General features: G+C 45.2%; 1 protein-coding gene and 1 long non-coding RNA gene across 2 annotated transcripts; both read left to right on the top strand.

Annotated features, from left to right (window-relative positions):
* The first annotated feature begins 8,044 nt into the window (after nucleotides 1-8,044).
* LOC135565484 (uncharacterized) lies at nucleotides 8,045-35,325 on the top strand. Its single transcript, XR_010461631.1, has 2 exons — nucleotides 8,045-8,137; nucleotides 33,893-35,325. It is a non-coding gene; the product is annotated as an uncharacterized LOC135565484 (long non-coding RNA).
* A 16,771-nt stretch (nucleotides 35,326-52,096) lies between these two features.
* On the top strand, nucleotides 52,097-53,293 carry LOC135565617 (uncharacterized). The gene is made up of 2 exons (XM_065013215.1): nucleotides 52,097-52,177; nucleotides 52,679-53,293. The coding sequence occupies exons 1-2, from the start codon at nucleotides 52,097-52,099 to the stop codon at nucleotides 53,291-53,293; spliced, it is 696 nt and encodes a 231-aa protein (XP_064869287.1).
* Nucleotides 53,294-62,663: the final 9,370 nt, after the last annotated feature.

The raw sequence follows: 62,663 nt of genomic DNA, 5'->3' as shown, positions 1-62,663 counted from the left end.
GCTATTAGGAACTGCCATGAAAAGAAAACGCTAAGAGCCAACCAGGCTTACAATTAGAGAATAGGTCTATATTGTTCCAACTCCTTGTCAATAGCAATGCAATGCCCTATACAGGTGTAGTGCTCCTTGCGGTTAAAGGTGCGCCTATTCGTTTATTCCTTGCAGGCGGAAAGTGCCCGCTGGGACACTGCGCGGTCACAAGTGCTGATCAAAGCCTCTGCTGCAGGTCGAAGGAACCTGACAGTGACAGCCCGAATCAAGGTACCGGTCACGCCTTGACAATGTTTGTAAACCTCTTGTTTCCACGGATCAGTTTGATCAGAGCTTTGCTGGACCTGCGTGGCTGGTCTGAGCGGTGATTATTACAATGCTGATGAACGGGGATCGCGTTTCTTCTAATAGTCGCCCCCTATTTTCACAACCTCCCATCGCTAACCCAAAAGCTCTTTGCCACGACCTCCACTAATTGGACTGATTATTGCAATATGTTTTTGGGGAGCGCAGGGTGGAGGCGGGACGTGGCTTTTCCGCTGGCTTCCCCGAGACAGGCCCGAAGTGGGTCGATGAGCTACATTCGTTCAGACATGTCATGTTGAGCAGACAGAGAGAACGAATTAAATCCAGGCGATTGGTGTCTCTACTGTTTAAGGACATAATAATGAGGGGCTAGGCAATAATTCAATGTTTATATCTACCTTGTTACCCAATAGGCCTACACAGGAAGGATTATTGGAAGGACTGATGAGATCTTGTCTTAATAATGTACAGACAGAATAGGCGTTGGCTAAAAAGGTTCACGCAGTGGATGATAGGCTATCACTAACACAGATCTAGCTGGTTTTTAGAGCTGATTTCAAATTAGACCTATACTAAGGAATACGCCATGTTATCCTGTTCTCATTAAGAAACATATCGAACTATTGACACTATGAGAATATATGTAGCGCAAGGTTTTCTCTGATTTACAGAATTACGCATGCACTTTCTCTTGGGCATTGGGCATAAATCTCAGATCACAGATGAGATGTGTGTCCAAGGCATGTATGAGCGAACGCTGGAAGCAACAAGTGTCTTTCTTCAGCCTCTCCACCGGGGCTAGAGTGTGGGCCCTGCGCCGCTACTTAGACTAATGAATTCAATCAATCATTTGATTTGATTCCTGCTTATTTTCAGTGCTTGCTCGGTTACTTCACCAGTACACTGAGTATATTATGCATTTCCCCCTCACATGCTTAGCACGCACTATACTTTGAAGTGGAGTGCTACTCCAGCTCTCCTGATACTTCACGCTTGGCAACATTTACTGTCCCAGGAGACCCAGGCTGCGCGTGACATGCCATTGACCTCTCTCTTGTCAGGGCGATATGCGACGTGTGCAGTTTTGGAAACAAATTTAGCCCCCTTAATTCTTGTGACATACAAGGACAAAATATAGCTTATGTTATGGATAATGAAATGTCTAATGATGTTTTAGCCTATACCAGAGCCTCTGAAAGTGTGATATTATTATTATTTGTATTATTTTAGGTCAGCGTCTGCGTAAATTGCATATAAAAAATCCCTTTTCACAAACAACCCCAGTCTGAACCGCGTGCGTGACTGTTATGCCAGGAAGATTTGCCTTTGAAGAGAGGCGAGCACCCGCGGTCTGCATTTTTCCCTGCTGACCGGCCTACCTTTCCAAAAACAACAATGCGTTAAGTTGTTTGACAATTAAACAAACTATTGTCCACATTGATTCTCAAAATGGCTAGGCTAGTCTATAAAGGTAATACTAACAATAAGTTCAAATTAGGGTAAACATATAAACAATTAAAAATAACCCTTTAGGGTAGGCCCACTGTAACTTGCTATAGGAACAAAGGGTCAGCTATCAATGAATTACACACATATCTGATTATAAAGATCATGAAGAGGAAGACGAAACACATCCATTATTATTTTTATTTTTATTGATTGTTATGCAAAATTACGAATTCATTAGACAGTCCCTAGCAGTAGTACATTCAAATTGTATCCTATTCAAATTGTGTGTTTTTTCCTGCAGGTAGGACTATTGCTAATCATGTTCTGATGACACTGTAGAAGGCTCGACTGAGCCAGCATGGCCCATAGAGGGCACATAAACCCTGATGATAACAGGCGCCAACACTGTAAACAATTTCTCAGGTGCCAATGCATCGAGTTCAAAGGCAGATCAGCGAACTACATGGACAAAAAACAACAACCTAAAATTGACATTTAATTTTGGTCATTCCTTGTGGCAATAAACATTGTGATTTCAATGTCATCTTATTTTGTCTATTGACCTCTCACCCCCTTCATGGCATACTGGCATACTTGTTATTTTAGATGTGAGACTAATACTATATAAGGTATAGATTATGATTCCTGACACACATGTTAAATTCCGTGACATATTGGAAAATATACAACTGTTTATATTTCCACCTTCCAAGAAAATATACCAAACAAATGTACAGTTTTTAGACTGAAAATGTCTGCTCCAGACTGCTCCCACTTCAGACTGCTCCCACTTCAGACTGCTCCACTTCAGACTGCTCCCACTTCAGACTGCTCCCACTCAGACTGCTCTCATTAAGACTGCTCCCACTCAGACTGCTCCTACTTCAGACTGCTCCCACTTCAGACTGCTCCCACTTCAGACTGCTCCCACTTCAGACTGCTCCCACTTCAGACTGCTCCCACTTCAGACTTCTCCCACTCAGACTGCTCTCATTAAGACTGCTCCCACTCAGACTGCTCCCACTTCAGACTGCTCCCACTTCAGACTGCTCCCACTTCAGACTGCTCCCACTTCAGACTGCTCTCACTCAGACTGCTCTCACTCAGACTGCTCTCACTCAGACTGCTCCCACTTCAGACTGCTCCCACTTCAGACTGCTCCCACTTCAGACTGCTCCCACTTCAGACTGCTCTCACTCAGACTGCTCCCACTTCAGACTGCTCCCACTTCAGACTGCTCCCACTTCAGACTGCACTCACTCAGACTGCTCTCACTCAGACTGCTCCCACTTCAGACTGCTCCCACTTCAGACTGCTCCCACTTCAGACTGCTCCCACTTCAGACTGCCCCCACTTCAGACTGCTCCCACTTCAGACTGCTCTCACTCAGACTGCTCTCACTCAGACTGCTCCCACTTCAGACTGCTCCCACTTCAGACTGCTCCCACTTCAGACTGCTCTCACTCAGACTGCTCTCACTCAGACTGCTCTCACTCAGACTGCTCCCACTTCAGACTGCTCCCACTTCAGACTGCTCCCACTTCAGACTGCTCCCACTCAGACTGCTCTCATTCAGACTGCTCCCACTCAGACTGCTCCTACTTCAGACTGCTCTCACTCAGACTGCTCCTACTTCAGACTGCTCTCACTCGGACTGCTCTCACTCAGACTGCTCTCACTCAGACTGCTCCCACTTCAGACTGCTCCCACTTCAGACTGCTCCCACTCAGACTGCTCTCATTCAGACTGCTCCCACTCAGACTGCTCCTACTTCAGACTGCTCTCACTCAGACTGCTCCTACTTCAGACTGCTCTCACTCGGACTGCTCCTGCTCCATATATTCTAATCAGCATTATCAGCCAACTTTTCTTTCAACTTTTCTTTTCTTTATTTTTTCAGAGTTTCGCCAAAGACTGACTCAATTATTATTTTAGTTATTCTAGCATTATTTTTGAATGATCATTAACAGGAGACACTGTTTGCTACTTATTTTCGTGCATATTGCAACAAGCAACACAAATGTATCCATTGTTCTCCTGAGTTGACTTTATTGTTCAAAGAGCACTAGACTATACTGAACAAAAATATAAATGCAACATGCATCAATTTCAAAGATTTTACTGAGGTGCAGTTCATACAAGGAAATCACTCAATTTAAATGAATTCATTAGGCTCTAATCTATGGATTTCACATAACTGGGTAGGGGTGCAGCCATGGGTGGGCCTGGGAGGGCATAGGCCCACCCACTTGGGAGCCAGTTCCACCAACTGGGGAGCCAGGCCCAGCCCATCATAATTAGTTTTTCTCACAAAAGCACATTATAAAATAAATAAATACTCACCAGCACCCCCCCCCCCCTCAAACAGTCCTGCAGGTGAAGAACCCAGATGTAGAGTTCCTGGGCTGGTGTGGTTACATGTGGTCTGGGGTTGTGAGGTCAGTTGGATGTACTGCCAAAGTCTCTAAAACGAGGCAGCTTGTGGTAGAGAAATTAAAATTCAATTCTCTGCCAACAGCTCTTTTGGACATTCCTGCAGTCAGCATGCCAATTGCACACTCCCTCAAAACTTGAGACACCTGTTGCATGGTTGTGTGACAAAACTGCACATTTTAGAGTGGCCATTTATTGTCCCCAGCACAAGGTGCACCTGTGTAATGATCGTGCTGTTTAATCAGCTTCTTGATATGCCACACCTGTCAGGTGGATGGATTTTCTTGGCAAAGGAGAAATGCTCACTAACAGGGATGCAAAACAATTGCACAACATTTGAGAGAGATAAGCTTTTTGTGCATATGGAACATTTCTGGGATCTTTTATTTCAGATAATGAAAAATGGAACCAACACTTTACATATTGCGTTTCTATTTGTGTTCAGTTTAGATTAAATCACTGGGCGATAAGGAAGGGGTTCTTTACAGTGCCTTCATAATATCCTCTTCTTCCCCATATGGGTATCGGTCAAGATGGATAGGTATACCTGCTGCGTGGGACAGAAAAAGGCCTTTTCCTAACAAGTATTGTAGTAGGGTCAACTAATAGGACATCTACCCCAGAGCGCTTCTACTCCAGAGAATTTCTACCCCAGAGGGCTTGTTACAATCAGATGCCAGCTTGTTGTGCTCCTTCCTCTCACATACGACTTCCTGTTCCAGTCTGGGAGGGTATATCTTTACAGAAGGCAGGTTGCTCTCTGGTTAAATAAATCTGTAACATGGCTTAATGTTTTCCCCTTATGCACGAACTGCAATAATCTTCGAAGCTGGAGACTTACCTCCCTCACTAGCTTTAAGCTCCAGCTGTCAGAGCAGCTCACAGATCACTGCACCTGTACATAGCTCTTCTGTAAAAACCCATCCAATCTATCTCATCCCCATACTGTATTTATTGATTTATTTATCTTGCTACTTTGCAGTATCTCAGTATCTCAACTTGCACATTCATCTTCTGCACATCCTACCATTCCAGTGTTGAATTGCTATACTGTAATTACTTTGCCACCATGGCCTATTTCTTGCCTTTGCCTCTCTTATCCTACCTCATTTGCACATGCTGTATATAGACTTTTTCTACTGTATTATTGACTGTATGTTTGTTAATTCTACGTGTAACTCTGTGTTGTTGTATGTGTCAAACTGCTTTGCTTTATCTTGGCCAGGTCACAGTTGTAAACGAGAATTTGTTCTCAACTAACCTACCTGGTTAAATATGCCCGGAAAGATTTTATTAACATTGATCCACAGTAATTAGCTATGTGCCTAACGCTGCATTTGTATCCATTCCTGTCCTTGCAATTTTACTGTGATTTGGGGTTTCACTTGAAACTAGGAGTTCACGGGGTGTCACAAGCCACATGGCCAATAAATACTTCCATGATACAGTCAGTAAGCCTACACTGGCGCTGCACCATATACGTACACACTGCAGGACATACTCTACATGTTTTTGTCATGCAGACCATTAACCAACTGAACTTTACTCATAATCATGCAATGCTTTACTGTACTTTGAAGGACTGTTTATGTGTTTGTGTCCAGCATTAAATCATGTTCGCCTTCTTCCAGTACAGTGAGTTCATGAGTTTAAGACAACAGCAGTTCTTTCCTAGTTTTCTCCATGTATAGCAGAATAGCATATATTAGAACAACTAATACATTATAACTTTAGAGTTTCTTACACCAATCCATCTATGGTGGATCCCTCCGTCTGACTAATGTGTGTTTTTAGCATCCAAAACAAATCCCTTTCTCTTTTTTTCCATAATCATAATGAGTTCCTTCTCAAACTCTCCGATTGTCCATCAAGCATGTCAGTATTTACAGTGGAGTGCCTTTAATAATGTAATATGAAACCACATGTTGTAGAAATTAGGCAAAACATGTGTGCATTGTAAATGTACGTATGCACACTTTTTTTATATGGAGGAGTTGAATTTTATGATTGCTTTCTAATTCTGCCAGTCTGGCAAATTAAACGCCTGCAAAATTCAGGAAGTTAATAATTACAATCAATTTGACTGTGCAACCACAGAGTGGTAGTACTCATCCCCCAAAGTACTCATCCCCCTTGGCATTTTTCCTATTCTGTTGCATTACAACTGGCAATTTAAATTTATTTTTATTTCAATTTCATGTAATGGACATACACAAAACAGTCCAAACTGGTGAAGTGAAATTTAAAAAATCAATTGTTTAAAAAAATGCAAAACAATTCAATCGAAAAAGTGGTATGTGCATATGTTTTCACCCCCTTTGCTGTGAAGCCCCTAAATAACATCTGGTGCAACCAATTACCTTCAAAAGTCACATTATTAGTTAAATAAAGTCCACCTGTTGTCCAATCAAAGTGTCACATGATCTGTCACATGATCTCAGTATATATACACCTGTTCTGAAAGGCCCCAGAGTCTGCAACACCACTAAGCAAGGGGCACCACCAAAGAATATAGCACCACAACAAACCTGCCAAGAGAGAGCCACCCACCAAAACTCACAGACCAGGCATGGAGGTTGTTAATCAGAGAGGTAACAAAGAGACCAAAGATAACCCTGAAGTAGATGCAAAGCTCCACAGCAGAGATTGGAGTATCTGTCTGTAGGACCACAGAGGTGGGTTTTACGGAAGAGAGGCCAGAAAAAAAGGCATTTGCTTAAAGAACAAAAATAAGCAAACACGTTTGGTGTTCACCAAAAGGCATGTGAGAGACTCCCCAAACATATGGAAGAAGGCACTCTGGTCAGATGAGACTAAAATGTAGCTTTTTTGCCTTCAAGGAAAACGCTATGTCTGGCGCAAACAAAACACCTATTATCACCCCGAGAACAACATCCCCACAGTGAAGCACCGTGGTGGCAGCATCATGCTGTGGGGATGTTTTTCATCACAGGGACTGAGAAACTGGTCAGAATTGAAGGAATGATGGATGTGGCTAAGTACAGGGAAATTCTTTAGGGAAACCTGTTTCAGTCTTCCAGAGATTTGAGACTGGGATGGAGGTTCATCTTCAAGCAGGACAATGACCCTCAGCATACTGCTAAAGCAACACTCGAGTGGTTTAAGGGGAACGATTTAAATGTCTTGGAATGGCCTAGTCAAAGCCCAGACCTTAATCCAATTGAGAATCTGTGGTATGACTTAAAGATTGTGGTACACCAGCGTTACCCATCCAACTTGAAGGAACTAGAGCAGTTTTGCCTTGAAGAATGGGCAAAAATCCCAATGGACAGATGTGCCAAGCTTATAGAGACATACCCCAAGAGACTTGCAGCTGTAATTGCTGCAAAAGGTGGCTCTACAATGTATTGCCTTTGGCGGGGTGAAAAGTTATGCACACTCAAGTTTTCAGTTTTTTTTTGTCTTATTTCTTGTTTGCTTCACATGAAAAAATATTTTGCATCTTGCATGTTGTATAAATCAAATGATTACAACCTCCCCCAAAATCTATTTTAATTCCAGGTTGTAAGGCAACACAATAGGAAAAATGTTAAGGTATGAGGAAATGGGGCATATGAATCATGGCATATACAGTCAATAGTAGTTCTCCTTTCCTATGCTGATTTTGATAGTGTTAACATGCAAAAAACATCATGTTAACACAACTCATTTAGAAACTCATTCCTGGAGCGGATCCTTCTTTGTAACAACCTATTGAATTAATCAATATGGAGTCCAACTTTTATCATAAAAGTTCAAATGTTCTGAGTCAACATGTAAGATTTGTTAATTGAATCCTTTTTTTTATGTTGAACCTTATTTATTCCAAAGTTAATGACATGTTTCTCACTTCTGCAGGTCGGTATCACGTTCCGTCATCATTGAGGTGGAATAGTGTGTTCGATTGTGAGCTTGATGGTCAGTCTGCCTTTCAATGTGGATAAAAGTCACCTTGTTGGTATGTGATTATGATATTCTTTTTGAATATTTCAATAATATTCCTATTATATTGTTATTCTTCACATTAGGTTATTTAAACACTGTCAATGAGCAGTATGAAACGATAATTAAATGCACGTTAGTTCAAGTTAAGTTAATGATACTGATATGTAGGCTATGCTAACTTTTTCACACTGAATTCATTTGGATAATTTGAATTGTTGGTTTGTTAAAGACGCTTTTCATCATTCAGCATTGCTCATTTAAAACCAGACAAACCTGTTTTTGGCAAACAGATGAATATCTCAGCAGAAAGCCATCAAGTATTCAAAAATAGGGACATTTTATGAGGCTCAAATTAAACTGATATTGAGCTATGACAAATTCCTCGATGAAAATAACCCCCATACAACTATGTGCAACGCCATCAAACTGCACAGACATGTAGAAGGTGTGTCTGTTTCAAACGTTTTCATGAGATTGATTCATAGTTACGCAACTGCTTCTGTAACCATTCTCTAGCTGTCTATAGTCTACAGCAGAGCCACATATTTCAATATGTCTGTGGTCTACAGTATAGAGTATTGGCATGTACATACATATAGTGGGAGAGTATAGGGTTTCTGTAGGATGAGGCCTAGTGAAGATGTGTTTGTCTGCATGCAGAGGAAAAGATGGGCCTTTACGGGGAGAGGGGGATTACTGTCAATTGCTCACAAATTGCAGTAATGCCCAGAGCTCGGCCACCCACATGCGCGCAGAGAGACAATTGCTACATGTGTCCATTCCACATTGGCACGTGGAGCTTACACAGGCAACACTATCTTCATTCTTTCCACTGACACTTAGAAAAAGCATGTGTGAATTACCAAACCCTCTAATTCCTATTTATTTCTAATTGGGTATTTAAACGTATGAACATAATGAAACATACATTGCTTTCATTGAATTAATTTATTGATAAGAGGATTTTGTGTATGTACAGTATACCATATAATGAGTATTTTTTTAATGAGTATAAATAGCGTCAACAGAGCAAAACAACTGAGTACCATGCATGCACAGTAACATACCCACTCCTCTGTTCATTCTTCTCCCTCACAGCTAGCAGATGGCATGCACAGTAACATCCCCACTCCTCTGTTCATTCTTCTCCCTCACAGCTAGCAGATGACATGCACAGTAACATCCCCACTCCTCTGTTCATTCTTCTCCCTCACAGCTAGCAGATGACATGCACAGTAACATCCCCACTCCTCTGTTCATTCTTCTCCCTCACAGCTAGCAGATGACATGCACAGTAACATCCCCACTCCTCTGTTCATTCTTCTCTCTCACAGCTAGCAGATGACATGCACAGTAACATCCCCACTCCTCTGTTCATTCTTCTCCCTCACAGCTAGCAGATGACATGCACAGTAACATCCCCACTCCTCTGTTCATTCTTCTCTCTCACAGCTAGCAGATGACATGCACAGTAACATCCCCACTCCTCTGTTCATTCTTCTCCCTCACAGCTAGGAGATGACATGCACAGTAACATCCCCACTCCTCTGTTCATTCTTCTCCCTCACAGCTAGCAGATGACATGCACAGTAACATCCCCACTCCTCTGTTCATTCTTCTCCCTCACAGCTAGCAGATGACATGCACAGTAACATCCCCACTCCTCTGTTCATTCTTCTCTCTCACAGCTAGCAGATGACATGCACAGTAACATCCCCACTACTCTGTTCATTCTTCTCCCTCACAGCTAGCAGATGACATGCACAGTAACATCCCCACTCCTCTGTTCATTCTTCTCCCTCACAGCTAGCAGATGGCATGCACAGTAACATCCCCACTCCTCTGTTCATTCTTCTCCCTCACAGCTAGCAGATGGCATGCACAGTAACATCCCCACTCCTCTGTTCATTCTTCTCCCTCACAGCTAGCAGATGACATGCACAGTAACATCCTCACTCCTCTGTTCATTCTTCTCCCTCACAGCTAGCAGATGGCATGCACAGTAACATCCCCACTCCTCTGTTCATTCTTCTCCCTCACAGCTAGCAGATGATGTAACATCCCCACTCCTCTGTTCATTCTTCTCCCTCACAACTAGCAGATGACATGCACAGTAACCCCACTCCTCTGTTCATTCTTCTACCTCACAGCTAGCAGATGACATGCACAGTAACATCCCCACTCCTCTGTTCATTCTTCTCCCTCACAGCTAGCAGATGACATGCACAGTAACATCCCCACTCCTCTGTTCATTCTTCTCCCTCACAGCTAGCAGATGACATGCACAGTAACATCCCCACTCCTCTGTTCATTCTTCTACCTCACAGCTAGCAGATGACATGCACAGTAACATCCCCACTCCTCTGTTCATTCCTTTCCCTCACAGCTAGCAGATGACATGCACAGTAACATCCCCACTCCTCTGTTCATTCTTCTCCCTCACAGCTAGCAGATGACATGCACAGTAACATCCCCACTCCTCTGTTCATTCTTCTACCTCACAGCTAGCAGATGACATGCACAGTAACATCCCCACTCCTCTGTTCATTCTTCTCCCTCACAGCTAGCAGATGGCTAATCGAGTAACGGAGTTTAATAAGCACTGCTGAGAATAATAATGAAATAAGGGCCCTTCATATTGCTATCTTCACTGTCAGGACCTGCTTCCATCCAGCAGATAATATTAAATCACCAAGGAGATGGGGAAGAGTTGACTCATTGAAACCACATGTACTTCCTGCTTTGGCTGGTGGAAAGGCACAGGGTTTAAATTGTATTGAACACAAATCTCCCCTCAGTGAAGGAATGGAGTGTGGGTGGACTACAGGTGTGGTATCTGACTCTGACTCACGTGTGTGGCTCTTTAGCTCCAGTAGCGAGGACAGTAGAAGAGTCAACAATCAGGCATTAAAGCTGACTTGAAACCCTCAGGTCAGGGCACATGAAAGACCTAATCACTGGGACTAAGATCAGTCTGTCTGCACACCGTCTGCAGCTGGCACCGGAGGAGAGACAAGATGGCAGGCTTTGTGTGTGTTTGCACACATGTGCATTAGTGCGTGTGTGTAAGTGCACGCTTGTGTGAGAAAGACTGAGCCTCCCCGTGCAACAGAGCATGTGTGCAATACACTGTACCAACCAACAGTATAGATAACCAATGACATTTCAGCTCTCTAGTAGTAATGAGGCCTGTTGCCCCGAGAAATCTGAGGAAGAATATGTTAACGGCTCTGTGTGAAGCTATGGCTGGGAGGAGGAGGGGGGGAGGATGCTGGGGAAAAGGTAAAGAACAGAAAATAACACTCTATAAAGTAAAAAACCTTTGTCAAAAAAGTGGGGGAATATTTATTATGGCCAACTTCACTTATGGCTTCCTGCAAGCGGCAGCCGGTGCTGTGTGCTCCACCTTGGGGAGCTGTGAGCAGGTCAGGGTTTTGGTTTGCAGGCCAGCCTCGACCCACGCTGAGGAGGAAAGCCACCACAGTCATATTTACATCAAGTACTATAATATTATCAATAAAAGCCCAGAGCCAGGCACATTGCTGTAACTCACTGGAGACAAGTGGCTGTGCAGCTGTTCTGGCTTCATCCTCAGGGCAAGGAGGGGGGGGAGGGGTGTGGGGGGTGAGAGACAGGTGTCCCAGCCAAGCCAAGACTGCACATGATCTCTTATCTTGAGGTCAATTGTGGCTTCTTGTCCTTTGTGTAAGATTTGGCAAGATGTCCAGGGAGTCTGAGTAGATTTATGATAAGATAATAGGTGACAACAAGTGAATTTGTGACTGGAGAATTACATTACAAGATGATTAGCCAAGTCCTGCTTTTCCAAGGCAGCAACAGAGCATCATTACCCCCCCTTACAAAACAAAACATGATACAGTTCCTTCCTTTTTGGGGATATGATGATGCAAAACAGCTGTACTCATCTCAATGAGATATCTAAGTCATATTCTTCTAAATCACCCCTTGTATTTCATTAGTTGAAATTGTTGGATAACTAACAGAGTGGCTTTATTAACATCACAAGTAGAACACTAACATGACATCGTAGTGATGTTCATCTCTGTCCCTGCTAGACGTTGTTACTTGGCTTCCAGCAGCAGGCTATCTGTATGACCTCATTACATGACCTCATCAGCCAGAGATAATACTCCACCAGAGCTGGAGCAACATGAAGAGCATGTATCACTGTGTCTCTAACTGAACACACCACTGGTACCGTAACTCTGAAACAGATCATTTAAAAACCGATCTAGGAAGTAAACACAAGGATACATGTGAATAAATATTCACAGGCGCAACTTTGGTTTTAGAAGTGGGGGGGGGGGGGTATAATCTGGTGGGGGGTCTCAGGGTCCTCCCTCAGAATGTTTTGGGCATTTAAAGCTAATTTCCAGAATCTCTACACAACCTAATATGACCTTTGGCCATTCTAGTCATCTATATTTAGAAAATCCTAGTCATCAAGCTTGGTATGAGATCCTTATTAAATATGTTCAAGTGATTGATAAGATTAAACTAGATCAAATATCATTTTATAATCAATACACTGGCGCCGACTGAGATGGCCGCCTCGCTTTGCGTTCCTAGGAAACTATGCAGTTTTTTGTTTTTTTACGTGTTATTTCTTACATTAGTACCCCAGGTCATCTTAGGTTTCATTACATACAGTCGAGAAGAACTACTGAATATAAGATCAGCGCCAACTCACCATCAGTACGACCAAGAATATGTTTTCCGCGACGCGGATCCGGTGTTCTGCCTTACAAACAGGACAACGGAATGGATCGCATGCAGCGACCCAAGGAAACGACTCCGAAAAAGAGGGAAACGAGGCGGTGTTCTGGTCAGACTCCGAAAAAGGGCACATCGCGCACCACTCCCCAGCATTCTTCTTGCCAATGTCCAGTCTCTTGACAACAAGGTTGACGAAATCCGAGCAAGGGTAGCATTCCAGAGGGACATCAGAGACTGCAACGTTCTCTGCTTCACAGAAACATGGCTTACTGGGAAGACGCTATCCGATGCGGTGCAGCCAACAGGTTTCTCCACGCATCGCGCCGACAGAAACAAACATCTTTCTGGTAAGAAGAGTGGCGGGGGCGTATGCCTCATGACTAACGAGACATGGTGTGATGAAGGAAACATACAGGAACTCAAATCCTTCTGTTCACCTGATTTAGAATTCCTCACAATCAAATGTAGACCGCATTATCTTCCAAGAGAATTCTCCTCGATTATAATCACAGCCGTATATATCCTCCCCCAAGCAGACACATCGATGGCTCTGAACGAACTTTATTTAACTCTTTGCAAACTGGAAACCAGTTATCCGGAGGCTGCATTCATTGTAGCTGGGGATTTTAACAAAGCTAATCTGAAAACAAGACTCCCTAAATTTTACCAGCATATCGATTGCGCAACCAGGGGTGGTAAAACCTTGGATCATTGTTACTCTAACTTCCGCGACGCATATAAGGCCCTGCCCCGCCCCCCTTTCGGAAAAGCTGACCACGACTCCATTTTGCTGATCCCTGCCTACAGGCAGAAACTAAAACAAGAGGCTCCCACGCTGAGGTCTGTCCAACGCTGGTCAGACCAAGCTGACTCCACACTCCAAGACTGCTTCCATCACGTGGACTGGGACATGTTTCGTATTGCGTCAGATGGAAATATTGACGAATACGCTGATTCGGTGTGCGAGTTCATTAGAACGTGCGTCGAAGATGTCGTTCCCATAGCAACGATAAAAACATTCCCAAACCAGAAACCGTGGATTGATGGCAGCATTCGCGTGAAACTGAAAGCGCGAACCACTGCTTTTAATCAGGGCAAGGTGTCTGGTAATATGTCCGAATATAAACAATGCAGCTATTCCCTCCGCAAGGCTATTAAACAAGCTAAGCGTCAGTACAGAGACAAAGTGGAATCTCAATTCAATGGCTCAGACACAAGAGGCATGTGGCAGGGTCTACAGTCAATCACGGACTACAAGAAGAAACCCAGCCCAGTCACGGACCAGGATGTCTTGCTCCCAGGCAGACTAAATAACTTTTTGCCCGCTTTGAGGACAATACAGTGCCACTGACACGGCCTGCAACGAAAACATGCGGTCTCTCCTTCACTGCAGCCGAGGTGAGTAAGACATTTAAACGTGTTAACCCTCGCAAGGCTGCAGGCCCAGACGGCATCCCCAGCCGCGCCCTCAGAGCATGCGCAGACCAGCTGGCCGGTGTGTTTACGGACATATTCAATCAATCCCTATACCAGTCTGCTGTTCCCACATGCTTCAAGAGGGCCACCATTGTTCCTGTTCCCAAGAAAGCTAAGGTAACTGAGCTAAATGACTACCGCCCGTAGCACTCACTTCCGTCATCATGAAGTGCTTTGAGAGACTAGTCAAGGACCATATCACCTCCACCCTACCTGACACCCTAGACCCACTCCAATTTGCTTACCGCCCAAATAGGTCCACAGACGATGCAATCTCAACCACACTGCACACTGCCCTAACCCACCTGGACAAGAGGAATACCTATGTGAGAATGCTGTTCATCGACTACAGCTCGGCATTCAACACCATAGTACCCTCCAAGCTCGTCATCAAGCTCGAGACCCTGGGTCTCGACCCCGCCCTGTGCAACTGGGTACTGGACTTCCTGACGGGCCGCCCCCAGGTGGTGAGGGTAGGCAACAACATCTCCTCCCCGCTGATCCTCAACACGGGGCCCCACAAGGGTGCGTTCTGAGCCCTCTCCTGTACTCCCTGTTCACCCACGACTGCGTGGCCATGCACGCCTCCAACTCAATCATCAAGTTTGCGGACGACACAACAGTGGTAGGCTTGATTACCAACAACGACGAGACGGCCTACAGGGAGGAGGTGAGGGCCCTCGGAGTGTGGTGTCAGGAAAATAACCTCACACTCAACGTCAACAAAACTAAGCAGATGATTGTGGACTTCAGGAAACAGCAGAGGGAACACCCCCCTATCCACATCGATGGATCAGTAGTGGAGAGGGTAGCAAGTTTTAAGTTCCTCGGCATACACATCACAGACAAACTGAATTGGTCCACTCACACTGACAGCGTCGTGAAGAAGGCGCAGCAGCGCCTCTTCAACCTCAGGAGGCTGAAGAAATTCGGCTTGTCACCAAAAGCACACACGAACTTCTACAGATGCACAATCGAGAGCATCCTGGCGGGCTGTATCACCGCCTGGTACGGCAACTGCTCCGCCCTCAACCGTAAGGCTCTCCAGAGGGTAGTGAGGTCTGCACAACGCATCACCGGGGGCAAACTACCTGCCCTCCAGGACACCTACACCACCCGATGTTACAGGAAGGCCATAAAGATCATCAAGGACATCAACCACCCGAACCACTGCCTGTTCACCCCGCTATCATCCAGAAGGCGAGGTCAGTACAGGTGCATCAAAGCTGGGACCGAGAGACTGAAAAACAGCTTCTATCTCAAGGCCATCAGACTGTTAAACAGCCACCACTAACATTGAGTGGCTGCTGCCAACACACTGTCATTGACACTGACCCAACTCCAGCCACTTTAATAATGGGAATTGATGGGAAATGATGTAAATATATCACTAGCCACTTTAAACAATGCTACCTTATATAATGTTACTTACCCTACATTATTCATCTCATATGCATATGTATATACTGTACTCTAGATCATCGACTGCATTCTTATGTCACTAGCCACTTTAACTATGCCACTTTGTTTACTTTGTCTACATACTCATCTCATATGTATATACTGTACTCGATACCATCTACTGTATGCTGCTCTGTACCATCACTCATTCATATATCCTTATGTACATATTCCTTATCCCCTTACACTGTGTATAAGACAGTAGTTTTGGAATTGTTAGTTAGATTACTTGTTGGTTATCACTGCATTGTCGGAACTAGAAGCACAAGCATTTCGCTACACTCGCATTAACATCTGCTAACCATGTGTATGTGACAAATAAAATTTGATTGGATTTGATTTGAATAGTGTGTTGCACCTTTAACCAATAACCGAACAAAGTAACAAGTATGAAGACGTAACTTTTGATATTCTTTAAGACAACGTCTACTGTATGTATCATTTTAGCCCGACCGCCCTGCCAGCCCGACCCCCACCAGTCTAGTCAATACCTCAACTCTCTTCCCAACAATTTCCTTCCCATCTTTTTTTAATGTCTCAAGGGAAAGGTTTGGAAAACAAAAGTTGAATAAAAACACACATCCACCTACACATATACATTAACACTCAGAAACAGGACATCCTTCTTATACAGTGCCCTCAGTAATTACCGGGACAGTGAAGCCTTTTTCTTCATATCGCTCTATACCTGACAACTTTGGATTTGAAATCAAACTATGACTATGAGGTTAAGGTGCAGACTGTCAGCTTGAATGAGAAAGTTATAGAAGCACAAATATCATACCCCACCAAAAAAATGCTAACCTCCACCGCCATTGTAATGGTGAGAGGATAGCATGTCTTCTCACTCATCATTATTCACGATTCATTTAGGATTATCCGTAGTCATGGTAGCATCCACATTAATGTAGATGTTTTTAGAAACACATGCTATTCTTATTTAAAATAAAAGTGACTCCATAATGTCAGAATGCATTATTTACCAGTCATTTCTATTGGGCACAAAATAATCTGAAACATAACCAAAACAAACAGAAAATGCATCCAACAAGTTTGTGAAGTCACACGCGTGATGTAATCATGTAGGGTCAAATACTACACATTTTTACTACTTTAATAAACATACAAATATTTTTTTTGGGGGGGTATGTACAAACAGTGCTGTAATTTCTAAATGTTTCACCACTAAAATACCGCATAGTCATTGTTTGATTTCAAATCCAAACGTTTGGAATGTAGAGCCAAAATAAGTAACAATTCTGCACTGTCCCAGTAATTACAGAGTGCACTGTAATTCATATCATAGGTCTAATAGTACTGTAGAGCTCTTTTTACTTGCACACAATATAGCTGAATCACCACATCCTGTCTCTAGGGGTCCACTGCCATGCAGCACCACACCACAACTCAACACACCCCACTCATCTTTAGGATCTTAATAGAATATTCATTATTTGTTTCTGGTGTGTTAGGCTAAGGCCTGAGTGACAACCAACAATATGGCTGACCCCCAGTGCCAGGACTGAGCAGTCCAGCAGCTAGGGATTGCCTAAATAGGTATCTCCCCTGAAGTGGGCATGTTTTCAATGCAGACGCCTTTTTGTCGTACACTATTCCATATAAGGCTTCCAGACCTTATGAAAGTTGCACAGTATACCCTTCATCTTGTAATAAATCAAATCTAGTGATACATAACTTGACATTTCTTTCATCCATTGTTGCATTGCAGGACAACCAACCTTCACTGGCGTATACAGTTGTGGCCAAAAGTTTTGAGAAAGTTTACTGCTTCAGTGTCTTTAGATATTTTTGTCAGATGTTGCTATGGAATACTGAAGTATAATTACAAGCATTTCATAAGTGTCAAAGGCTTTTATTGACAATTACATGAAGTTGATGCAAAGAGTCAATATTTGCAGTGTTGACCATTCTTTTTCAAGACCTCTGCAATCCATCCTCGCATGCTGTCAATTAAATTCTGGGCCACATCCTGACTGATGGCAGCCCATTATTGCATAATCAATGCTTGGAGTTTGTCAGAAATTGTGGGTTTTGTTTGTCCACCCGCCTCTTGAAGATTGACTACACGTTCTCAATGGGATTAAGGTCTGGGGAGTTTCCTGGCCATGGACCCAAAATATAGATGTTTTGTTCCCCAAGCCAATTAGTTATCACTTTTGCCTTATAGCAAGGTGCTCCATCATGCTGGGAAATGCATTGTTTGTCACCAAACTGTTCCTGGATGGTTGGGAGAAGTTGCTCTCGGAGGATGTGTTGGTACCATTCTTTATTCATGGCTATGTTCTTAGGCAAAATTGTGAGTGAGCCTACTCCCTTGGCTGAGAAGCAACCCCACACATGAATGGTCTCAGGATGCTTTACTGTTGGCATGACATAGGACTGATGGTAGCGCTCACCTTGTCTTCTCCGGACAAGCTTTTTTACGGATGCCCAAAACAATCAGAAAGGGGATTCATCAGAGAAAATGACTTTACCCCAGTCCTCAGCAGTTCAATCCCTGTTCCTTTTGCAGAATACCAGTCTGTCCCTGATGTTTTTCCTGGAGAGAAGTGGCTTCTTTGCTGCCCTTCTTGACACCAGGTCATCCTCCAAAAGTCTTCGCCTCACTTTGCGTGCAGATGCACTCACACCTGCCTGCTGCTATTCCTGAGCAAGCTCTGTACTGGTGGTGCCCTGATCCCGCAGCTGAATCAACTTTAGGAGACAGTCTTGGCACTTGCTGAACTTTCTTGGGCGCCCTGAAGCCTTCTTCACAACAATTGAACAGCTCTCCTTGAAGTTTTTGATGATCCGATAAATGGTTGATTGTTGTGAAATCTTACTGGCAGCAATATCCTTGCCTGTGAAGCCCTTTTTGAGCAAAGCAATGATGATGGCACGTGTTTCCTTGCAGGTAACCACGGTTGACAGAGGAAGAACAATGATTCCAAGCACCACCCTCCTTTTGAAGATTCCAGTCTGATATTCAAACTCAATCAGCATGACAGAGTGATCTCCAGCCTTGTCCTCGTCAACACTCATACCTGTGTTAACGAGAGAATCACTGACATGATATCAGCTGGTCCTTTTGTGGCAGGACTGAAATGTTTTTTGGGGATTCAGTACATTTGCATGGCAAAGAGTGACTTTGCAATTAATTGCAATTCATCTGATCACTCTTCATAACTTTCTGGAGTATATGCAAATTGCCATCATACAAACTGAGGAGGCAGACTTTGTGAAAATTCATATTTGTGTCATTCTCAAAACTTTTGGTCACGACTGTAGCATGTTCTATGGATGGTCTTAAACTGCAGTTATTTATGTCTGAGATGATATGAACATGACTCGGCATTCTAACATATCTGTACCCTTTCATCATCATCAATAGTGTCTCCCAGGTCTTCCTCACATTTTTGTGCCATCGGGAAAAGCCTCAATCAACCCTTGATACAGTTTGGAAATCAACTTTAGAGGTCTGTCAGAGTGCCTTAAAATAGTTTCAATCTTTGAAACTTCTGGCTTGTCCAGTGTTTTCTACACACAGAGAATAAAGTGTTGTATCTGCAAAAGGTCACCTCAGCTCTGTCATAGACTCATCTTCCCTGGCTGCATGACCCTGCTGAGACACTTTCACCATCTGATCCTCCTAAGAATTATCTTGGTGTATATTTATGCATTATATTATCCAAGAATAGAATACATTTCCATTATTCCATGATCCCAGACTGTAGTCTACCCATCAACTCAAGATGGAACTTTGTATCCATTCACTGATTGTTATAATATACAGCAAAATTCACCTGAGCTCCGTGGACTTGTCTTCCCTGGCTGTCTGACCCTGCTGGGACACCTGCCACTATTTGATCCTGCTAAGACATGATGAGCATAGGGTTGTGTACTGACTGTGCACCATAACAGTGAAGCCTGTAGAGCTGTTTATACCGTGTCAGTGAAAAGTAGGGAAGTAGCTAGGGAAACTGACAGATCAATAACATTACATAGCTATACTGACTCTAATAAAAACTTAAATTGCACTGTCAAAACATTTCAGAATATCGATCTTCAATCGTTTCGCCGCTTGTTTCATAATTTGAGTCAGGTCTAGTGTAATTGAGGAAAACATAATAGGTAAAGTTAGTGAGCTTGCAAGCTAATGATAGCCAACTTTTGGCTAGCTCTAATGGTGCAGCAACTGGCGAAAACTAGCCAAGTTAATTTACTTCTGTTGAAACGGGACAAAACAAAGGCCTCAAAACATTTCCAACAGCTGTTAGATATTGCTATTTGACAGATAACGGAGGCTAGAGCTGAACTGGCTGTGGTAGCTACTAGCTAGCTAACGTCAGGTAGCTAGTTCATTCCCTTCAGACAGATCTTTAGTTGAGAGGGGATGAAACATTAGCTAACGTTATATGTTAGTTACACTACTAGCTCAGCGCCTGCAATAAATATTTGTTTTCTGTTAAGTCAAACAGCAGTTACCTTGCCAGATACATCAGTCAAATAAAGAGTTGCCAGTGTCTGCTTTGCTTGCGTCTACAATTCGGGGAAAAAAGCGCAACAGTCAGCCAGCCTCTCAGAAGCTTTGTCTTCACACAGCCTGTCTGCACACTCTGTGGTGTCCGTGTGGTCCTAAATCCAGCCATCTGAAACCCAATGGTGGAAGATCAAGAAAAAATACTTTAACCTCACTAGGATATGCATATAATTGGTAGATTTCGATAAAAAAAACACTCTAAAGTTTCCAAAACTGTTAAAATAATGTATGTGAGTATAACATAACTGATATGGCAGGTGAAAACCTGAGTAAAATCCATCCAGGAAGTGGGGTATTTTTGATGTGGGTGCTTTTCTCTTGCCTGCCTGTACAGTATGTCAATGGTTAGGACCTAGATTGCAGTTCCCATGGCTTCCACTAGATGTCAACAGTCTTTAGAAATTGTTTCAGGCTTGTATTCTGAAAAATGAGGGAGTAAGACCACTTTGAGTCAGTGGATATTGGGAAGTCCCCAGAGCTGTTTGCTGCGCAAGATGGAGAGCACGCCTTTCTTGTTTTTCTTTTATATTGACCCGAAGCTATTGTCCGGTTGAAATATTATCTAAAAACAACTAAAACCAACCTGAGGATTGATTATAAACATCGTTTGACGTGTTTCTACAAACTTTACTGATAGTATTTGGATTTTTCATCTGCCTGTTGTGACTGCCTTTGAGCCATTGGATTACTGAACAAAACGCACCAACAAAATTGAGGTTTTTGGATATAAAGAGGGACTTTATCGAACAAAACAAACATTTATTGTGTAACTGGGAGATATTTTTTTATTTTTTTATTTATTTTACCTTTATTTAACCAGGCAAGTCAGTTAAGAACAAATTCTTATTTTCAATGACGGCCTAGGAACAGTGGGTTTAACTGCCTGTTCAGGGGCAGAACAACAGATTTGTACCTTGTCAACTCAGGGGTTTCAACTTGCAACCTTCCGGTTACTAGTCCAATGCTCTAACCACTAGGCTACCCTGCCGCCCCAATTAAAGGTAAGTTATTCATTTTATTGCTATTTCTGATTTTTATGACTAATCTACTTGGCTGGTAACTGTATGTAATGTTTTGTGGGGCTGTCCTAGATAATCACATGGTATGCTTTCGCCGTAAAGCCTTTTTGAAATCTGACACCGCGGTTGGATGAACAAGAAGTTAATCTTTAAACTGATGTGTAACACTTGTATGTTTTATGAATTTTTATTATGAGTATTTCTGTTTTTTAATTTGGTGCTCTGCAATTTCACCGGATGTTGGCCAGGTGGGACGGTAGCGTCCCACACCCCCTAGAGAGGTTAAAGTACTATTTAAGTAGTTCTTGGGCTATTTGTACTTTACTTTACTGTTGATATTTTTTACAACTTTTACTTTTACTTTACTACTGGTCATCCCTACTGCCTGGTCATCCCTACTGTCTCTGATCTGGAGGACTCACTAACACAAATGCTTAGTTTGTAAATTATGTCTACGTCTTGGACTGTGCCTCTGGCTATCCGTAAATTAAACAAACAAGAAAATGGTGCCCTCTGGTTTTCTTAATATAAGCTATTTGAAATGATTTATACTTTTACTTTTGATACTTAAGTATATTTTTTCAATTACATTTACTTTTGATACTTAAGTAAATATTAAACCAAATTCTTTTTTGTCTTTTACTCAAGTAGTATTTTACTGGGTGACTTTCACTTTTATTTGAGTAATTTTCTATTAAGGAATCTTAATAGTATGACAATTTGATACTTTTTCATCCACTGCTGAAACCGCCAAACAGCCTAACTGACCGCTCTGAGGTGGCTGCATGGCCCTAAAGCACAGTGCAATGGTAAAACTGGGGGGGACTGCAATTTCAGATAGTTGGGGTGTTATGTTCCCCCCGTCTCCAGTGAAAGTTGCACCCCTGCAAATATTTAATGAACAAATCGATGTAATGAATAAATATTTGTGAGATCATTTGGAGAAAAAGTTTGATTGAGAGTTTGATTGCAATACTCACCAAGATCTATGGGGTGGGTTGGGGGCCGCTGAGCATGTAATATTTGTCCTGTTGCGAGGGGAAGTGACGTGAGATACTTAAAGACCAAAATTGCCCCACTTAGCCAAACAAACTGCCATGTCTAATGGCCAATATAACCAGGATGAGCGTCTCCCTCCTTGGCCCAGCAAAAGCTGTGCAGAAATTAGCCAGCATAAATACATTCCAGTGGAGATTGAAATAATGAGCCTTTCCCTCATTGGCTGTGCAAAGAACTGGGCAGAATTTAGCCAGCATGAATAACTTCTAGTAGAGGTTGAGATAATTAACCTCTCCCTCCTTGGCCTTGCAAAAACTGTACATAAATTAGCCAGCATAAATCAATTCCAGTGGTTATTGAGCCTCTCCCTCCATTGCTCTGCAAAAACTGGGCAGAAATTAGCCAGCATAAATAAATAAAAGTAAACTGCCTGCTACTCGGGCCCAGAAGCTAGGATATATGCACATTATTAGTAGATGTGGATAGAAAACAGTCTGACGTTTCTAAAACTGTTTGAATGATGTCTGTGAGTATAATATAACTTATTTGGCAGGCGAAACCCCGAGGACAAACCATCCAGGAAATTTATTTTTGAGGTTACTCTCTTTTCAATGGATATTCAATGGGAATCTAGAATTCTAAGGCAGTTGCTTGCAGTTCCTATCGCTTCCACTAGATGTCAAAAGTCTTTAGAAATCGGTCAATGTTTTTCTGTTATGCAGGTGAGTGAGGACCCAAAAGCGGTTTAACAGAAACAGAGTCTTTTAATGTCCAAACACAGGGAAGACATAAATCCTCTTCAGATGTATCGGTTGACAAAATAGACAACCCGCAGAGAGGGCGACAAATAAATCATAAAGTGCTCTGATCTTTACAGGAGAGTCCCCTTCTAGCAGCAGAGGAGAATAGCAGGGTTAGCGGCAACAGACTGCTGGTCTCTCCGGGTAGGCGCGGGTTGTAGAGGACAGAGGTACCTGATCACACGTAGCATCTGATGAAGAGGCAGATTACGACAGGACGGGACAAGGGTGAAGCAAACGAGAATCTGACAAAGACAGAAGCAGAAACAGAGAGAGAAATAGAGACCTAATCAGAGGGAAAAAGGGAACAGGTGGGAGAGAGTAAACAAGGTAGTTAGAGGAGATGAGGAACAGCTGGGGGAAGGAAAGGGAGAGAAGGTAACCTAATACGACCAGCAGGGGGAAACGAAGTGAAGAGAAAGAACAGGAACAAGACATAACATGACAATACATGACAGTACCCCCCCACTCACCGAGCGCCTCCTGGCGCACTCGAGGAGGAAACCTGGCGGCAACGGAGGAAATCATCGATCAGCGAACGGTCCAGCACGTCCCGAGATGGAACCCAACTCCTTTCCTCAGGACCGTACCCCTCCCAATCCACTAGGTACTGATGACCACGGCCCCGAGGACGCATGTCCAAAATCTTACGGACCCTGTAGATAGGTGCGCCCTCGACAAGGATGGGGGGGAAGACGAACGGGGCGCGAAGAAAGGGCTTAATACAGGAGACATGGAAGACCGGGTGGACGCGACGAAGATGTCGCGGAAGAAGAAGTCGCACTGCGACAGGATTAATGACCTGAGAAATACGGAACGGACCAATGAACCGCGGGGTCAACTTGCGAGAAGCTGTCTTAAGGGGAAGGTTTTGAGTGGAGAGCCATACTCTCTGACCGCGACAATATCTAGGACTCTTAGTCCTACGCTTATTAGCGGCTCTCACAGTCTGCGCCCTATAACGGCAAAGTGCAGACCTGACCCTCTTACAGGTGCGCTCACAACGTTGGACAAAAGCCTGAGCGGAGGGGACGCTGGACTCGGCGAGCTGGGACGAGAACAGAGGAGGCTGGTACCCGAGGCTACTCTGAAAAGGAGATAGCCCGGTCGCAGACGAAGGAAGCGAGTTGTGAGCGTATTCTGCCCAGGGGAGCTGTTCTGCCCAAGACGCAGGGTTACGAAAAGAAAGACTGCGTAAGATGCGACCAATAGTCTGATTGGCCCGTTCTGCTTGACCGTTAGACTGGGGGTGAAAACCGGAAGAGAGACTGACGGAAGCCCCAATCAAACGGCAAAACTCCCTCCAAAATTGAGACGTGAATTGCGGACCCCTGTCCGAAACGACGTCTGACGGAAGGCCATGAATTCTGAAAACATTCTCAATGATGATTTGTGCCGTCTCTTTAGCAGAAGGAAGCTTAGCGAGGGGAATAAAATGAGCCGCCTTAGAGAACCTATCGACAACCGTTAGAATAACAGTCTTCCCCGCTGACGAAGGCAGTCCGGTAATAAAGTCTAAGGCGATGTGAGACCACGGTCGAGAGGGAATGGAAAGCGGTCTGAGACGGCCGGCAGGAGGGGAGTTACCGGACTTAGACTGCGCGCAGTCCGAACAAGCAGCCACGAAACGACGCGTGTCACGCTCCTGAGTGGGCCACCAAAAACGCTGGCGAATAGAAGCAAGCGTACCCCGAACGCCGGGGTGGCCGGCTAACTTGGCAGAGTGAGCCCACTGAAGAACGGCCAGACGAGTAGGAACGGGAACGAAAAGAAGGTTCCTAGGACAAGCGCGGCGACGGAGTGTGAGTGAGTGCTTGCTTTACCTGCCTCTCAATTCCCCAGACAGTCAACCCGACAACACGCCCCTCAGGGAGAATCCCCTCGGGGTCGGTGGAGGCTACTGAAGAACTGAAGAGATGGGATAAAGCATCAGGCTTGGTGTTCTTAGAGCCCGGACGATAAGAAATAACGAACTCGAAACGAGCGAAAAACAGCGCCCAACGAGCCTGACGCGCATTAAGTCGTTTGGCAGAACGGATGTACTCAAGGTTCCTATGGTCAGTCCAAACGACAAAAGGAACGGTCGCCCCTCCAACCACTGTCGCCATTCGCCTAGGGCTAAGCGGATGGCGAGCAGTTCGCGGTTTCCCACATCATAGTTACGTTCCGACGGCGACAGGCGATGAGAAAAATACGCGCAAGGGTGGACCTTGTCGTCAGAATGGGAGCGCTGGGAAAGAATGGCTCCCACGCCCACCTCTGACGCGTCAACCTCGACAATGAACTGTCTAGAGACGTCAGGTGTAACAAGGATAGGTGCGGATGTAAAACGCTTCTTGAGGAGATCAAAAGCTCCCTGGACAGAAACGGACCACTTAAAGCACGTCTTGACAGAAGTAAGGGCTGTGAGAGGAGCTGCCACCTGACCGAAATTACGGATGAAACGACGATAGAAATTCGCGAAGCCGAGAAAGTGCTGCAGCTCGACACGTGACTTAGGGACGGGCCAATCGCTGACAGCTTGGACCTTAGCGGGATCCATCTTAATGCCTTCAGCGGAAATAACAGAACCGAGAAATGTGACGGAGGAGGCATGAAAAGAGCACTTCTCAGCCTTCACATAAAGACAATTCTCTAAAAGGCACTGGAGGACACGTCGAACGTGCTGAACATGAATCTGGAGTGACGGTGAAAAAATCAGGATATCGTCAAGGTAAACGAAAACAAAGATGTTCAGCATGTCTCTCAGTACATCATTCACTAATGCCTGAAAGACAGCTGGAGCGTTAGCGAGGCCGAACGGCAGAACCCGGTATTCAAAGTGCCCTAACGGAGTGTTAAACGCCGTTTTCCACTCGTCCCCCTCCCTGATGCGCACGAGATGGTAAGCGTTACGAAGGTCCAACTTAGTGAAAAACCTGGCTCCCTGCAGGATCTCGAAGGCTGAAGACATAAGGGGAAGCGGATAACGATTCTTAACCGTTATGTCATTCAGCCCTCGATAATCCACGCAGGGGCGCAGGGTCCCGTCCTTTTCTTAACAAAAAAACCCCCGCTCCGGCGGGAGAGGAGGAAGGGACTACGGTACCGGCGTCGAGAGCTACAGACAAATAATCTTCGAGAGCCTTACGTTCAGGAGCCGACAGAGAGTATAGTCTACCCCGGGGGGGAGTGGTTCCCGGAAGGAGATCAATACTACAATCATACGACCGGTGCGGAGGAAGGGAGGTGGCCCTGGACCGACTGAACACCGTGCGCAGATCGTGATATTCCTCCGGCACCCCTGTCAAATCACCAGGCTCCTCATGTGAAGAAGAGACAGAGGAAACAGGAGGGATAGCAGACATTAAACACTTCACATGACAAGAGACGTTCCAGGAGAGGATAGAATTACTAGACCAATTAATAGAAGGATTATGACACACTAGCCAGGGATGGCCCAAAACAACAGGTGTAAAAGGTGAACGAAAAATTAAAAAAGAAATGGTTTCGCTATGATTACCAGAGACAGTGAGGGTTAAAGGTAGCGTTTCACGCTGAATCCTGGGGAGAGGACTACCATCCAAGGCGAACAAGGCCGTGGGCTCCCTAACTGTCTGAGAGGAATGTCATGTTCCCGAGCCCAGGCTTCGTCCATAAAACAGCCCTCCGCCCCAGAGTCTATCAAGGCACTGCAGGAAGCTGCCGAACCGGTCCAGCGTAGATGGACCGACAAGGTAGTACAGGATCTTGAAGGAGAGACCTGAGTAGTAGCGCTCACCAGTAGCCCTCCGCTTACTGATGAGCTCTGGCTTTTACTGGACATGAAATGACAAAATGACCAGCGGAACCGCAATAGAGACAGAGGCGGTTGGTGATTCTCCGTTCCCTCTCCTTAGTCGAGATGCGAATACCCCCAGCTGCATAGGCTCAGCACCTGAGCCAGTGGAGGAAGATGGTAGTGATGCGGAGAGGGGGCAACGGATAACGCGAGCTCCCTTCCACGAGCTCGGTGACGAAGATCAACCCGTCGTTCTATGCGAATAGCGAGTTCAATCAAGGAATCCACGCTGGAAGGAACCTCCCGGGAGAGAATCTCATCCTTTACCTCCGCGGAGACCCTCCAGAAAATGAGCGAGCAAAGCCGGCTCGTTCCAGTCACTGGAGGCAGCAAGAGTGCGAAACTCTATAGAGTAATCAGTTATGGATCGATTACCTTGACATAGGGAAGACAGGGCCCTGGAAGCTTCTTCCCCAAAAACAGAACGATCAAAAACCCGTATCATCTCCTCCTTAAAGTTCTGATACTGGTTAGTACACTCAGCCCTCGCCTCCCAGATTGCCGTGCCCCTCTCACGAGCCCGTCCAGTAAGGAGAGATATGACGTAGGCGATACGAGCTGTGCCCCTGGAGTACGTGTTGGGCTGGAGAGAAAACACAATATCACACTGGGTGAGGAACGAGCGGCATTCTGTGGGCTCCCCAGAGTAACACGGCGGGTTATTAATTCTGGGCTCCGGAGACTCGGAAGCCCTGGAAGTAGCCGGTGGATCGAGGCGGAGATGGTGAATATGTTTCGAGAGGTCGGAGACTTGGGCGGCCAGGGTCTCTACGGCATGTCGAGCAGCAGACAATTCCTGCTCGTGTCTGCCTAGCATCGCTCCCTGGATCTCGACGGCTGAGTGGAGAGGATCCGAAGTCGCTGGGTCCATTCTTGGTCAGATTCTTCTGTTATGCAGGTGAGTGAGGACCCAAAAGCGGTTTAACAGAAACAGAGTCTTTTAATGTCCAAACACAGGGAAGACATAAATCCTCTTCAGATGTATCGGTTGACAAAATAGACAACCCGCAGAGAGGGCGACAAATAAATCATAAAGTCCTCTGATCTTTACAGGAGAGTCCCCTTCTAGCAGCAGAGGAGAATAGCAGGGTTAGCGGCAACAGACTGCTGGTCTCTCCGGGTAGGCGCGGGTTGTAGAGGACAGAGGTACCTGATCACACGTAGCATCTGATGAAGAGGCAGATTACGACAGGACGGGACAAGGGTGAAGCAAACGAGAATCTGACAAAGACAGAAGCAGAAACAGAGAGAGAAATAGAGACCTAATCAGAGGGAAAAAAGGGAACAGGTGGGAGAGAGTAAACAAGGTAGTTAGAAGAGATGAGGGACAGCTGGGGGAAGGAAAGGGAGAGAAGGTAACCTAATACGACCAGCAGGGGGAAACGAAGTGAAGAGAAAGAACAGGAACAAGACATAACATGACAATACATGACATTTTCCTTTGAGAAATGAAGAAGTAGCCCTGTTCAGAACGAGGGTTGAGTGAAGTGTACTGTTGTGGTTGGGGCGCGTGACCTGAAAGCTCACTCCACTTTGTTTTCCTCCGGTATTGAACACAGTTTATTCCGTCTTAAATTTGATTGATTATTTACATTTAAAAATACAGAAAGTTGAATTAGGAAAGTTGTTTGAAATGTTTGGATCAAGTTTACAAGTAACTAATTAGATAACGTGTAGTCATGTTGCGCGAGTTGGAACCTGGTGTATTTTCTGAATCATTTGCGCCAAATAAATGGACATTTTGGATATATAACGACAGAATTTATCGAACAAAAGGACCATTTGTGATGTTTAATGGACATATTGGAGTGCCAACAGAAGAAAATCTTCGAAGGAAAGGCATGAATTATATGTAATTTCTGATTTTTGTCTTGTGCCTGGCAGGTTGAATTAAGATTTTCATGTGTATGTTTGATGGGGTGCTGTCCTCAGATAATCGCATGGTTTGCTTTCACTGTAAAGCCTTTTTGAAATCTGACACTGTGGCTGGATTAACAAGAAGTTCATCTTTAAAGCCATGTATAACACTTGTGTGACTTATGAATTATTATTATGAGTATTTCTGTTATTGAATTTGGCGCGCTGCTATTTCACTGGGTGTTGTCAAATCAATCCGGCGCGCGAAGGGATCACTAAGAAGTTTTAATGAGTGCTTATTTGTGGACGTCTTGTGAAGGACCTCATCTAGAACGCACACCTTCACATAAAAACCAGACCTCACCTAGAACGCACACCCTCACATAAAAACCAGACCTCACCTAGAACGCACACCTTCACATAAAAACCAGACCTCACCTAGAACACACACACCCTCACATAAAAACCAGACCTCACCTAGAACACAAACCCTCACATAAAAACCAGACCTCACCTAGAACACACACCTTCACATAAAAACCAGACCTCACCTAGAACACACACACCCTCACATAAAAACCAGACCTCACCTAGAACACACACCTTCACATAAAAACCAGACCTCACCTAGAACACACACACCCTCACATAAAAACCAGACCTCACCTAGAATACACCCCTTCACATAAAAACCAAACCTCACCTAGAACACACACCTTCACATAAAAACCAAACCTCACCTAGAACACACACCTTCACATAAAAACCAAACCTCACCTAGAACACACACCTTCACATACAAACCAGATCTCACCTAGAACACACACACCTTCACATAAAAACCAAACCTCACCTAGAACACACACCTTCACATACAAACCAGATCTCACCTAGAACACACACACCTTCACATAAAAACCAGACCTCAATTAGAACACACACACCCTCACATAAAAACCAGACCTCACCTAGAACTCTTACCTTCACATAAAAACACACTGAATTCTGAACATCGACTTTGAAGTTCTGTCTGACCTCTCCTTTATAGGCACGGATAGTGAGGATATAAATGATGGTCCCTGTTCAGCTGTAACTTTACATCCCAAGGTGTCATTGTTGCAGCGTCTCATCATCTCACTGCACACTAACACATTGGTAATTAGAGGGCCACTTCTCCAGCCAGTACCTTTTCTCTCTGGGTCACTGATAGCAAAAGGCTCTTAAACTTTATATTCCCTGATGGAGTGGAAAAGCTAGTGCAACATTACAGTTGAATGATTTGGTAAAATCTCATTACGGACCCTTTCTTTTTTAGGACTTGTGGAAAGGGTAATTGCAAGAAAGGGTAATTGCAAGATCCAGGGTGTCGTTTTCATGCCCAAACCAGGTTTGAAGGGCTCATAAATGCTAACAGATACAGTAAACCCAATTTAGACTGTTAAAGGATGAAAGGAAAATGTTTGTTGTATTTCCCAGACTGTTTTTATACTAGTTGACAGCAGGCCATTTCCCCTTGTTTATTCAGATAAATACGGTGACTGGATAAATAAAACACACATTTAGATAAATATACATTCTGTTATTCTGTTCACCTCTATGAAAACCACCCCGGTGTTCAAACATTTATAGAATGCACTTTCATATGATTGTATTTTTTATCATATTTATGAAGGTGATAGATTTTTATCATAAGCATGATTATTGTTATTGTTCAAAGTATTAGTTGTGGTGCTTGTAGTTGAATTTGAATGAGTCAATCTTTTTTGGAATAATAGCTAGTAAAGCTACTGTGTACATCTTCAGTGAATCTCCTGTAATAGTTTTCTTCCAAGCTATTTCCTTAGTTAGTGGGAGGGGATAAATGTGGCACTTAGTTATACAGGTTCCACCAAGTGAAAACTGTCTATGAGCGGTAATTTCCGTGCAAAAATGCTCGCTCTGTGGACTAACAGATAGGCAACTTTGAAAGCTTATCTTGTGCATCTCAGCATATTTGAAGACTTTTTTCATATGTAATCTTGTAGGTAATTTAATACATTTGACCAGCCCAGTGCGGGATTAAAAGACGTTGACTCAGTCAGCGAAGGCTTTTATGGCAAGACATTCAAGCCAGAGTCAATGCTAATTTAATGAGTCAAGGATTTTACCTGTGTCTCACCTTTCACTTTTGTTGCCACACTCCAAACTGCACTTATGAAAGGCCCCATCCGGTTTGGTTTTCACAATCAATCTATTTTTTCCCTCGAAAATAAAATATTCTGTGTTCGGAGAAGCCGTTTCTTGCACTTCTAGTTGGAAAATAGGGTTAATCTTTCAACAGACAGAGCAAGAAAAAGCTTTTGAAAGAGGGATCCAAGAAGAATAGAAAACCCTCCCTTGTGGCTCTGTGGTCAAACATGAGTGTAGACGACAGGCTGGCACATGGCCCAGAGAGTGTGAGCACCCCTGCCATATCCAAGACTAAACCGTGCCAGCAGCAACACTGAACAAGTTGGCACAGATTAAATCAAATCAAATAACATTTTATTAGTCACATGCTCCGAATACAACAGGTGTAGACCTTAGAGTGAAATGCAGTTAAAAAATGGAGAAAAATAAGAAATAAAAGTAACAAGTAATTAAAGAGCAGCAGTAAAATAACATAAGCGAGACTATATACAGTGGCCTACTGGTACAGAGTCAATGTGTGGGGGCACCGGGTAGTTGAGGTAATATGTACATGTAGGTAGAGTTATTAAAGTGACTATGCATACATGATATCAACAGAGAGTAGCAGCGGTGTAAAAGAAGGGCGTGGGTCAATGCAAATAGTCTGTGGGCGAGCCATTTGATTAGGTGTTCAGGGGTCTTATGGCTTGGGCTAGAAGCTGTTTAGAAGCCTCTTGGACATAGACTTGGTGCTCCGGTACCATTTGCCGTGCAGTAGCAAAGAGAACAGTCTGTGACTAAGGTGGCTGGAGGCCTTGACAATTTCTCGGTCCTTCCTCTGACACCGCCTGGTGTAGAGGTCCTGGATGGCAGGAAGCTTGGCCCCAGTGATGTAATGGGCCATTCGCACTACCCTCTGTAGTGTCTTGCAATCGGAGGCCGAGCAGTTGCCACACCAGCCAGTGATGCAACAAGTCAGGATGCTCTCGATGGTGCAGCTGTAGAACCTTTTGAGGATCTGAGGACCCATGGCAAATCTTTTCAGTCTCCTGAGGGGGAATATATTTTGTCGTGCCCTCTTCATGACTGTCTTGGTGTGATTGGACCATGTTAGCTTATTGGTGATGTGTACACCAAGGAACTTGAAGCTCTCAAACTGCAGCCTGGTTGATGAGAATGGGGGCGTGCTCTGTCCTCTCTTTCCTGTAGTCTACAATCATCTCTTTTGTCTTGATCACATTTAGGGAGAGGTTGTTTTCCTGGCACCACATGGCCAGGTCTCTGACCTCCTCCCTATAGGATGTATTGTTGCTGTCGGTGATCAGGCCTACCACTGTTGTGTCATCGGCAAACTTAATGATGGTGCTGGAGTCGTGCCTGGCCGTGCAGTCATGAGTAAACAGGGAGTACAGGGGGGGACTGAGCACGCACCCCTGAGAGGCCCTTGTGTTGAAGATCAGCATGGCAGAGGTGTTGTTACCTACCTTTACCACCTGGGGGGCGGCCCGTCAGGAAGTTCAGGATCCAGTTGCAGAGGGAGGTGTTTAGTCCCAGGGTCCTTAGCTTATTGATGAGCTTTGAGGACTCTATGGTGTTGAACGCTGAGCTGTAGTCAATGAATAGCATTCTCACATACGTAGGTGTTCCTTTTGTCCAGGTGGGAAAGACCCGTGTGGAGTGGAATAGAGATTGCATCATCCGTGGATCTGTTGGGGTGGAATGCAAATTGTAGTGGGTCTAGGGTTTCTGGGATAATGTTGTTGATGTGAGCCATGACCAGCCTTTCGAAGCACTTCATGGCTGCAGATGTGAGTGCTACGGATCGGTAGTCGTTTAGGCAGGTTATCTTAGTGTTCTTGGGCACAGGCACTATGGTGGTCTGCATCACTTGAGTGGGTTGAGTCACTGATGTGGTCTTCCTGTCTGGGTTGGCACCCCCACTTGGGTTTTGCTGTGGCGGAGATCTTTGTAGGCTATACTAAGCCTTGTCTCAGGATGGTAGGATGATTTCTTTCTTTCTCCCTTTTCTTTCTTAGTCCACCTGGCCTTGCTGCTCCTCCAGTTTCAACTGTTCTGGCTGCGACTATGGAACCCTGACCTGTTCACCGGACGGGCTACCTGTCCCAGACCTGCTATTTTCAACTCTCTAGAGACAGCAGGAGCGGTAGCGATACTCTCAATGATCAGCTATGAAAAGCCAACTGACATTTACTCCTGAGGTGCTGACCTGTTGCACCCTCAACAACTACTGTGATTATTATTATTTGACCATGCTGGTCATTTTTGTTATTTTCTCCACCGTCACAGCCAGAAGAGGACTGGCCACCCCTCATGGCCTGGTTCCTCTCTAGGTTTCTTCCTAGGTTTCTAGGGAGGTTTTCCTAGCCACAATGCTTCTACACATGCATTGCTTGCTGTTTGGGGTTTTAGGCTGGGTTTCTGTACAGCTCTTTGAGATATCAGCTGATGTGGTGCTCTTTCATGCCGTCCCTAGGAGGGGTGCGACACTTGAGTGGGTTGAGTCACTGATGTGATCTTCCTGTCTGGGTTGGCGCCCCCCCTTGGGTTGTGCCGTGGTGGAGATCTTTGTGGGCTATACTCGGCCTTGTCTCAGGATGGTAAGTTGGTGGTTGAAGATATCCCTCTAGTGGTGTGGGGGCTGTGCTTTGGCAAATTGGGTGGGGTTATATCCTTCCTGTTTGGCCCTGTCCGGGGGTATCATCGGATGGGGCCACAGTGTCTCCTGACCCCTCCTGTCCCCAGTATTTATGCTGCAGTAGTTTATGTGTCGGGGGGCTAGGGTCAGTTTGTTATATCTGGAGTACTTCTCCTGTCTTATCCGGTGTCCTGTGTGAATTTAAGTATGCTCTCTCTAATTCTCTCTTTCTCTCTTTCTTTCTCTCTCTCGAAGGACCTGAGCCCTAGGACCATGCCTCAGGACAACCTGGCATGATAACTGCTTGCTGTCCCCAGTCCACCTGGCTGTGCTGCTGCTCCAGTTTCAACTGTTCTGCCTGCGGTTATGGAATCCTGACCTGGTCACCAGACATGCTACCTGTCCCAGACCTATTATTTGACGATGCTGGTCATTTATGAACATTTGAACATCTTGGCCATGTTCTGTTATAATCTCCACCCGGCACAGCCAAAGGGGGCTGGCCACCCCTCATAGCCTGGTTCCTCTCTAGGTTTCCTAGGTTTTGGCCTTTCTAGGGAGTTTTTCCTAGCCAATGTGCTTCAACACCTGCATTGCTTGCTGTTTGGGGTTTAAGGCTGAGTTTCTGTACATCACTTTGAGATATCAGCTGATGTACGAAGGGCTATATAAATACATTTGATTTGATTTAAAACATGTTGGTATTACAGTCTCAGACAGGGAGAGGTTGAAAATGTCAGTGAAGACACTTGCCAGTTGGTAAGTGCATGCTCGCAGTACACGTCCTGGTAATCCATCTGGCCCTGCGGCCTTGTGAATGTTGACTTGCTGAAAGGTTTTACTCACATCGGCTGCAGAGAACGTGATTACACAGTCTTCCAGAACAGCTGGTGCTCTCATGCATGTTTCAGTGTTATTTGCCTCTAAGTGAGCATAGAAGTAGTTTAGCTGATCTGGTAGACTCGTGTCACTGGGCAGTTCTCGGCTGTGCTTCCCTTTGTAGTCTGTAATGTTTTGCAAGCCCTGCTAAATCCTACGATCATCAGAGCCGGTGTAGTCCGATTCTACCTTAGTCCTGTGTTGACGCATTGCCTGTTTGATAGTTCGTCGGAAGGCATATCGGGATTTCTTATAAGCTTCCGGGTCAGAAAGCTCCTTGAAAGCGGCAGCTCTTGCCTTTAGCTCAGTGCGCATGTTGCCTATAACCCATGGCTTCTGGTTGGGGTATGTACGTACGGTCACTGTGGGGACGACGTCATCTATGCACTTATTGATAAAGCCAGTAACTGATGTGGTGTACTCCTCAATGCCATCGGAGGAATCCTGGAACATATTCCAATCTGTGCTAGCAAAACAGTCCTGTAGCTTAGCATCTGCTTCATCTGACCATGTTTTTATTGATCTTGTCCCTGGTGCTTCCTGCTTAAATTTTTGCTTGTAAGCAGGAATCAGGAGGACAGAATTATTGTCAGATGTGCCAAATGAAACTTGCGGGAGAGCTTTGTATGCGTCTCTGTGTGTGGAGCAAAGGTGGTCCAGAGTTTTTTTCCCCTCTGGTTGCACATTTAACATGCTGATAGAAATGTGGTCAAGTTTCCATGCATTAATGTCCCCGCCTACTAGGAGCGCCGCCTCTGGCTGAATGTTTTCTTGTTTGATTATGGCGGAATACAGCTCATTCAATACTGTCTTTGTGCCAGCTTTTGACTATGGTGGTATGTAAAACGCAACGAAAAATGCAGATGAAAACTCTCTAGGTAGGTAGTGTGGTCTACAGTTTATCACAAGATACTCTACCTCATGCAAGCAGTAGCTCGAGACTTCCTTAGATATCGTGCACCAGTTGATATTTACAAAATACATAGTCCGCCACCCCTTGTCTTACCAGACGCCGCTATTCTATCCTACCGCCTATAACCAGCCAGCTGTATGTTGCTAATGTCGTGGTTCAGCAACGTCTATGTGAAGCATAAGATATTACAGTTTTGAATGTCCCGTTGGTAGTTTAATATTCTGCGTAAGTCATCTATTTTATTGTCCAAAGATTGCACGTTTGCTTGCAAAATGGAAGGAAGTGGGGGATTATTCGATCGCCAACGAATTCTCAGAAGGCAGCCCGCCCTCCGAAACATCTTTTTCTAAAACTCTTCTTCACGCAAATCACAGGGATCTGGGCCTGTTTCCATAGAAAGCAGTATATCGTTTGCATCGGCCTCGTCAGACTCGTTAAAGGATAAAAGGATTCTGCCAGTCCGTGGTGAGTAATCGCAATCCTGATGTCCAGAAGTTATTTTCGGCCATAAGAGACGGTAGCAGCAACATTATGTGGGGGCATGTAAAACGTCTGCCTTCTTCTCCGGCGCCATCTTACAGAGGCACAGGATGAGAGGGAGACACAGGATGAGAGAGAGACAGGGAGACAGACAGACAGTGAGAGGGGAAACGGAGAAGCTCCGGGAAGATCAGCAAACAAGGTCAGAGAGACAAGGAATGGTGGAACAGGAAATGACACGGGATACTCTTATTCTCCTCTTTTTCTGCTGTGATGCCAGCCTGCTCTGAGTGACAGTAGTGTGGAGGGAAGCTGACATTGTTGAGGTATGAACTTCACTGTTTGTGTTATGGACAAAAACAGTGAGTCAGATCAGGCCCTCTCGATTGGGGATAGGGGCCTGACCTCCGGTCGACCTGCCGGTGGATACTGTATTTTTTATTGGCCAGTCAAGTTAATTTTATAAATTCAGAGCATCTCTAAGTTCATACTGCGTTAGATTGCACTATACTTTCTATTGTCTCTGGCTCTTTTCATTTCAGTTTCTTCCTAAATAGTAACAGCCAATAATCTGCAATCTGGAGTTATATGTCTAGCTACACATAGACTAGATTGAATAAATTCCAAACAAATACAGCAGTGTAGACACACACACACACACACACACACACACACACACACACACACACACACACACACACACACACACACACACACACACACAGACAGAGAGAGTCAAGGTGTCGCCTGTCTAGTCTTGAACCAGGGCCCAAAGGACCTTCTCCCAAACACTCCACAAGGGAAGCGTTTCGAGGTATTGTGACAATACTTGCGATTGATGGCTAAAACAAGACTTTCCTGTAATAAAAGGAAACTCTAAAAATCATCCATTAATATCCACCTTGGTATGAGTAAGACAAAAGGAAGGAAAGTTATAAAGTATTCATGTGGTGAACAGACCAGACTAGTGCATCATCTGGTGAACAGACCAGACTAGTGCATCATCTGGTGAACGGACCAGGCTCGTACATTCTGGTGAATGGACCAGGCTAGTACATCATCTGGTGAATGGACCAGGCTTGTACATCATCTGGTGAATGGAGCAGGTTTGTACATCATCTGGTGAATGGACCAGGCTAGTACATCATCTGGTGAATGGACCAGGCTAGTGCATCATCTGGTGAACAGACCAGACTAGTACATCATCTGGTGAATGGACCAGGCTAGTGCATCATCTGGTGAACAGACCAGACTAGTACATCATCTGGTGAACAGACCAGACTAGTGCATCATCTGGTGAACGGACCAGGCTCGTACATTCTGGTGAATGGACCAGGCTAGTACATCATCTGGTGAATGGACCAGGCTTGTACATCATCTGGTGAATGGAGCAGGTTTGTACATAATCTGGTGAATGGACCAGGCTAGTACATCATCTGGTGAATGGACCAGGCTAGTGCATCATCTGGTGAACAGACCAGACTAGTACATCATCTGGTGAATGGACCAGGCTAGTGCATCATCTGGTGAACAGACCAGACTAGTACATCATCTGGTGAACAGACCAGACTAGTGCATCATCTGGTGAACGGACCAGGCTCGTACATTCTGGTGAATGGACCAGGCTAGTACATCATCTGGTGAATGGACCAGGCTTGTACATCATCTGGTGAATGGAGCAGGTTTGTACATCATCTGGTGAATGGACCAGGCTTGTACATCATTTGGTGAATGGACCAGGCTAGTGCATCATCTGGTGAATGGAGCAGGTTTGTACATCATCTTGTGAATGGACCAGGCTAGTACATCATCTGGTGAATGGAGCAGGCTAGTACATCATCTGGTGAATGGACCAGGCTAGTGCATCATCTGGTGAATGGACCAGGCTAGTACATCATCTGGTGAACAGACCAGGCTAGTACATCATCTTGTGAACAGACCAGGCTAGTACATCATCTGGTGAACAGACCAGACTAGTGCATCATCTGGTGAACGGACCAGGCTAGTACATCATCTGGTGAACAGACCAGACTAGTGCATTATCTGGTGAACAGACCAGACTAGTACATCATCTTGTGAACAGACCAGGCTAGTACATCATCTGGTGAACAGACCAGACTAGTGCATCATCTGGTGAACGGACCAGGCTAGTACATCATCTTGTGAACAGACCAGGCTAGTACATCATCTGGTGAACAGACCAGACTAGTGCATCATCTGGTGAACGGACCAGGCTAGTACATCATCTGGTGAACAGACCAGACTAGTGCATCATCTGGTGAACAGACCAGACTAGTACATCATCTTGTGAACAGACCAGGCTAGTACATCACCTGGTGAATGGACCAGTCTAGTGCATCACCTGGTGAATGGACCAGTCTAGTGCATCACCTGGTGAATGGACCAGTCTAGTGCATCATCTGCTGAATGGACCAGTCTAGTGCATCATCTGCTGAATGGACCAGTCTAGTGCATCATCTGCTGAATGGACCAGGCTAGTGCATCACCTGGTGAATGGACCAGTCTAGTGCATCACCTGGTGAATGGACCAGGCTAGTGCATCATCTGCTGAATGGACCAGTCTAGTGCATCATCTGCTGAATGGACCAGTCTAGTGCATCATCTGCTGAATGGACCAGTCTAGTGCATAATCTGCTGAATGGACCAGGCTAGTGCATCACCTGGTGAATGGACCAGTCTAGTGCATCACCTGGTGAACAGACCAGTCTAGTGCATCACCTGGTGAATGGACCAGTCTAGTGCATCACCTGGTGAACAGACCAGTCTAGTGCATCACCTGGTGAATGGACCAGTCTAGTGCATCACCTGGTGAATGGACCAGTCTAGGGCATCACCTGGTGAATGGACCAGTCTAGTGCATCACCTGGTGAACAGACCATACTAGTACATCTTCTGGTGAATGGACCAGTCTAGTGTATCACCTGGTGAATGGACCAGTCTAGTGCATCATCTGGTGAATGGACCAGTCTAGTGCATCACCTGGTGAATGGACCAGTCTAGTGCATCACCTGGTGAATGGAACAGGCTAGTGCATCACCTGGTGAATGGACCAGTCTAGTGCATCACCTGGTGAATGGACCAGTCTAGTGCATCACCTGGTGAATGGACCAGTCTAGTGCATCACCTGATGAATGGACCAGTCTAGTGCATCACCTGGTGAATGGACCAGTCTAGTGCATCACCTGGTGAATGGACCAGTCTAGTGCAGTATTATTAATTGGACAGATTGCTTTTCTGTAAAACCATTCTATAATGAGTCTGCCATGATCCCCAATGATCCACCCCATGCTACTTTACAGCCTCCCAAGTTTATGCCTTCTGTTGTTTAATCAGTTGTTGATGATCATGTTTTCTCTCTACCTGCTCACAAGCTCTTTTACCAGAGAACTGAAACGTTATAGTCGTTCGTAATAAATAGTGAAAGGGATGTAGCTTTCTGCCACTAACTCGTCCCTCAGCTCCTCTCTGTCCCCTGGGACCTGGGCTGACATGCAGCAGCCTAGGACACATCAAACTTCCATACACTTCTTCTCTTTCTACCTCTCTCTGTCTCTCTGTCTCTCTGTCCCTCTGTCTCTCTCTCTCTCTCTCTCTCTCTCTCTCTCTCTCTCTCTCTCTGTTTCTCTCTCTCTCTCTCTGTCTCTCCCTCTCTCTCTCTCTCTCTCTCTCTCTCTGTCTCTCTCTCTATCTCTCTCAATTCAATTCAATTCAATTCAATTCACGGGCTTTATTGGCATGGGAAACATGCGTTAACATTGCCAAAGCAAGTGAGGTAGATAATATAAAGTGAAATAAACATTAAAAATTAACAGTAAACATTACACATACAGAAGTTTCAAAACAATAAAGACATTACAAATGTCATATTATATATATATATATACAGTGTTTTAAAGCTACAGGGTCATTCCTTTGCAATTTAGCTTTAATTAAGCACACCGACCAAATCACTGAGTAACAATGAGGCATCTGTCTTTTAAAGGAGCTGCAGTCAAAACCTGAAGCCAGCCGGGAGTCTGTTCGCTCTATCAGTCTTCTCTTGAGAGGCATGTCTGCCTATGGCGGCTTTTCTCAATAGCAAGGCTATGCTCACTGAGTCTATACATAGTCAAAGCTTTCCTTAATTTTGGGTCAGTCACAGTGGTCAGGTATTCTGCCGCTGTGTACTCTCTGTGTAGGGCCAAATAGCATTCTAGTTTGCTCTGTTTTTTTGTTAGTTCTTTCCAATGTGTCAAGTAATTATCTTTTTGTTTTCTCATGATTTGGTTGGGTCTAATTGTGCTGCTGTCCTGGGGCTCTGTAGGGTGTGTTTGTGAACAGAGCCCCAGGACCTCTCCCCCTCTCTCTGTCTCTTTCTCCCTCTCTGTCTCTCTCTCTGTTTCTCTCTCTCCCTCTCTCTCTCTCGCTTCCTCTCTCTCTGTGTCTTTCTCCCTCTTTGTCTCTCTCTCTCCCTTTTTATCCCTGTCTCTCTCTCTCTTTCTCTGTCTCTCTCTCTCTCTCTCTCTCTCTCTCTCTCTCTCTCTCTCTCCCCTGTCTCTCTCTCTCTCTCTCTCTCTCTCTCTCTCTCTGTTTCTCTCTCTCTCTCTCTGTCTCTCTCTCTCTCTCTCTCCCTCTGTCTCTCTCTCTATCTCTCTCAATTCAATTCAATTCAATTCAATTCAAGGGCTTTATTGGCATGGGAAACGTGTTAACATTGCCAAAGCAAGTGAGGTAGATAATATAAAGTCAAATAAACAATATAAATTAACAGTAAACATTACACATACAGAAGTTTCAAAACAATAAAGACATTACAAATGTCATATTATATATATATATACAGTGTTTTAACAATGTACAAATGGTTAAAGGACACAGGATAAAATAAATAAGCATAAATATGGGTTGTATTTACAATGGTGTGTGTTCTTCACTGGTTGCCCTTTTCTTGTGGCAACAGGTCACAAATCTTGCTGCTGTGATGGCACACTGTGGAATTTCACCCAGTAGATATGGGAGTTTATCAAAATTGGATTTGTTTTCGAATTCCTTGTGGATCTGTGTAATCTGAGGGAAATATGTATCTCTAATATGGTCATACATTGGGCAGGAGGTTAGGAAGTGCAGCTCAGTTTCCACCTCATTTTGTGGGCAGTGAGCACATAGCCTGTCTTCTCTTGAGAGCCATGTCTGCCTATTGGCGGCTTTTCTCAATAGCAAGGCTATGCTCACTGAGTCTGTACATAGTCAAAGCTTTCCTTAATTTTGGGTCAGTCACAGTGGTCAGGTATTCTGCCTCTGTGTACTCTCTGTGTAGGGCCAAATAGCATTCTAGTTTGCTCTGGTTTTTGTTAGTTCTTTCCAATGTGTCAAGTAATTATCTTTTTGTTTTCTCATGATTTGGTTGGGTCTAATTGTGCTGCTGTCCTGGGGCTCTGTAGGGTGTGTTTGTGTTTGTGAACAGAGCCCCAGGACCTCTCCCCCTCTCTCTCTCTTTCTCCCTCTCTGTCTCTCTCTCTGTTTCTCTCTCTCCCTCTCTCTCTCTCGCTCCCTCTCTCTCTGTGTCTTTCTCCCTCTCTGTCTCTCTCTCTCTCCCTTTTTATCCCTGTCTCTCTGTCTGTCTCTGTCTCTGTCTCTGTCTCTCTCTCTCTGTTTCTCTGTCTCTCTCTCTGTTTCTCTGTCTCTCTCTCTCTCTCTCTCTGTCTCTCTCTCTCTCTCTCTCCCTCTCTCTCTGTCTCTCTCTCTCTCCCTCTCTCTCTGTCTCTTTCTCCCTCTCGGTCTCTCTCCATTTTTATCCCTCTTTCTCTGTCTCGCTCTCTCTCTCTCTCTCTCTCTGTCTCTCTCCCTCTGTTTCTCTCGCTCTCAGATGACAGCCTGTTGAATCATGTCTCAGTTCAGTAGTTGAACAAGTGCAACAACAACGACATTGGTCCAGAATCTATCCAGCAGCGGTCTTTGGAAGTAAAAGGCTGGACTGATAGAGCGAACAGACTCCCGGCTGGCATCAGGTTTTGACTGCAGCTCCTTTAAAAGACAGATGCCTCATTGTTACTCAGTGATTTGGTCGGTGTGCTTAATTAAAGCTAAATTGCAAAGGAATGACCCTGTAGCTTTGGACCACAGACCCCATGCAGGTATATAGCCCCCCCCCCCCCACACACACACACACACACACACACACACACACACACACACACACACACACACACACACACACACACACACACACACACACACACACACACACACACACTGTCTGTCTGTCTGTCTGTCCCTTCTGACTTGCTGTCTGTCTGTCTGTCTGTTGTGGATATCTTATCAGTTAGAGGTCTTTAGTCCCCAGCTGTCTGTCTGTCTGTCGGTCGGTCGGTCTGTCTGCCTATCGGTCTGTCGGTCTGTCGGTCTGTCTGTCCCTTCTGACCTGCTGTCTGTCTGTTGTGGATATCTTATCAGTTAGCGTCCCCCGATCACAGTGAGTAAACTCCCTGCCCTGCTGTGGGGGATATCTTATCATTTAGATGGTCTATAATAACTCCCCCCTTTCACAGTGATTGAATTGAAAGTCATGAGCACCATAGGTCACAGAGATAACATTTTCAAATCAAATCAAATTGTATTAGTGACGCGCGCCGAATACAACAGGTGTTCCACCTTACAGTGGAATGCTTACTTACTTAAAATATGAGAAAGAATAAGAAAATAAACTAACAAGTACAGTGCCTTGCAAAAGTATTCATCCCCCTTGGCGTTTTTCCTATTTTGTTGCATTACAATCTGTAATTTAAATAGATTTTTATTTGGATTTCATGTAATGGACATACACAAAATAGTCCAAATTGCTGAAGTGAAATTAAAAAAATTACTTGTTTCAAAGAATTAAAAAAAAATCCAAAACTGTATTAACCCCCTTCACTATGAAGTCTGTAAATAAGATCTGGTGTAATCAATTACCTTCAAAAGTCACATGATTAGTTAAATAAAGTCCACCTGTGTGCAATCTAAGTGTCACATGATCTGTCACATGATCTCAGTATATATACACCTGTGCTGAAAGACCCCAGAGTCTGCAACACCACTAAGCAAGCGGCACCATAATGACCAAGGAGCTCTCCAAACAGGTCAGGGACAAAGTTGTGGAGAAGTACAGATCAGAGTTGGGTTATAAACAAATACCCAAAACTTTGAACATCCCACGGAGCACCAATAAATCCATTTTCAAAATATTGAAATAATATTAAACCACAACAAACCTGCCAAGAGAGGGCTGCCCACCAAAACTCATGGAACTAGGCAAGGAGCGCATTAATCAGAGAGGCAACAAAGAGACCAAAGATAACCCTGAAGTAGCTGCAAAGCTCCACAGCGGAGGGAGATTGGAGTATCTGTCCATAGGACCACTTTAAGCTGTACACTCCACATAGCTGGGCTTTACGGAAGAGTGGCCAGAAAAAAACTATTTTTTAAAGAAAGAAATAAGCAAACACGTTTGGTGTTTGCCAATGGGCATGTGGGAGACTTCCTAAACATATGGAAGAAGGTACTCTGATCAGATGAAACTAAAATTGAGCTTTTGGCCATCAAGGAAAACGCTATGTCTGGCGCATACCCAACACCTCCCATCGCCCCGAGATCATCACCCCGAGACCATCATCCCCACAGTGAAGGACGGTGGTGGCAGCATCATGCTGTGGGGATGTTTTCTATTGGCTGGGACTGGGAAACTGGTCAGAATTGAAGGAATGATCGATGGTGCTAAATACAGCGAAATTCTTGAGGGAAACCTGTTTCGGTCTTCCAGAGATTTGAGACTGGGAACGAGGGTCACCTTCCAGCAGGACAATGACCCTCAGCATACTGCTAAAGCAACACTCGAGTGGTTGAAGGGGAACGATTTAAATGTCTTGGAATGGCCTAGTCAAAGCCCAGATCTCAATCCAATTGAGAATCTGTGGTATGACTTAAAGTTTGCCGTACACCAGCATAACCCTTCCAACTTGAAGGAGCTGGAACAGTTTTGCCTTGAAGAATGGGCAAAAATCCCAATGGCTGATATACCAAGCTTATAGAGACATACCCCAAGACTTGCAGCTGTAATTACTGCAAAAGGTGGCTCTACAAAGTATCGACTTTGGGGGGATGAATAGTTATGCACACTCAAGTTTTAGTTTTCAGTTATTTCTTGTTTATTTCACAATATAGCACATTTTGCATCTTCAAAGTGGTAGGCATGTTGTGTAAATCAAATGATACAAACCCCTAAAATCTATTTTAATTCCAGGTTGTTAAGGCAACAAAATAGGAAAAATGCCAAGGGGGTTAAATACTTTCGCAAGCCACTGTACGGGGAGGCCACCTGCTGTTAGTGTCAGCTTCCTGTCTGAGAAGTGTGTCTGATGCTGTACCAACAGGAGATGTGGGACGTTTGTGGACCTTCAGCCAGGAGGGAACCTGCTGTTATTGTCAGCTTCCTGTCTGAGAAGAATGTTTCTGACCTGTACCAACAGGAGACGTGGGATGTTGGTGTACCTTCAGCTAGGAGGGAACCTGCCCTTCTCTTAAAAGCCAAACAGCAGGATTTGATTACTGATACTGTTAGAGCAACACACACACACACACATACACACTCAAAAAACACAAACAAGCGAACATAGACACACAAACACACACGTGGACACATGCGGTAACACATGCATGAACACACACACACTCAGACACAGACACACAGACACACGCACGCACACATGCATGAACACACACACACTCAGACACAGACACACGCACGCACACATGCATGAACACACACACACTCAGACACAGACACACAGGCACACGCACGCACACATGCATGAACACACACACACTCAGACACAGACACACAGGCACACGCACACACACATGCACACACATTATACTACTGCATCTGGCAGTCTATAGTGTAGGGCAAATCCAGCTATGGCTTGTCTGGCCTACCCCTCTGGCCAATGGTTAGTGAGGAACGCTGTGGCCAGCAATAGTGAACACATATAAAGTGGATATTAACAAGGCTGTGTATCGGCCAAAAGTCTTGTGGAGCAAGGTGTCGAGATCATTCATTTTAACATGGAAAGCTGATATAATCTCAGCGGAGTGCTTATTTCGTAGAGGTCCTGCTCTGTAGTTGGTGCACTACAGAACTCTGGGACATGAGGGACACACACACACACACACACATGCACACACACGCACACACACGCTGTTACGAATCCCTTTTGGCCCGACAGTCTAGGGGGGATGGTAATGAGACCCGTAACATAACTCATGCAAATTATTATTGTGACAAAGTAAAAGTGTGCACGAAATAACCACGACAACAGAAATCTACCGTCAAACTCTAGGTTTATTTATAAACACACGGTAATGGGGGGAGCAGGAAAAGGGGCTGAGCTGGACCCAAGAAAAGAAACAATAAGTATTCAAAAACACCCCTAAGCTAGATTAGCCTACTTTAACAACAGCTAACTAACTAACCAAAAATACAGTGGGTGGTCCGCCCAGTTCTAACTAGTGTATTTAACAAAGTTCACCTACGGGTAGTGTATGCCCATGGGCGACTTGTCTTGGTTTCCCCCTTTTCCCACCAGCAACAAACAAACACCATAACCAAAAACAATACTCACAGGTGATGACAAAGTGCTATGAGGTGCTTAAACAAAAGAGAGGTTAAGACACAAAGCGAGAGTGAAACACAGAGACCTACAGACATGGCATTTACAGAGAGATTGAGCTAGAGATTGCTCTAGAACAAACAAATGATGGGGTTTTTAAACCATGGGGAAGGAACTGTGATAGGATAGGAAGTAGGAGGAGGTATGTCTTCTGATTGATGATTGATTGTTGACTGATTGGGGAGTGATGATTTTCACCTGTGAGGGGAGAAGGAGAGAAAAGAAACACACACACAGGATACACACACACACAGGATAACTGTATCCGTAACACTCCCACCCTTAAAAGAGCAACCCTAGGGGTTGCGACTACAGTATTTCAATGAATACTCACAACAAAGCAACAACCTTGCAAAACATACAGAAATCATTTTCACACACGAGACAAAGCATCTGCCAACACATTATCAGAACCCTTTTTGTAGCGGATCTCCAAATTATAATTTTGTACAATCAGCGCCCAACGCATAAGGCGCTGGTTCTGGTTGTACATTCGGTGGAGAAAAACTAAGGGGTTATGGTCAGTATATACAATCACGGGTAGGGTACTGGAACCAATATATACTTCAAAGTATTGCAGAGCCAACAACAAAGCAAGAGCTTCTTGTTCTATTGTCGCATAGTTTGTTTGACATTTATTACATTTACGTGAAAAATAACAAACGGGATGATCCACTCCACTCTTGTCCTGCTGCAGTAGAACAGCACCAGCACCTCTGGCACTAGCATCTACCTCAAGTTTGAACGGTTGTTCAAAATCTGGAGCAGCAAGTACAGGTGTACTACATAAGAGTGCTTTCGCTGATTCAAAAGCTCTCTTACAATCAGGGGACCACACAAATGATCTAGCCGGACTAAGCAAATCGGTCAATGGAGCAACTACCGCAGAGACATTTTTACAGAAGCTACGGTAGTAGCCAACCATCCCTAAAAAGCTGCGTAGCTCTCGTCTGGTGGTAGGTGCAGGGAATGCAGTTATAGCCAAGACCTTGGCATGAACAGGGCGCACCTGTCCATGACCAACCTCTTTACCGAGATAGGTAACAGTAGCCTTCCCAAACTCGCACTTTGCCAAGTTCAGGGTTAGAGAAGCAGCTGCCAACCGTTCACATACTACCCTTAGAGAGTCAACATGATCTGACCACTCAGACGAATAAATCACTAGGTCATCAAGGTATGCACTACAATTAGGAACGCCAGCTAATACGGAGTTAACCAGTCGTTGGAAAGTGGCTGGTGCATTTCGCATCCCAAAAGCCATGACTGAGTACTGTAGGAAGTTGTCTGGGGTCACAAAGGCAGAAATCTCAGAAGCACGTGAAGTTAACGGAACCTGCCAGTAACCTTTTAAGAGGTCTAACTTAGTTACATACTTAGCAGCACCAATAGTGTCGATACAGTCGTCCAGTCGGGGTAACTGGAACGAATCTGGCATTGTGACAGAATTTACCTTTCGATAATCCGTACATAACCTGGACGTACCATCAGGTTTAGGAACCAGAATGCAAGGAGAACTCCAAGGGCTTGAACTTGGCTTAGCCAGGTCATTCTCCAACAAATATCTCACCTCATCCCTCATTATCTTCCTCTTGGAAGCGTTGATACGATATGGGTGTTGCTTGATAGGTGTAGCATTTCCAACATTAATGTCATGTTCCAACACATTTGTGCGAGTAGGAACGTCATTAAAGAGACATGGAAAACTGTGTAGTAGCCTCACAATATCATTGGCCTGTCCATCCGTTAGCAGCATTTCTGAGTTGGGCAATCTAACACACTGCTGCTGAGTATTGCGCAACTCCAAGCCATCAACATCATCAATATGACAGTCCACTATCATAGCAGTAGTAGCAGAGGAGACAGCAGTACCTTCCTCTGTTTTTGAACTCTCTAACTGTGTGATGGGTCGGGTGTGGTAAGCTTTCAACATGTTAATGTGACACACACGAGATTGGCGTTGTCTATCAGGAGTTTGAAGCACATAGTCAGTTTCACTTATTTTCTTTTCAATTAAATAAGGACCCGAGAAACGAGCTGACAGTGAAGATCCTGGAACAGGTAATAACACCAGTACTTGGTCACCTGGCTGTAGTGGACGAGAAACAGCCTCTTTATCATAGTGTCTTTTCATGCTCCTCTGTGAGGAAGACAGAGCTTCCTTTGCGAGAGCACAAGCTTGGTGTAGGCGCTCACGAAAGCGACTAACGTAGTCCATTCTCATCTCTGGTACACAACTCTTGGGACAAGAACTGTTCTTTAAGGACTTTCATTGGTCCTCTCACTGTGTGACCAAACACCAGTTCAGCCGGGCTGAAACCTAGGGACTCCTGCACAGTTTCACGAGCAGCAAACAAAACTAGAGGAACTCCCTCATCCCAATCTTTCTCAGATTCCAAACAATATTTACGTAGCATAGACTTCAGTGTCTGATGCCATCTTTCAAGTGCACCCTGGGACTCTGGGTGATAGGCGCTTGACACACGGTGCGTAATTGACAAGGATTTTAACACCTGCCTGAAGAGCTTGGATAGGAAATTGGTTCCTTGATCGCTTTGTACCACCCTAGGTAACCCGAATGTCGTGAAGAATTTTATTAAGGCTTTACTCACTACCGGGGCTGTAATCCTTCTCAGAGGAATGGCCTCGGGGTATCTTGTAGCCATACACATTATCGTTAACAAAAACTGGTTACCCGATTTTGTCTTTGGTAATGGTCCGACACAATCAACCACCACATGCTCGAATGGTTCACCTATGACAGGTATGGGACAAAGAGGAGCGGGAGGAATAACCTGATTTGGTTTTCCTGTTATCTGACATGTGTGGCATGTCCGACAGAACTGAGCCACATCTTGTTTTAAATCCGATCATAAGTTTTTGTGATTCCTAAATGACCAGACCACTGGTGATCATGAGCAAGGGATAACACATTTTGTCGAAAGGCTGTAGGAATCACTATTTGGTAAACAGCATTCCAATCTCCATCCGCGTCAACATGGGATTTCCATTTACGCATGAGGAGATTACCATCAATGAAGTAAGCCACGTTCTTCTTCTTCACATCTTCCAATGAGACAACACTAGAAAAACATTTAGCAAGCTTGTTGTCAACCTTTTGGTTAGCAATCAGCTGCTCACGAGTGACTGGTAACTGTATTGCATCAGCAATAAGTTCAACGTTCTTTGATTCTTTCCTGGGCTGTTTGTCATAGGTGATCAGCTTCTCAGAGGTATCACACACTCCATCTTCTTGATCAACCTCTTTGAACAGAACAGTGTTCGACAAATCTATCACGTCACCCTCTTGTAGTGCCTGAGCACGAGTGACAGCACAAGCGGGGAACACATGTGGATAACTCTGTGCCAGCTCATTCGAGAGAGAGTGGTCACTTTTATCCAATACTTCCAATACGGGTACTACCTTTCCTCCGGCAATATCGTTACCCATTATAAAGGTCACACCTTTCACTGGCAACATCGGACGTACTCCCACTCTGAATATTCCACTGATTAACTCAGAGTGTACTTTCACAAAGTGCAATGGCACTGGGACAAAACCCATTTCAATACCCTGCACTAACACACTGGAACCACAGTATGTATCGTCAGATAAGGGCAACACATCAGACAATATAAACGACTGCGCCGCACCAGTATGTATCTCTAAGGATTTTAACCGGTCGCTGAGACGCTTCGTCATTCGTTAGGGACACAAACCCCTCGAAAATGAATGGTTCATAACTGCGGTCGGGGATTGAGACTTTCAAACTACAGTTACCCTGAGGCACCTTTTTTGTTGCAGACCTCACAACCGCATTTAATTAGAGCAACACCTGTTGGTGGCTTGGCACGAAGAGGCATCCCTTGTTTGCGTTTAAGCAGGAAGCAATCATTAATCATATGTCCTACTTTATGACAATAGAAACAGGGACGCTCATTCTTCTGGCGTGCTTGATATACTACTGCTGGCCGACTAGGGCTAAAGGTAGGAAACTCAGTGGCTCTACTCTCAGTTTGAGCCGAAAAAACACACTCTTGTGCGTCAACACAAACTCGTCTGCCAACACAGACGCTTCTGCCAGGAGGATACTTTCTGTTCGTTTAGGTAAACTACAATGCGTTCGGGTAAGCAATTTTTAAACTCTTCCAACAAGATTAACTCCCGGAGAGAGTTGAAATCAGTTACGTTACTAGCAGCATGCCATTTATCAAACAGATTTCCCTTGTCTCTAGCAAATTCCACATAAGTCTTACTAGAAGACTTTCTATGAGACCTAAATCTCTGTCGGTATGCCTCAGGCACAAGCTCATAGGCACGAAGAACAGTAGCTTTGACCACTTCATAATTCAAACTGTCCTCCAGAGGTAGCGCTGACAAAACCTCTTGGGCTTTACCAGTTAATTTACACTGAAGTAATAGGCACCATACCTCTTCAGGCCATTTCAATGCTACGGCTATACGCTCAAATACACAAAACTAGGAGTCAACCTCTGACTCTCTGAACAAAGGTACTAAGGCAATCTGCCTACTAATGTCAAACGTGTTTGAGGACACAATAGGTGAGGACGGCTCACAAACAGGCACAGTAGGACCGGAGGCTAGCCTCGCTGTCTCTGCCTCCAGTTCCATCTGGCGCATTTTGAACTCCAACTGCCTTTGTTCTCTGTCTGCCTCAATTTTACACATCTCCAAATGCCGTTGTTCTCGTTCTTTTTCTGCCTCTATTTTACACATCTCCAACTGGAGAGTCTCTCGCCTAATTTGGGCTCTCTCTTCCACCTCCAGTTGGAACTGTGCTAAACGGACATCCCTCCTGGCATCACCATTTGACAGTGGGGAGAGTGGATCAAAACGGGACAATGTGGCTGGTGTTTTAGCCTCGCCCTCATTATCAGACACCAATGGGCTTACAGGAGCAGCAACATCCGCTACAGGGGTAGTAGGCTCAGGCAGCGGTAACACAAGCACCTGCTCTTCCAACAATACATTTAATACTAGCCGTTTAACCTTCGCCTTAACTAAACTCTGCGGAATCGATACTGAATAATGGTCAGCCAAGGTCATTAAATCAACTCTACGACATTTGTCAAAAACTTCCCACGAAGGGTTATCCAAAAAGGATCTCAAATCAAAAGTAGTCATTTTACACTACTTCACAAGTGCCAAAGCAAATAGCAAACACTAATGCTACTTCAGCTATGACGCTCAACACTGAACTATACCACTACAACAATCTACATGAGCGGCATGGGTGTCAGTTATGACAGATCCCGGACGAGCCCCCACTTATGTTACGAATCCCTTTTGGCCCGACAGTCTAGGGGGGATGGTAATGAGACCCGTAACATAACTCATGCAAATTATTATTGTGACAAAGTAAAAGTGTGCACGAAATAACCACGACAACAGAAATCTACCGTCAAACTCTAGGTTTATTTATAAACACATGGTAATGGGGGGAGCAGGAAAAGGGGCTGAGCTGGACCCAAGAAAAGAAACAATAAGTATTCAAAAACACCCCTAAGCCAGACTAGCCTACTTTAACAACAGCTAACTAACTAACCAAAAATACAGTGGGTGGTCCGCCCAGTTCTAACTAGTGTATTTAACAAAGTTCACCTACGGGTAGTGTATGCCCATGGTCGACTTGTCTTGGTTTCCCCCTTTTCCCACCAGCAACAAACAAACACCATAACCAAAAACAATACTCACAGGTGATGACAAAGTGCTATGAGGTGCTTAAACAAAAAGAGGTTAAGACACAAAGCGAGAGTGAAACACAGAGACCTACAGACATGGCATTTACAGAGAGATTGAGCTAGAGATTGCTCTAGAACAAACAAATGATGGGGTTTTTAAACCATGGGGAAGGAACTGTGATAGGATAGGAAGTAGGAAGAGTCTTCTGATTGATGATTGATTGTTGACTGATTGGGGAGTGATGATTTTCACCTGTGAGGGGAGAAGGAGAGAAAAGAAACACACACACAGGATACACACACACACACAGGATAACTGTATCCGTAACACACGCACACACACACACACACACACACACACACACACACACACACACACACACACACACACACACACACACACACACACACACACACACACACACACACACACTGAAACCCAGAGACAACAAAGCCTGGATGCAATACCCATCAGTTTAAGCACTATTACTGAGAGGCAACGCTTAGAGCAAAGTAATTCGCAGCTGTGGCAGGGGCAGCCGCCATCAGAATTTTAATTGTCTGAGACAAAGGAGGTTTTTACATTTTTGCTCTGATCCTTTCCCCCGTCATCCATGGAACAATAAATTTGTCTGGACCTGTTATGGAGATCGTTTGAAGTTCTGGAGGAGACCGTAAATTTTTCAGGCACCTTTGGGAGCCGGTGCAGTGGTGCAGAATACCTCTATTTCATAGTCACTGTGATCTATGAAGTGGCCGGCCTACCTCTATTTCAGAGTAATGATGATCTGTGGTCCTCTGCATCTCGGTTTCCGAGGCACCGTAAATCTCGGGGCCTGGACGGCCATCATAATGGCTGGGGAGGTTGGTGGAGGGAGGTCAACTTCTGTTCTCATTGGCTAACACATTTGGCCATTTAACTGCACAGGGAAGCTACAGTATTGCCCAACTCCCCCCCTAGTCTGGATGACCACACCTCCCAGACTATCCCATTCCCCATACCATTCTGTCCCCAAAACCTAGACTATCCCATTCCCCAGACTATCCCATTCCCCATACTATCCTGTCTCCAAAACCTAGACTATCCCATTCCCCAGACTATCCCATTCCCCATACTATCCTGTCTCCAAAACCTAGACTATCCCATTCCCCAGACTATCCCATTCCCCAGACTATCCCGTCCTCAAAACCTAGCCTATCCCATTCCCCAGACTATCCCATTCCCCATACTATCCTGTCTCCAAAACCTAGACTATCCCATTCCCCAGACTATCCCATTCCCCAGACTATCCCGTCCTCAAAACCCAGACTATCCCATTCCCTAGACTATCCCATCCCCCAGACTATCCTGTCCCCACCCCCCAGACTATCCCAATCCCACCCCCAGACCATCCTGTCCCCACCCCACAGACTATCCCACCCCCCCCCCAGACTATCCTGTCCCCACCCCACAGACTATCCCACCCCCACCCCTCCAGGCTACTCTGTCCCCACCCCACAGAAAATCCCAACCCCACCCCCAGACTATCCTGTCCCCACCCCACAGACAATCCCAACCCCATCCCCCAGACTTTCCTGTCCTCACCCCCAGACTACCCAACCCCACCCCCAGACTATCCTGTCCCCACCCCACAGACTATCCCAACCCCACCCCCCGGACTATCCTGTCCCCACCCCACAGACTATCTTACCCCCACCCCACAGACTATCCCACCCCACCCCCAGACTATCCTGTCCACACCCCACAGACTATCCCAACACCACCCCCAGACTATCCTGTCCCCACCCCCAGACTATCCTTTCCCCACCCCCAGACTATCCCACCCCCACCCCCCAGACTATCCCACCCCCACCCCCCAGACTATCCTGTCCCCACCCCCAGACTATCCCACCCCCACCCCCAGACTATCCCACCCCCACCCCCCAGACTATTCCAACCCCACCACCCCAGACTATTCCACCCCTGGCCCAGTCCGCTAGCTAGCCATTGTCAGACCGATTTTCTACACGCTGTCCATCTGTGTCTCTGCTGGGTCTTCAGCTATTCACCTCGTGCCGACCTGGTTGTCCTACATGCTCGTAAAAGACCATATTCCTATTAAGTTCTAAAGGTTTTTATAACAAATGCACCGTTTCATGGGCTTGAAAGAGTTGGAAATGTCAGAGGACAGATAAAGCTGAGTTACTGTTTCCAGTTTCACAAATCACAGCAACAAGTTAGCAATGAAAAGGAAAGAGGAAAGAAAGAGAGAAAGACAGGAGAAAGAGAGAGAAAACGAGAAAGAGAGAAAGAGAAGGAATGAAATAAAAAAGAGAGAAAGAAAGACAGAGAAGGAAAGAAATTTAGAAAGAAAGCAGAGAGAAAGACAGAAAGAGAGAAAGACAGAAAGAAAGAAAGAGAAAGAAAGAAAGAAAGAAAGAAAGAAAGAAGAAAGAAAGAAAGCGAGAGAAAGAAAGAAAGAAAGGGAAAATGAGAGAATCCAGATCTCCTGGTGAGCAGGACCATCGATCCTACGCAACCTCTCTCTCTCTCTCTCTCTCTCTCTCTCTCTCTCTCTCTCTCTGTCTCTCTCCCTCTCTTCCGTAGACACCTGTGCGAGTCTAATGTTTCAGCGGGTCCCTGAAAAATAAACGCATTGCTCCAATCTCTTAATCAGAGTGGCTCCGTAGAGTATGGTCACATGATACGGTCTGGGGGCGGCTGATGATGCCTGAGCGTCGGTGGAGGAGGGTGGGTGGGGCAGCTTAATCTTTTTTAATTCAAATCAAGGAGGTCCCTGGTGGGGCGCTGGGATGATACCCTATCCGGCGCAATCAGGCTGACCTCCACTCTGAGCAGCGCTCTAAATGATTAATGGAGCTGCCTCCCTGCTCTGTCCCTATGGCAACGGGAAACTCGATAACCCTCAGGAATTCGCTGCTCGACCCAAAGTGTGTTGGTGTGTGTGTGTTTTGCCAGGATATAGCTGGGTGGGTGGGGAAATAGTGGAGAGAGGGTGCTTCATGGAGGGTTGGCAAGGAGAGAGTGTAACTATTGGGAATCATTCACCCCAGACCACTAACTAGTCGGGGTAAGGAGGTAGACCAGCAGCCAGCAGGATTTGGAGGGAACATTTCTAGTGAAATGAAGGTAGCGCTGGTGTGTTCAGGGAGAAGTAGAATTTCTGGTGAGGTTAAGGAAGGATGGTACAGAGAGGTGCATAGGCTACTGATACTCTGATGCCTTCATAGGGAAGTGAATGCAGACAAACAGAAAGAACACCCCACAGGGCTACAGTTTTTACAGCCGGACTGCATGTTATTGGCAATGGGTGGACAACTGGAAAGTGTATCTCACAGAGAAGCAAATATGTAATGCAGAGAATAGTACTTCCATAGCTACTGTAGTTGATACATACAGAAGCTACAGCTATTACAGCCAATGTTACTCCTCTGTTTGAGTGCACTCCGACCTGCAGTCCAGTGTGGAGTTCCCTGATTGGGGGCCTGGCCCGTCCAGTGTGGAGGTCCCTGATTGGGGGACTGGCCCGTCCAGTGTGGAGGTCCCTGATTGGGGGCCTGGCCCGTCCAGTGTGGAGGTCCCTGATTGGGGGCCTGGCCCGTCCAGTGTGGAGGTCCCTGATTGGGGGCCTGGCCCGTCCAGTGTGGAGGTCCCTGATTGGGGGCCTGGCCCGTCCAGTGTGGAGGTCCCTGATTGGGGGCCTGGCCCGTCCAGTGTGGAGGTCCCTGATTGGGGGCCTGGCCCATCCAGTGTGGAGGTCCCTGATTGGGGGCCTGGTCCATCCAGTGTGGAGGTCCCTGATTGGGGGCCTGGCCCATCCAGTGTGGAGGTCCCTGATTGGGGGCCTGGTCCATCCAGTGTGGAGTTCCCCTGATTGGGGGCCTTGCCCATCCAGTGTGGAGGTCCCTGATTGGGGGCCTGGTCCATCCAGTGTGGAGGTTCCTGATTGGCATCCTGGTCATAGCTGGTCAGTCAGCCCTTTTGTCCATTGGTCCAGAAAGCCACTGATATGGAACTCTATGTTATTAACAAGTTGGGGTCTCTTGTGCTCAAGTGCCCCTGTGTCTGTTTAGAGGAAGGGTGGGGTTGCTACTTACAACCCACATTGATCGGATTGTCTGGGGTATTGGAGTGAGGCCTGAATCTATCGGCAGGGGTAAGGAAACTACAAACCCAGAGTCAGTAGAGGCCCTATTCAGGACTGTGAATGGTGGCCTGCAAAGTAGAGGTCGACCGATTATGATTTTTTTAACGCCGATACCGATTATTGGAGGACCCCAAAAAAAAGCCGATACCGATTAATCGCCCAATTTTTAAAATGTATTTATTTGTAATATTGACAATTACAACAATACTGAATGAACACTTTTAATTTAAAATGAATAAATAAATAAATAATGAAACATGTTCAATTTGATTTAAATAATGCAAAAACAAAGTGTTGGAGAAGAAAGTAAAAGTGCAGTATGTGCCATGTAACAAAGTTAACGTTTAAGTTCCTTGCTCAGAACATGAGAACATATTAAAGCTGGTGGTTCCTTTTAACATGAGTCTTCAATTTTCCCAGGAAAGAAGTTTTAGGTTGTAATTATTATAGGAATTATAGGACTATTTCTCTCTATACCATTTGCATTTTATATACTTTTGACTATTGGATGTTCTTATAGGCACTTTAGTATTGCCAGTGTAACAGTATAGCTTCTGTCCCTCTCCTCGCCCCCAACCTGGGCTCGAACCAGGAACACATCGACAACAGCCACCCTCAAAGCATCGTTAACCATCGCTCTTCAAAAGCCGCTACCCTTGCAGAGCAAGGGGAACAACTACTTCAAGGTCTCAGAGCGAGTTACGTCACCAATTGAAACGCTATTAGCGCGCACCCCGCTATCTAGCTAACCATTTCACATCGGTTACACCAGCCTAATCTTGGGAGTTGATAGGCTTGAAGTCATTAACGGCTCAATGTTTGAAGCACAGCGAAGAGCTGCTGGCAAATGCACGAAAGTGCCTACCATCGCTCAGTCAGACTTCTCTATCGAATATCAAATAATATACTTAATTATAACATAATAGCACATAGAAATACGAGCCCTAGGTCATTAATATGGTCAAATCCGGAAACTATCCTTTTGAAAACAAAACATTTATTCTTTCAGTGAAATACGGAACCGTTCCGTATTTTATCTAACGGGTGGCATCCATCAGTCTAAATATTCCTGTTACATTGCACAACCTTCAATGTTATGTCATAATTACGTAAAATTCTGGCAAATTAGTTCGCAACGAGCCAGCGGCCCAAACTGTTGCATATGCCCTGACTCTACGTGCAATGAACGCAAGAGAAGTGACACAGTTTCCATAGTTTAATATTGCCTGCTAAACTGGATTTCTTTTAACTAAATATGCAGGTTTAAAAAAATATACTGTGTATTGATTTTAAGAAAGGCATTGATGTTTATGGTTAGGTACATTCATGCAACGATTGCGATTTTTTTTCAAATGCGCTTTTGTTATGTCATCCCCCGTTTGGCGAAATTGGTCTTCACACAGTTCGCAACGAACCAGGCGGCCCAAACTGCTGCATATAGCCTGACTCTCTTGCACAGAACGCAAGAGAAGTGACACAATTTCCCTAGTTAAAAGAAATTCATGTTAGCAGGCAATATTAACTAAATATGCAGGTTTAAAAATATATACTTGTGTATTGATTTAAGAAAGGCCTTGATGTTTATGGTTAGGTACACATTGGTGCAACGACAGTGCTTTTTTCGCGAATGCACTTGTAAAATAACCGTTTGGCAAAGTAGGCTAGCACCTTACCTTGGCTCCTTGTTGCACTCCCATAACAGGTAGTCAGCCTGCCACACAGTCTCCTCGTGGATTGCAATTTAATCGGCCATGTTCGGTGTCCAAAAATGCCGATTACCGATTGTTATGAAAACTTGAAATCCCCTTAATTAATCGGCCATTCCGTTAATCGGTCGACCTCTACAGCAAAGACACCAACTCCACAGTTAAATTCAATACTTGCAGCCGGCATAGTCTTCTGTGGGAACCAATGGGCAGCAGCTAGTGCTCATCTAGCAGCTAGACTCCCACACTTGGGTGAAGTCAGGCTGGCCACATGGAGAGAGCCCTTTCCCGTGTTGACTCATATTCTGCACATATTGGGACGATTGCACACCTAAGTCATGCAAAAAAGGTGTTTGTGTTTGTGAGTGAGTGAGTGAGTGAGTGAGTGAGTGAGTGAGTGAGTGAGTGAGTGAGTGAGTGAGTGAGTGTGTTGGTAAGTATCTTGTATCAAGCCCATTGTGGCAGTTGAAGGATGAATCAACCGCTTGGCTTCAACAAGAATCCACAGACAGCTCACTGAAAATGCCATACTGTCCAGGCTGTGTACTGAAATACCATCCTGTGTGTGAGTGTGTGTGTGTGTGTGTGTGTGTGTGGGAGAGTGTGTCCGTCTCTCTCTCTCTCTCTCTCTCTCTCTCTCTCTCTCTCTCTCTCTCTCTCTCTCTCTCTCTCTCTCTCTCTCTCTCTGTGTGTGTGTGTGTTGCATGGAAATACCATTTGTTCGTTGCTCATGATGTCCCCTTTAGGTAATTGTATATTAGCTCCACAGACAACATCATGTCAACCCAGAATACTTCCTCCACACAGCATCATGTAAACCCACAACACTTCCTCCACACAACATCATGTAAACCGACAGCACTTCCTCCTTACAACATCATGTAAACCCACAACACTACCTCCACACAACATCATGTAAACTGACAGCACTTCCTCCTTACAACATAATGTAAACCCACAACACTTCCTCCATACAACATCATGTAAACCCACAACACTTCCTCCATACAACATCATGTAAACCCACAACACTTCCTCCACACAACATCATGTAAACCCACAACACTTCCTCCTTACAACATCATGTAAACCCACAACACTTCCTCCATACAACATCATGTAAACCCACAACACTTCCTCCACACAACATAATCCAATTTGTAAGTCGCTCTGGATAGGAGCGTCTGCTAAATGACTTAAATGAAATGAAAATAATGTAAAACCCTTAATACTTCCTCCATACAACATCATGGAAACCCACAACACTTCTTCCACACAACATCATGTAAACCCACAACACTTCCTCCATACAACATCATGTAAACCCACAACAATTCTTCCACACAACATCATGTAAACCCATAATACTTCCTCCACACAACATCACGTAAAACCCTTAATACTTCCTCCATACAACATAACATAAACCCACAACACTTCCTCCACATATCATGTAAATCCATAATACTTCCTCCATACAGCATCATGTACACCCATAATACTTCCACAACTCTGCTTTTGTTAGCCATGATTCATAAGCACACTGAGGGAAAATAAACTTAACTCAACATTTTTCTCCAGTTCTCATGGGAAATGCTATCCTTTGGTGCTGCTCCAACGTGTGTAAAGGAGCACTCTGAATACATCTAACCTGTTAACACACAATCAGCACTGTGTAGTATCCCTGGTGGAGAGAGGGTAAAGAGACCATGTTAGGAGGAGCAAATCATTCATATGCAATGACTGGAATGAGTTAAAGACCACATTACATCACGGAATCATCAAAAGAGATAAGGGTGAAATGGAAAGAAAAATGGGCCAACTGATCTTGAAGGTGTGTGTGTGTGTGCGCGTGTGTGTTTGTGTGTGTGTGTGTGTGTGTGTGTGTGCGTGCGTGTGTGTGTGTGTGTGTATGTTTGTGTGGTGAGTGACATATGCCACGGAGATATTGGTGACAAGCTGACAGGCATATATACCCAGACTGACCTGTTCTACTCTGGCACCCTCGATCCTACACCCTCCAGTCTCTAGTTCCTGGTGACTCTGGACCCTTAGTCCTGTACCCTCCAGACTCTGGTTCCTGGTAACTCTGGCCCCTGGGTCCTTCACCCTCCAGACTCTGGTTCCTGGTAACTTTGGCTCCTGGGTCCTACACCCTCCAGTCTCTGGTTCCTGGTAACTCTGGCCCCTGGGTCCTACACCCTCCAGTCTCTGGTTCCTGGTAACTTTTGCCCCTGGGTCCTAAACCTTCCAGACTCTTGTTTCTCTACTTCCTATGTTCTGACACCAGCAATAAGGAACCCGGGCAAAACCATGCCGAACAAACCGGCAAGCATGTGACATATCCCTCATACTGTTGTCATGGGCACCTTAGTTATTCCACACTGAGTCCAATACTGAGTCCAATGCTGATTCACTTAGCTATACCACACTGAGGCCAGTCCTGTCTCCTGACTCACTGACTCACTGACTCACTTAGCTATACCACACTGAGGCCAGTCCTGTCTCCTGACTCACTGACTCATTAGCTTTACCACACTGAGGCCAGTCCTGTCTCCTGACTCCCTGACTCACTGAATTACTTAGCTACACCACACTGAGCACAGTTCTGTCCCCTGACTCACTGACCCAATTAGGCCTACACTGGACTCACAGAACACACTGTGTCTACAGTCAACCAGTAAGTATCTGAAAGTCAGCTCAGTTGGACCCATTCAAAGTGTTCTACTCTCAGATCAGTCACTAGTGTACTGTCTGTCTGTGACCTAGCTTGCGTTGCACTCAGATCTAATTAGACAAGAAGACTAGGCCTTTTCCATGTTCCCAGGTCGCTGTGTTTACTTTCATAAACAAACTAACCAACAGAGAGAGGCGGGGCGGAGAGGGGCAGGGCGGAGAGTGGCAACAAGGGGCGGAGCGAGGCAGGTAGAGGCAGGGTGGGGCGGAGAGGGGTGGGGTGGGGCAGGGTGGGCTTGAATGTTGAGCACTAAGCTAATTAGTCGTAGAGGGCAAAGTGGAGAAATTAGTATTAGAGGTTAACACAGATAGGGGAATGTTTACAGAGAGATACCTCATGGGAGATAGACTTGGAGAGGCTCCAAGCGATATCCCCGAATACCGTTGGTAATAACCACAAGACAGCCACTGCACACATCATGCACAGCCCGTCAACACCATGTCACAGTGGTAGGCAATGTCACTAGCCTGTCTGTCCATCTGTGGTCATGGTGGTCACCCAAGCTTTATCTCTGCAAACAACCCTCAACAAATTAGCTCCTAAACAGAACCAAAAGCACTGCATTCTCATAATCCTTGTCATACAGGGATACAACTGCCTGCGCAATATTTCCTCAAAACTATGAAAAAAAGGGATCATACAGCTGCAACCATTCCCGGCCGCCACGACTTCAGAGGCAGGCTGTCCTCCAGAGTATAGTCTCCGGTGCAGGAGAAAGAGAGATGTCTGACAGACCAAATGAAATGCAGAGGCAGAGAGGGTTGGCGTAATCGGGTTACATGATTGATGAGAGGGGGAAATGGGATCATGTTGTATTAAGAAAATGTGTGTTTGAACCCAAAACCGGCGCGTATCAGCAGACTAATGCATCAGCTATGGACACCTGAGAGCTAGATGCTGTTAGCTCAGTCCCAATGGTGAGCAGGACCATCGATCCCTCTCCCTCTCCCTCTCCCTCTCCCTCTCCCTCTCTCTCTCTCTCTCTCTCTCTCTCTCTCTCTCTCCCTCCCTCTCTCTCTCTCTCTCTCTCTCTCTCTCCCTCCCTCTCTCTCTCTCTCCCTCCCTCTCTCTCTCTCTCTCTCTCTCTCTCTCTCTCTCTCTCTCTCTCTCTCGCTCTCTCTCGCTCTCTCTCTCGCTCTCTCTCCGCTCTCTCCCGCTCTCTCTCTCTCTCTTTCACCACTGCTGTAAACTCAACATAGCACAATAGCGTCTGTGTATCTGTGTCTGTTTTTGCCGAAGTGTCCAATGTAAACTTTTGGCACAAGCAGGATGCCAACACTTATTCCCTGTGCCTTGTTAGGGGTACAGTAGCACTGCACTGCCTCAATGAATTTAGGAGGGCGTACTGCAGGTGTTTGTCTCGCTACAGGCCAGCCAGTGTGCTAGAGTGATGACTTAGTGGCTAAATTGATTCTGCAATAAATAATATTCTACAAATATAAAATACATTGATGTACAGTGCATTCGGAGAATACTCAGACCCTTTGACTTTTTCCACATTTTAAATTACGTTACAGCCTTATTCCAAAATTGATTAAATAAAAAATATATATTTACATAAGTATTCACACCCTTTGCTAAGAGACTTGAATTTGAGCTCTGGTGCATCCTGTTTCCATTGATCATCCTTCAGATGTTTCTACAACTTGATTGGACCTGATTTGAAAAGGCACACACCTATCTATATAAGGTCCCACAGTTGACAGTACGTGTCAGAGCAAAAACCAAGCCATGACATGGAAGGAATTGTCTGTAGAATTATTTTTTAAATTTTAGTCCCTTTTTCTCCCCAATTTCAATCTTTTGTAATCGCTGCCACTCCCCAATGGGCTCGGGAGGCGAAAGGCGAGTCATGCGTCCTCCGAAACATGACCTGCCAAACCACGCTTCTTAGCACCCACCTGCTTAACCTGGGGAGCCAGCCGGACCAATGTGTTGGAGGAAACACTGTTCAACTGTCAACCGAGATCAGCTTGCAGGCGCTCGGCCCCCCACAAGGAGTCGCTAGTAGGTGATGAGCCAAGTAAAGCCACCCCGACCAAACCTGGTCAACGCTGGGCCAATTGTGCGCCACCCTATGGGACTTCAGATCACGACCGGTTGCGATACAGACCGGGATCAAAACCGGGTCTGTAGTGGCGCCTCTAGCACTGCGATGCAGTGCCGTAGACCGCTGAGCCACCCGGGAGGCGCAGGCTTCCATCCTTCTTAAATGGAAGAAGTTTGGAACCACCAAGACTCTTCCCAGAGCTGGCCGCCCAGCCAAACTGAGCAATTGGAGGAGAGAGGCCTTGATGAGGGAGGTGACCAAGAGCCCGATGGTCACTCTGACAGAGCTCCAGTGTGACTCTGTGGGGATGGGAGAATCTTCCTGAAGGATAACCATCTCTGCAGCCTTCCACTATCAGACCTTTATGTGCCTAAAAGGCACATGACAGCCTGCTTGGAGTTTGCCAAAAGGCCCCTAAAGACTTTCAGACCATGAGAAACAAAATTCTCTGGTATGATGAAACTAGGATTGAACTCTTTGACCTGAAAGCCAAGCGTCACGTCTGGAAGAAACCTGGCACCCTCCCGGTGAAGCATGGTGATGGCAGCATCAGGCTGTAGAGTTGTTTTTCAGTGGCAGAGACTGGGATTCTAGTCAGGATCGAGGGAAAGATGAACGGAGTAAAGTACAGAGAGATTCTTGATGAAAACATGCTCCAGAGCGCTCAGGATCTCAGACTGGGGGCGAAAATTCACCTTCCAACAGGACA

The sequence above is a fragment of the Oncorhynchus nerka genome, linkage group LG28 (genome assembly GCF_034236695.1).
Source record: "Oncorhynchus nerka isolate Pitt River linkage group LG28, Oner_Uvic_2.0, whole genome shotgun sequence".
NCBI classification, from domain to species: domain Eukaryota; kingdom Metazoa; phylum Chordata; class Actinopteri; order Salmoniformes; family Salmonidae; genus Oncorhynchus; species Oncorhynchus nerka.
Note: the sequence above shows the minus strand (reverse complement) of the source record. Positions and strands in the feature narration are given on the sequence as shown.

Excerpts from the sequence above, each read along its gene's own strand:
- LOC135565617 (XM_065013215.1), top strand. The coding sequence starts at position 52,097 with ATGATCTGTGGTCCTCTGCATCTCGGTTTCCGAGGCACCGTAAATCTC. Across the intron at positions 52,178-52,678 it reads CCATCATAATGGCTGGGGAG|ACTATCCCAATCCCACCCCC; the intron begins GTTGGTGGAGGG and ends CCCACCCCCCAG.